Source organism: Callionymus lyra, chromosome 2, assembly GCF_982586985.1.
Source record: "Callionymus lyra chromosome 2, fCalLyr1.hap1.1, whole genome shotgun sequence".
Taxonomy (NCBI): domain Eukaryota; kingdom Metazoa; phylum Chordata; class Actinopteri; order Syngnathiformes; family Callionymidae; genus Callionymus; species Callionymus lyra.
The window spans coordinates 45,089,711-45,140,400 of NC_141819.1; the positions used below are offsets into that span (position 1 = coordinate 45,089,711).

General features: G+C 40.9%; 5 protein-coding genes across 14 annotated transcripts; 3 read left to right on the plus strand and 2 right to left on the minus strand.

Annotated features, from left to right (window-relative positions):
* Positions 1-5,369: 5,369 nt before the first annotated feature.
* On the minus strand, positions 5,370-12,587 carry lpxn (leupaxin). The gene is made up of 9 exons (XM_087785461.1): positions 12,484-12,587; positions 11,958-12,034; positions 8,702-8,763; positions 8,552-8,633; positions 7,955-8,194; positions 7,087-7,260; positions 6,561-6,642; positions 6,349-6,497; positions 5,370-5,792 (listed from the first exon to the last, which is right to left on the minus strand). The coding sequence occupies exons 1-9, from the start codon at positions 12,494-12,496 to the stop codon at positions 5,508-5,510; spliced, it is 1,164 nt and encodes a 387-aa protein (XP_087641587.1). The 5' UTR covers positions 12,497-12,587; the 3' UTR covers positions 5,370-5,507.
* A 1,942-nt stretch (positions 12,588-14,529) lies between these two features.
* scyl3 (SCY1-like, kinase-like 3) lies at positions 14,530-19,611 on the plus strand. 2 transcript variants are annotated; one of them, XM_087785467.1, is made up of 14 exons: positions 14,530-14,782; positions 14,860-15,032; positions 15,408-15,593; positions 15,792-15,905; positions 15,983-16,039; positions 16,175-16,277; positions 16,343-16,454; positions 16,518-16,595; positions 16,765-16,904; positions 17,494-17,675; positions 17,750-17,921; positions 18,312-18,476; positions 18,569-19,209; positions 19,273-19,611. In XM_087785467.1, exons 2-14 carry the CDS (start codon positions 14,868-14,870, stop codon positions 19,330-19,332), a joined length of 2,175 nt encoding a protein of 724 aa, XP_087641593.1. In that variant the 5' UTR covers positions 14,530-14,782; positions 14,860-14,867; the 3' UTR covers positions 19,333-19,611. The 2 variants fall into 2 exon arrangements, with proteins under 2 accessions (XP_087641593.1, XP_087641594.1); XM_087785468.1 differs by lacking the exons at positions 14,530-14,782; positions 14,860-15,032 and having other exon boundaries at positions 15,459-15,593; positions 15,844-15,905.
* Positions 19,612-19,661: 50 nt separating this feature from the next.
* On the minus strand, positions 19,662-27,535 carry firrm (fignl1 interacting regulator of recombination and mitosis). 4 transcript variants are annotated; one of them, XM_087785466.1, is made up of 25 exons: positions 27,402-27,535; positions 27,152-27,267; positions 26,877-26,916; positions 26,715-26,803; positions 26,396-26,500; positions 26,141-26,281; positions 25,886-26,048; positions 25,696-25,780; positions 25,487-25,625; positions 25,298-25,387; positions 25,170-25,234; positions 24,958-25,106; positions 24,075-24,204; positions 23,786-23,972; positions 23,413-23,495; positions 23,093-23,144; positions 22,569-22,658; positions 22,122-22,307; positions 21,665-21,784; positions 21,513-21,608; positions 21,339-21,452; positions 20,314-20,418; positions 20,172-20,252; positions 19,972-20,106; positions 19,662-19,873 (listed from the first exon to the last, which is right to left on the minus strand). In XM_087785466.1, exons 2-25 carry the CDS (start codon positions 27,245-27,247, stop codon positions 19,667-19,669), a joined length of 2,748 nt encoding a protein of 915 aa, XP_087641592.1. In that variant the 5' UTR covers positions 27,248-27,267; positions 27,402-27,535; the 3' UTR covers positions 19,662-19,666. The 4 variants fall into 4 exon arrangements, with proteins under 4 accessions (XP_087641592.1, XP_087641589.1, XP_087641591.1 ...); XM_087785463.1 differs by having other exon boundaries at positions 21,513-21,623; XM_087785465.1 differs by having other exon boundaries at positions 19,662-19,870; positions 21,513-21,626.
* Positions 27,536-32,081: 4,546 nt separating this feature from the next.
* sele (selectin E) lies at positions 32,082-34,881 on the plus strand. Its single transcript, XM_087783145.1, has 11 exons — positions 32,082-32,138; positions 32,216-32,285; positions 32,351-32,755; positions 32,820-32,924; positions 32,996-33,187; positions 33,251-33,442; positions 33,514-33,696; positions 33,862-34,047; positions 34,133-34,312; positions 34,385-34,517; positions 34,596-34,881. Exons 1-11 carry the CDS (start codon positions 32,136-32,138, stop codon positions 34,654-34,656), a joined length of 1,710 nt encoding a protein of 569 aa, XP_087639271.1. The 5' UTR covers positions 32,082-32,135; the 3' UTR covers positions 34,657-34,881.
* Positions 34,882-42,530: 7,649 nt separating this feature from the next.
* Positions 42,531-45,814, plus strand: sell (selectin L). 6 transcript variants are annotated; one of them, XM_087783150.1, is made up of 8 exons: positions 42,531-42,579; positions 42,805-42,846; positions 43,494-43,886; positions 43,961-44,065; positions 44,777-44,953; positions 45,009-45,098; positions 45,173-45,194; positions 45,282-45,814. In XM_087783150.1, the coding sequence occupies exons 2-8, from the start codon at positions 42,819-42,821 to the stop codon at positions 45,319-45,321; spliced, it is 855 nt and encodes a 284-aa protein (XP_087639276.1). In that variant the 5' UTR covers positions 42,531-42,579; positions 42,805-42,818; the 3' UTR covers positions 45,322-45,814. The 6 variants fall into 6 exon arrangements, with proteins under 6 accessions (XP_087639276.1, XP_087639278.1, XP_087639272.1 ...); XM_087783152.1 differs by having other exon boundaries at positions 45,173-45,189; XM_087783146.1 differs by having other exon boundaries at positions 44,777-45,098.
* Positions 45,815-50,690: the final 4,876 nt, after the last annotated feature.

The window sequence follows — 50,690 nt, forward strand, 5'->3', positions numbered from 1 at the left end:
AGGAGTCATCTCCGTCAGCACCGGCTCCTCACACTGCTGTGTCTTGAGCCCGCTGCTGTTCACCCTGATGACCCACGACTGTGGTCCCAGGTACAGGAACGTCGACAAGACCAAAGAAATCATCATAGAATTCAGAAGATCCCGACCCAGCCACACACCACTCCGCATCAATGGCATAACGGTGGAGGTCGTCAGCAGCACCAAGTTCCTAGGGGTGCACATCACAGAGGACCTCAGCTGGATACTTCACACCACCTCCCTGGTCAAGAAAGCCCAGCAGCGCCTGCACTTCCTGAGACGAATGAGAAAGGTGTCTCTCTCCCCTCCCATCCTCTCCACCTTCTACAGAAGAACCATCGAGAGCCTACTGACCAGCAGCATCTCCATCTGGTCGGGGAGCTGTAAGGCCTCCGACTGGAAGTCTCTGCAGAGAGTGGTGAGGACCGCGGAGAAGATAATCGGGACACCACTCCCCCCATCCAGGACGTTGGAAAAACACGCTGTCTGAACAGGGCCCACACAATTCTGTGCGACCCCACCCACCCCCTCTATAGACTGTTCTCTCTCCTGGCGTCTGGCAGAAGGTTCCGCAGCATCCGCTAAAGAACAGAAAGATTTAGAAACAGCTTCTTCTCTCTGGCCATCAGACTGTTGAATAAAATATAAATTTAGCTATGCAATATTTAAAATATTTTGTATTGATTCTGTTTATACTATATTGCACTATTTTTAACTTATTACTATTCATATTTATACTTTTATATATACATTCACTCTGCTTTGTTTTTTAACGGTTGCCAAGCAATGGAATTTCGTTGCCAGTTTCACTGCTGTGTTTTCTGTGCAATGACAATAAAAGTTTTTTAATAAATTTAAATTTATTTTGTAAAATCATTTTCATGGCAAGAATATTACTGAGTTTTATTGCAAAGGCAAAGGTTTATTCCGAAATGTACAGTTTAGAAAGATTGGAGTAGTTAGTTGTATTGATTAGATGGGGTATGTAACTACCATTATTTCCCTCATCAATACTTGTTCTAATAATTCTGAGGGATGAGCTCAATTAATTACATTGTATATATATACATTACATTGTATTATATATGAGCCGCATCATAGTCAGCCAGCAAGTCATCTGTCAGCCGGCATGGAGGACGAACTGGTTGAGCTGTCATGTGACCGCACTTTTCTGCACTGACATATGTTAAAAATAAATACAGATCATGTCTGAATGTGGAGAATGATCTGTGGTCTCCACAATTAAACCACAAATGGACTTGCTGTGTTCATCCATCTCATTAGATGAGATTAACACAGAAAAAAAATAGTTGCCCAAATGTAATTTGCGCAGCAACAATGTAAATATGTTTACGTTCTTATTACTATTTTATTTGTTTCTGTTAAAAGTTGAGTTTGCACATGACAGCAATGATGTGCACTCCATCACATTGTCAATAACAATGGTCGCACCCTCAATAACTTTGCATTTAAAACCAGTCATCACAACAACACCGGCAACACCCCCTCCCCTTTTATTACTCCTACTTTGCCAAAACATTTCATAACCCTCTAATCCATCCTGTAGATTTTTTTCATTGCCAAGTCTCTGAAATTGCTATTATACTCACACTTTTGTTTAAGCTGTTGAAGATAATCTTTAATTTTGGAGAAGTTACTGTAGAGACGCCTACTATTAAAATGAATAACTAAAAAACCCTCCATCTTCATACTAGAAATAAACTCATCTTCAGAAGTTCATGTCAATGTTCTGGTAGAAGTGGATCTCTGGATCAGTGTCTTTTACCAACTCATAAAGCGTGTGGTCTTAAGTAAAACAACTTGAAATCTGCATGTTCACACATTTTTACCATATTTTGTCACACACACACAATATTTCGCTTTATATCTGTTCTCCATGACACAAAATATGTTTCAACATTTCCCCACTATGCCACCTCTTTACCATGTGTTCATCATTTTAATTTGTATTGTTCCAGCTCAATAATATCTCTGGTGACCAGGGGCCTCATGTACCAAGGGGTTTTACGCACAAAAAACATGCTTAGCCACCTTGCACATCAAAGACCATATGTATCAATACTGAAAAAGCGGTACAAAGTTCATAATCACGTGATCAGAGCAATCTCTTTGAAAAACACCTATATAAATACATTGTCACATGAATTGTCTGTTTTTAATTTGTACACAAAACATTTTTATTTTATAAATGTAATAAGAACTCGCGTGTGTTGCAGTTGCGTCACAAATTTATATGAAACTCAGATGATCAGATCATCTTCATCTTCATCATCTTCATCTTAATACTCACTTAAAAATACGCACTTTAAGTTACTGATTTACAGTTTTATTCTTGTTAAACTAGTAAAAAAGAGCGTGGAAAGGGACACAGAAGTTTGCGATTAATTCTACATTGATTGGGATGTACGAAGGAAAGGTGCCTAAATTCATGTCGCTCACAGATTCATACATCCGAATATTTTTGTGCTGCGCCGTCATCTGGATTTCACTTTCTGGACATATTTAGCAGAAGATCTACGAACTTCTTAGTACATGAGGCATCAGCACTTCAGCCTCTTCTGGTGTGGCATTCAGTCGTATCATTATTCTACTTGTATTCCAGTCCAAAAGACTAAAGTTAGCCACATAGGAACTCACAGTGAGAAACGATACCGCACCACAAGAACCATCAATCCATTTCTCATCCCTCAGAAAGGCAGTGCTATATTTCTGTTCATTCAGCTAGCAACAAGTTTGTTGCTGTAGCTCTCTGATTAGCCATTCAAAGGATGGGAATACTCTGGCAAAACAAACCATTAGCTTTTTTTTCTCTGTCTCAGAAATAATATATTTCATAAACACATCTAGTAACACATCATTAGACCTTGATCAACTCAGTCAGATGAATATAAATGCAGAAATGTATATAGAAGTTTTTCTGCTTACCTTGATTATTTGGCCTGTTTGTGTGTCGAAAATCGGACTTGAATGTATTAAAATATTAACAAGTACTTAGCAATCACACTCGCGTTTCCTTTTCCTGTGGCCAACATTATAAAGTCATTGTCTCCTTCACTTCATCTGATTCAAACTTAGTCACTATTGATAATATCATACCTGACATTTATGAGCTCTTCACTGATGGGGATTTTGGATTTACAATCTTGCGGACTTGTTTTATGGGCAAGGAGGTGATGTTAAATTTCAGAGTCACAACGCGATAAATATTGACACTCTCGCCCTGCATTCCTCAACACCAGTATACATTCATTCCTAATATACCCCCTAACTTCACCACTTCGGCATCAATATGAAAACACCCGTAATTCATTGCTGTTTCTAGCGAAGTAGCACATTTAAAATCCTCTCAACTTAAATTTAAACACTTTTTTCGATGCTATCCACCAGACTGCTGTATAATAAATTCAATTTGACACAAAACTGGGCTCAAGACGTGGAGCTGAAGCTTTTTCCCCAAAACCATAGATTCCACTTCTTCTGAAATCAAGGTCCAGTGGAGAAATAAAAAAGAGCACTCGGATGGTGATGACATCATGATTGATGCCCTTTTTGGTTCAGTTGCACTCTCCAGTTTTACATTGCACGTCTGAGAAAAGTGAAGAAAGCTTCCTGCAGCACACAAAGACTTGTCAGCTTGAAGGTCTAGAAGGTTATTTCTTCAGGATTCCACTCTCTAAAATTCAAACGAATGATTTGTTCTTTGCTCAGCTTCACTTTCAACAACTTCTCTTTCCCCGGCCATCTCCTCCAACTATTTGCTACCTACAGCAGCGGCGTCGGTTAAGAGTTGGAAGAGTTTTTAAAATAATTGTCAAGATGTTTCTAAACACAGAATGCTCCTTTCCTACCTCTAGGAAATAAAACATTTGCTTATTTGGAAATGAGCTGCAGTCACCAAACAGGACTGTTACGTTTGTTTAAATGACCAATGAAACAAACGTAACAGTCGTGGAAGTGGTAAAGAAGGACCGACACAAGAATGAGTTTGAGGGAATATGTCCAGTTAGTAAATCAGAAGAAACAACTAACATGAATGTAGATTCAGAACATAAGCAGAGAGCTATCGCAGAGACAACTTCTTGTGCTGAGGGCGAAGTTCTAATGATTTTATTAAGAGTGAAAATAAGAATGTTCAGCTTAACACCTCTGGTCATTCCCGTGTGTTTTATTGGAAGGCAACTCTAAACAATTGAGTCCTTAGATGGCAATCAATCTGACTTTTACAGAAGAATACCTTTTCTAGAGAGAATCTGTCCAACGGAATATTGCGTCATAAACGGCCATACCTGCTAAACGGACCGAAAAATCCTGGATGTGAGGAATGGGATAACGGCTGTGCGTAGTCACGTTATTTAACCTCCGAAAGTCACCACAAGGACACCAAGACCCATCTGACTTAGGCACGATGTGAAGTGGCAAGGCCCAGGGAACGCCTCACTTTCCCCAAACGCGTGGGTAGTTGAGTCAACTGTTAATACAGAAGTCCGGGATCAGAGAGAGCAAGTCACATGGAGCACGGATATTTATACTCTTCATGTACCCGCTACATCTGCACTATTTAAATGTAAGTATGTGGTCCATGTCAGAAATGTTTGAATGAACGAATTTAAACGGTTAAACCATTTTACATTCATGTTTTCATTCGTTTCGTGGGGGAAAATTCATGGTCTCGTGCTCATTTAAATGTGATTTGCATATGTAAAAGAGGGCATGGAAAGAGTCTGCGATTAATTCTACGTTGATTGGGATGTACGAAGGAAAAGTGCCTAAATTCCTGTCACGTACAGATTCATACATCAGAATATTTATGTGCTGCGTCACCTTCTGGATTTCAGAACTTTGTACCGCTCTTTTCAATATTGATACATGTGGACTTTGACGTAAACGGTGGCTAAGCACGTTTTTTGTGTGTAAAACCCCTTACTTCATGAGGCCCCAGGGGCTGAGTTTACATGCTCTTGTCACAACTCCTTCCAACCTGGGAAACCAACCCACCTCATCAACCCCACTTGCGAGGGCTCGACAGAGGAGTACAAGAGGCCTCTGAGCAGCCCAGTCATCAAACTGTTGTGGTTGGTCTTCTAGCCAGTTTTATTATTAGTATTATTATTTTCTAAATCGACTTGTTTGCCTGTCTGCCCACATAGTAATTCTGACCTCGCCTCAAAGGATAACCCACCTGCTTCGTCCAACCTTCAGCCTGCTCCTCGGCCACCAGATCTCCGGCCCCGGGCCACCACCACTTGCGCACCGGCCCTGTCTCCCTCCACCAGCACTGCGGCACTTTCTGCGTCCTCCGGACCTCACCCCCCTCAAGCAAGACACTGACCCTTGATTAAAGACTTTATTTAGAGCACAAGTCCGCATTTGATTTTATTCGGTCATTGCCAATTAAAGCTATGAAGATAGTCAGAGGTCTTATTGGAAAACAACATCCATACAAAACACGTTTTTCTTCTTTCTATCATCTAAGATTTATCTGGCAATCTCACACAGAGTTTGTTGTGGCAGGCTGAGCAGTACGGTTTTCCTTTTAGTTCTTTGAATGTTCCATGGCTGAGCTGCTGCTGACAAAGGGTGCAAGTGAAATGCTCTGGATGAAACTTGCAATCCAGTGCAAAGATGGAGCGACCCATGATGGGAAATCCACAGCCACGGCACAGGTTGCCTTGCCTGGTGTGATAGTGCAGAGGGCAAAGAGGTCGACCATCCAGCTCCATGAACGAGCCTCCAGAGAAGGGCTTCAGACAGTCCTAGACAAATAGATTGAAGAAGAGCAAGTGAGGCCAGATAAGAATATTAATGTTTGACTTTAGTTCTTTGTACCTGTTCATTACAATCTGATTTATTTGTATTCCTAATGTTGTTTTAGACAACAGTTAGACTCTCAAATACAAAAGCTAATTGGAGCTCCTCATAAAAACATAAAAGGATGTTTTTTAAATCATTGTTTTAGCTCAGTGGTTTGCCTTCAACATAATGTGTTATTAGAGCAGTTTTACTGCTGAAAGAGCCAACACACATGCAGGTAAAATTGGCAAAAGACGGTTTTGACAATGTGTTAAAGAGTTGAGAGTAAAGGCTGCACTTGTTTTTTCCATCAGTACCTCATGTGTGTGCGTCTTTTGCTAGGGGAAAAATTGGAGGCCACTGTACCATAATCGAAAAATGACGTGTTGGAAATGAGACTGTGTTGGAGTGTGATTGTGTTTGTGCATGAGTCTCTGCATTTGTGCATGTGTGCATGACTGTGTGTATGAGCATGTTTGCACGGTTGAATGAGTGTAAGGTCTATAGTCTAAAACTCACGGAGCAGACGAAGCAATCGGGATGCCAGGTGCCGTTTGCTGCACTCAGATAGTTCTCTTTTACTGACTCACCACAGCCAGAGCACTTTGGAGCGAAGAGCTGGTAAAAGTGTTCGCAGCAGTAAGGTTTCCCTTCCTTCTCTAGAAAACCTGTAATTAGACATCAATTAGTCTCATTAACTTGCAACAGGACAAGCCTCTGAACTCTCGCACCTTCTGCTCCAAACAGACATCCAGAGTGGTGACAGAAGAAGTGCTCCGGGTGCCAGGTCTTGTCCATAGCTGTCAGGATGTTCTTGAAGTACGAAGTGAAAATATGAAATTATTAATTGTCACATCACACATGATGACACGTTAAAAAAAAAAAATTAAATAACACTACTGTCGGTATGGGATGTCATCTGCCCAGACTTACTTTGTGTTTGTGTTCCTTTAATGTCTCGTTTTGGTAACATGGAGTCAAATAAAATGTGTACTTTATGCATGTTATCGTTGCTGTATCCTAAATGTCTCATTAACTTAGTTAAATAAAGGGATAACACAGATAAAGATCCACTCTTCAAGTCTCTGCAGAAAACAGAGTGAGCAGAACAAAAACCAAAATAAACATCATCCTAATTCCTTTCTTCTTACTAAAGTTTTTAATGTGCATATATTCATAACAGATTAAATATGTAGATGGTTGGCAGGTGTATGGTAATTTGATGAGCTTGCTGAGTCAACAGTTTCACCTACTCACATTCATGATGGAGCCTTTGCAGTAATCACAGCGAGGAGCAAAGAGTTGTTGGTAGTCTTTGTCACAATATGGAGATCCTTCGCGCTCGAAGAAAGCTTTGGTGGCCAGCTCTGTCTTACACACTGCACATACAAAGTGCTCAGGGTGCCACACTGTGCCCAGTGCTGTAAGTATCTGCACAAAGTGATGATCTTAATCAACGACACAGCTCTCATGGTATGTGGGTCACTCTACCAAACCAGTGACATATGTGTCCAGTCCGATTCATGACATCAAGATACATTAATTTAAAGTAATTCAATTTCTTAAATGATGCCCATGTTACTACACTCTACATCACTGATCTGATCCAGCCTTACAGCTCGGGCTCTGAGGTCTGTGGATCAGAATCTACTTATGGTTCCTCGCACGGTTCAGGACCAGAGGAGAGAAATCTTTCCAGCCTGTTGCTCCTAAGCTTTGGAACGATCTTCCTCTCCCTCTGTGCTTGATGGAGTCTACTGACTCCTTCAAGAAACATCTTAAGACATTCTTATTCCTGCAGGCTTTTCCCTGATTTTCTGGGACACCTGTGTGTTTTCTCTGTGTTATCTTGATCTTTTTAGTATATATTTTATGAGTATTTTTTTTTATTGTTTAATCGCTTTGTGACCCTTGTCTAGAAAAGCGCTCTATAAATATAAATGACTTTAATACTTACTTACTTACAAAAAGATAAATAAATAACTTAAAGGGAAAAATTATATTAATATGTTGTATTTCTGCTTCAGGATTTCAATACGTAAATGTTTAAAAAGTTAAATCCAAGATATAAAAAGTGTGAATGGCACTGGTCTCATAGAATGGTCCTTGAGATTATTATCTGTACCTTTCCGACGATGGGCTTGTTGCATGAGGCACAGTGACCTTTGGTTTTCGTTCGAATTCCGATCTTTTCCAGGTCAGAGCTCAATCCACCCAACAGGTCATTGATTGTGCCTGATGTTGTGTTGGAGATCATGATCCTGTCATTCAGTTCACTTCTTCTTTCCACCTGTTCCTCTCCTGTTTTCTTCTCTTCGCCCGGTTGTTTTGTATGGAGTGGTGCAGGTGGAGGTGGAGGTTGAGCCTAAACAACACATTTATCTTTAGTAACACTGACTCCTTTGAGAAACATCTTAAGCCGTTTTTATTTGTTCAGGCTTTTCCTTGATTTTCTGGAACTCCTGTTGTGTTATCAGTTTTATCTTGACCTTTAAAGTATATACTTTATTGAGTATTTTTTTGATTGTTTAAGCGCTTTGTGACCCTGGTCTGGAAAAGCGCTATACAAATAAAAATTACTTACTGACTTACATTCTGAAATTAATATCATCGGCCAATGCTTCCCTCTAGTGGTGAATCTGGTAAACTGCTCTTTAAATGACTGCACTTTTCTGACACGGATTAATCACGTCAACAATGGCGACAGAAATGATCATCTGACCTCGTGTCCAAGAGTCAACATATCCTGTAAAATGGAATCGAGCTCTTCAGTGAGTGAGTCAGGCGGTGACGAATCTGCGACACTGAAGAACAAAAACACATTTGAAAAGCCCTCGTTTATATGTTTTAATATGTATCTATGTCTATTTACCTGTCAACATTTGTAGCGGTGGAGTTATGTTCGATAAAACCAGCCAAATTGTAGTTCCGCACCTGCCCACACGTCAGAGAGTCAAAAACGCAATAATAAAAACAATAAAAGATAGTTTTTCAGCTTCTTCTTTTAGGATCCCAAATATGACCAGCATTTTAATGGTGTTTGACACATGCATGGCATGAAAGAGATTCACAGGAAGTTAAAATAATGATTTAAAATTATTTTTATTCTGCATTTTAAAGGAAAAAAACACAATTTCTGTCTTTGTCTCACTTTGTCCTGTTTGTTCTAACTTCAGGGCTACCAAGTTTCAAAAATGAGAGTGAGATTGGAGTACGATTTTGTAAACTGATGTCTTAATCTCCATGCCAGCTTTAGCATAATTACCTTGTCTTAGTTGACAATGTTTTGTGACTAAGATGGTTGAAATAGCGGGATTTGATTGTTCATTTCTGTAATATTCTACAGTGATATGTGTACTGTATGTTGGTTGTCTGTGGGATAGTAGCCTACACACTCATAATGTAAACAGGTGTTTTGTGTGCAGGATATACACTGAGATGACAAAGTTCTGGTGCAACAAGTTGGCTTCGGTTTATTCTACCGCTCCTCACAACAACGTCCACCCGCTCATGGATGGATAGATGGATGGATAGATGGATGGATAGATGGATGGAGGGACGGAAGGATGGAAGGACGGAAGGACGGAAGGACTGACTTTATTAATCCCTCTGGAGATCTCCTTCGGGGGAAATTGGTTTTCCAGCACACAGCAACACAGATGATAAATTCATAAAACAAGAACAAAGATCAGGATGACAAAATCCAAGTAAAAAGAACATAGATCAAAGAAAAATAACACAAAGGATACACAGATGTATACAGTACAATCTAATAGCACGAGGGATGAATGATTGCTTGAGTCTATTAGTGTTGCATCTGGGGAGGAGCATTCGTGCACTTCATCTGCTTCTCTGCTCACTGATGACAGTGTTCAGAGGATGACTGTCATCATCCATGATGGACAGTAGCTTCTCCAGAGGTCTCCTCTCAGCAACTGTCACCAGTGAGTCCAGCTTCATGCCAACCACAGAGCCAGCCCTCCTGATCAGTCTTAGCTCTAACATCAACAACCCTAGCCTGACGACTACCGCAACTCTAGAGGGACAACATAGATTGTTACAATAACATTGTTTTTAGCTGGAGCTACTAGGCCATCAGCCTAAATCTTGCACACTGCCACTTGCAATGTGTTTTAATGAATAAAGGTCAGGCAGCTGAGAGAAGGATAACTTCTGCATCAAACAAACTTAAAATAAATAAACTTAAATATACAGATTTAATTACGTTTTTCCGGAACAATTTCTGATGTTTGGTCTTTTAAACAAGATAATACAGACGAGCACCACAGAGGAAAGTTATTTAAATTGTGTGTCAACTATCACTTTAATAATACGTGGTGCCTCCTGTGGTTGGCTAGATTTATGTACAACGTACCAAAGTTTATTATGATGAATAAAAAAAATAAAAAAATTAAGAGCATGGAATGAGCAGATATAAGCATGAGAGATGTCAGTGAGAATCAGTCAAATATTGTGACTATCACTCTCAAAGCTTGGCAGCCCTGTTTCTTGTGTGTCTACAACTATACATCAATCAGTCCTGTGCTTCAACCAGATTCCGCTTAACCTCAAACCCCAGTTCCAACACTCTAACAGGTGTACTGTTATTTCTTAATGTTCATAAATGTCTCATAAGAAACACCTCTCAGAGGCAGCCAATTGTAAATGTCTATAAAGGATTCTGAAGATTTGACCAACTACAACTTGCTTCAACGTTGCTTGATAAACTGATGGTTTGTGTGATTAAAGAACTTTAACTTCAATAATACTCGAGCCGTCTCGTTGACTCTGTGATCTCTCCTGGTCTCTTTGGCATGTTTTGAGTTGGTATCCATTAACCATCCATCATCACAGGTAAAAACAGGTTGTTGAGGAAACACATCATTAATGTGACTCCTACTGGTTAACACAAAAAGAAAAAACTGGAACACTGAGGTTGTTTATTCTTTAAAGTTCTGATCCTTATCCTTCAAACCTTAAATTGTACACTGCTACAGCATATCTAGTGAAGGCTCATTAAAGACGTAAGTATGAGGGGCTGTTTGAGACAAAATATAGTTTTTCTCTCACACCTACTATCAAACTCTCACATCTACTATTAAACTCTTTCACACCTTCTATCAAACTCGCTCACATCTACTATCAAACTCTATATGACTCTACACGCATCTGGGTGTTCTGCACCTTTGGAACGTAACATTATGTTTCCTTTCTGACGTGCTTGCAGCAATGTGAGGTGCTCTCCTTAAGTAGGAAAAGCCAGACGATCATCATCCATGAATTTGAAGTTTTTTCATACTTCTCACTATAAGGGTCCAATAGTCTCAAAATTCAAAAAAACAATTCTTATTTGCTTTGATTAATATTTAGATTTCAAATAGGCAGTTCTGTGTGTATAAAAGGTGAAGCACAACGTGCAATTACCAAGTAAATATAACGTTAAAGTGCAAGGCGAAGACTGATATAATAAAATAACTTGCATGCTCACCTTCCAAGCGTTGAATTCATTCTTCGGGCACCTTTGTAAAAAGTCCAGTTGTGATTAATCCGGTGTTCGCGCTATAACTACTGAATATAGACGCACTTTAGGCGGATATGACATACTTTAGCAGAAGCGATGATATTATAAATAACGTGATACCAATAAAAACATTTGTATCACACTGCTGCTCTGAGATTCCGTGAGTTTGATAGTAGGTGTGAGGGTTTGTGTCAATTTTATCAGTTTAAACAATTTCCCGAAGGAGACCTCCTGAGGGATCAATAAAGTTTTACCTTACCTTACCTTACCTTGATAGTAGATATGAGAGAGTTTGATAGTAGGTGTGAGAGGGTTTGATAGTATACATGATAGAGTTTGATAGTAGGTGTGAGAGGGTTTGATAGTAGATATGAGAGAGTTTGATAGTAGGTGTGAGAAAGTTTGAAAGTAGATATGAGAGAGTTTGATAGTAGGTGTGAGAGGAAATACTGAATTTGTCTCAAATGGCCCCTCATACGTAAGAGTCCATCCTGACACACATTCTTTCCACACGTTTACACTCAGAGCAGTAAACAGACTCGTTCGAATGTATATGCTTTTTAAACTGGCACCACAGAAAATCTGTTAGATTGTCACATTGACAAACCTCTCCACTGCTGCGTCTCTTAACGTGTATGTTGTCCGCCTCAGTGATACCCAGGGACAGCTCTTCCAACAACAAATCTGTAATGAAGATCAGTAAATCTTAGAGAAAGTACTGGTGCCTGAACACATCTAACTGGTACATGTTGGTGTACATGTACTCATGCATGGGAAGGTAGATATCATACACTCAACGAACATGCTTGATATGTGTTTGAGGTTTCGCTCTTCAGACCAGTTTCCTGAGGAAGTCATGAAATGACATTGCAGAAGCGAAACTTACAAAGATGTTGACATGTATCAACCTTTAACTCTTCCATAATTCTTTTAAAGGGAAGAAAATGTTCATAAATCAATTTTATTTTAAGAGTAATAAGAGTCGAGTAATTCTAGTAGTCAAACGTGATGATCATCCCTGATAAACCAATAGACTCAGTTACAGTTACGTTGAATCAACATTTCTTTTAATGGTTAAAAATATATGTTCTAATAAAAAAATTCAAAGAGGTTTATAAAGTGGTTATTCTCACCTAACTCATCCATGTTAATCCACAAGGCTGAAGCGAAGTGCTCTCGTGCTGCTTAATGTGAAGAATCAACCACTGCACAACTGTAACTTCCTCCAACGCAAGATTTTGCTCAGTGGTTTCTCCACCGACAGCATTTCATGTTTTAATCAGGTGTGTTAAGAAATATAGAAGCATTTAGAAAATGTGTTAAGACCTTCTATCCTTCTTGCATATGATATTGTAATCAATTTTTTTTTTTTTTTTGGTTTTGTTCTTAAATAAACATGGCACATTTTAAATGTCTCCTCTGTATCTAAATCAGTTTTGTTTTTCATTTAGATTAGAGATATAATTTCATATTCAAAGATTTAAAAGAGAAAAATACACAAATATGTATATAAAAAAAAATTAAGTATATTTAATATATAATATCAATCAATACTGATTTAACAAATGTTTCAATTTAAAACTGATCAAAATGCAGTAAATATGGATATGGAGAGGGTGCTCAGTCTCTTTAAACTCCTTTTTTAGCCACATCCATAGCAGAGGGGCTTGAAAACTGAAGGCCTTGGCTCCATAATCTACATTTAGAGATTTGTGGTATAACTAATAGAGCTGAGTTTAAGGATTGTAACATCCTAGAAGGCTGATATATTTGGATTAGATATGTGATGTATGTTTGTGCGAGACCATGTAAAGCGTTATAGTTAAAGAGAAAGATTTTAAATTGTATTATAAATTCTACTGTAAGCCAATGTAAAGAGGACAGCCAAGGAGAAATGTGAAAACATTAACCCTTGTGTTATCTGAGGGTCAAGGTGACCCGGAGGCCAAAAAACGAATGTGTTTGAGGTATCCCTTGTGTTTGTCAAGAACGTTGAACACCTTGACTAAGAACCAACACAAGGGATACCTTACCACAAACACTTTTGTTTTGGGGCCTCCGGGTCACCTTGACCCTCAGATAACACAAGGGTTAAGGAGATAAATTGGATCGGGCTGAGTCAGAGCACAGTTGTGAATCAACTCAAGAGTTCTGAGAGAATTTATCGATCATCCTGACAGAAGAAAGTTACAGTAGACCAGCCCAGAGGCATGGATGAGAATCTCAGAATCGTCCAAGGGAAAGAGATGGATTTCCAACTATGGCAAGCTATTTCGAAGTCTAGAAAGTTAATGTATAGTGTTGCTTGCCACTCAGCCCGTTTTGAATTTAGGTTTCCTTTCCTTTTCCTGAAGTGTTCTGTCCACCTTAACTTAATTGCGTCTCTTACTACTCTCACTATGTCTGGGTCTCTCATTACATAATGTCTTTGTGAGTCTATATACCAGTGGCGGGCCGTGTATTTCACACATAGGCACGTTTGAATCAATCCACCTCTCAATAACTACTTTAAGGTTCTTTATACACCACAGGGATCTGAGTGTGAACTGTTATAGGTCGATAAGATTTTTATCATCAAATGAACATCAGCATATTATCAAAATATCACTCACGCCTAAAGACTGCGCGGTTTTCATGGCCACGACACACACGCTCTGCATCGTAAATGGTAAATTAGGAAATTGTACTGGGAAAAAAATATATATGCATATATATATATATATATATACAGTATATACATCAGGCCCTGGGGTGTCGCTCTCCCACCGACTTGGCTGTTTTTTATTTCTATTTATACTTTATTTATTATTAGTAGTAGTAGTAGTAGTAGTCGTATTTATTCTTTTTTAGTTTTAAAATAATCATCAACTTAGCGTGCTGATTATAATCTTGGTTTGTGCAGTCATTCGTGATATCCGGGTTGGTTTTTGAAGAGCCAATCGGTGATCAGTTATTATCTACATCTGTACGGCGGTTGATCGTGCGGAGCTCACCATGTGGACGCAACCACCGGGATAAATGCGGGGGGATCTGGAGCCTAAATTAAATCTCATTCATGTCAATTGTTTAACCGTTTGTCCTATATTTACACGCATATGATTTTTTTTAATTCAGCCAAAACATAAAATGATGAAAGCCTTTTGTTTCGTTGTCCACCGCGCCCCCCTACTTTGTGGTCGCTTCTACTCCCGGAAGTCACTGTGTTTACTGCTTCTGCTGTTCCACGTTAGCTTCATTGACTTTCATGCAGGGAATTTGGAATTCATCTTGAAATAACTTTTGACACTTTTCGTTTTCGTGAAGTTGACCCTACAGACACATGGTCTACATCATGTTGGTTTTACGGGGGTCCTGTGACGAAGAGCTGTAGCAATGACAACCAGGCTAACGTAGCACGAGAGTTCTACCCGCTGACTTCTCTAACAACAACAGGTCGATCAAGGACGTCGTCGTTACTCTACACAGGAAATGTCCATATTAACCAACTTTTGTGTTTGAATGTCAAACAGCGGCAGGTATGGGTTCGGAGAGCAGCACCGTGAGGAGCTGCACCCTCGAGGAGCCGCTGCTGACGCTGCCCTGCGGGCTCACCATGCACTCCGCAGTGCTTCAGGATGGACGCTCGGCGTCTGTGTTTGTGCACCAGCGAGGCAATGAAGACAAAGTCAACAAAGCTGCCAAGGTTTGCTTGAGTTTAACCTCCTTGCACGTCAGCCATGACGTTTGCAAATAGTCACACCCAGATCATTATTTTAAATTTTTATTGAATCGAACATGCTTATGAATAATTGCTGCATTTCTGTGTCTAATTGGAAAAAAAAAAATTCAGTTCAAAATCAATTCACTTCTTCCTAACCTATGCTCGTTGATCTGTGTCAGAACGACTTAGACAAATGAAACAACTATTTCTCAAGCGTTTGACAGTATTGTTAAAAAAACCATACGGATAAGGGTAACTAAACGTCCACGTTGTTATCAGAGATCTAAAATTGGATGAAGTGTAACATGCAAATGGACATGCTAAGATGATGGTTAAAGATGGACTGTTCTATCTTAGCACCTGAAGACCCTGAGGCATCCCTGCCTTCTTCGTTTCCTCTCCTGCTCAGTGCAGGACAGAGGAATTCACCTGGTGACGGAGCGAGTGTGGCCACTTGAGATGCTGCTGGACAATCTGTCCCCTGAGGAAGTCTGCGCAGGAATCTATGACCTTTTGCAGGCGATTGTCTTTCTACATGAGAGGGTAAGAACAAACAACCATAAAGATGAATGCATATGCCGTCTCCAAAGATGCTGTGTTAGGGTTAAGTGGGCAGTTGATACTTACTGGAACTGTTGACTGTGCATGTTGATTGTCAATGTTGGTACTGACACACTTTGAGATTAATTTCTTAAACTATTAAGAATAAGTCTGTTTTTCTTACTTTAACATAATTTCCAGGGCAAATCAAGCCACAACAACATCTGCATCTCCTCTGTGTTTGTCAGTGAAGATGGTCATTGGAAACTAGGTGGTATGGAGACGGTGTGTAAATTCTCAGAGGCTTCCCCAGAGGTAATAACGGCTGAATGCTGTTCGGTCTACAACAGCACAACGAAAAGTGTGATCTGACATTATTTTATTTTCATCAGTTTCTTAAAAGTTTACACCTCGTCAGAGAGGCCCACTGTGTTCCTCCAGAGGAGCAGGTATGCAGAGCTTACTTCATTCTTCATACCTTTTAATCGTCATCCGCTCCTTCTACATCATCCACTTAAATTTGCCTGTCAGATGTTCGACGAATCATAACTGGACACAAGTTTCCCTCATCCATTTCTTCACAGGTGGAAGGTTTTAAAATGCTTCCGGACAAACACGAACACGCACGGGACTGCTACTCTTTCGGTGTCATGATCAAGACACTGGTTCCTCTGCTGAACGGTTACGGTGAGTGTCAACTTGATAGTTCAGGTGTGTTAGTATCATTTTCTGACTCTGTCTCCTCCTCACAGTGTCAGAGGAACTGTCTGACAGCCTGACAAAGACTCTTCAGACTGGCCTGCTGAACTCTGACCCCTTTTCTCGCCCTCCGCTCAGCTCGCTGCTGACGCATGACTTTTTCAGGTTTGTGAACTTTCTCAAGTTTAATAACGATCAATTATCTCTGTAACAATATGTTCTCAACAGGAATGAATTCCTTGAAGTCATCAACTTTCTCAAGAGCCTGACTTTGAAGACAGAGGAGGAGAAAAACGAGTTTTTTAAGCAAGATGTTTTTATTTATTCAACACATTAACAGTTGGTCTGTCTACCCTTGTCTGTTGTTGCAACCATGTTCTTCCTGTGAAGCGTTGATGTGTCCTGAATGTTAATTCTTACCATTTATAAAATATGCTTGACAGGTGTAAATTAAGTTCCCCTCACGTCTCGTCAGGTTCCTTCTAGATCGAGTCCAGAACCTGCCTGAAGAACTCATAGCTGCACGTCTGGTTCCTAAACTACTCAACACTCTGGTGTTTGCAGAGCCCATGGCAGTCAAAAGCTTTTTGCCTCATCTTCTCCAGCCAAAGCAGGGTGAGGAAAAAGTAAAAACTCTACTTTAGGGTAACTTGTTAGATTAAATGTTACTTATCAAGATGGAAGGAGGCAAAAAAGAGAGTGCAGGCAGGTTGGAAGAACAAAGACTACTGGCCAGCTGCTAACAAGAGTAGCAGGTTGAAAGAGAAGGTCAGATGGGACAGTTTTGAGACATGAATGGCTTAGAAAAAAGGAGTGACTAAAATGGGAATACATAGAAACTTATGTTGAGACAAAGTCAAGGGAGGCCAAAATATTTTGACATGGTAGGATAGGGTTAAAATGTTGAAGATGTTAGTTTTGAAATAAAGGAAAGGAAAACAACCTGTGAGGTCCACATCACAAAAGAGGACATGAAGGGATGTGAAGAGGATGATAGGTTAAAAGAGAAACTGTGGAAACCCTGATGGGAAAGGCTGAAGACAAAAACAAGTTGTTGTGTTCTGTGTTTTATTAGGTCAAATTTCATTCAAGTCCTTCAAAATGTAACACAGTCTGTGAACTAGGCTCTTGAATGTGTGACTAAACTTCAGTAGAACACTGTAAGTAGCAACTTCACACTGATCGCATCCTTCTTTAACATCAGATTTCCGCAACAGCGAGGAATGTCTTCTGTCGGTCTCTCTTTATCACAAACACGTGGTACCTCAACTTCTCAAGCTCTTCAAAGTCAACGAGGAACACGTGCGAGTGGTGCTGCTGGCTCACATCCACGTCTTTGCCCAATTCTTCTCTCACGAGGAACTAAAATCTCAAATCTTACCACAGGTCAGCCACCACAAGAATGCAGAAGCAACTTTGAATTCTGTGATTCTATTGTGACAAAAGGTTTCTCTCTCCAGGTTTTGCTTGGTATGAGAGACACCAGTGATTCATTGGTTGCTATGACGCTGCAAAGTCTGGCAGTGTTGGTGCCCATACTTGGAGCTCAAGTTGTAGTTGGAGGCGAAAGAACAAAGGTCTTTAAACGCACCACGCCAAACTTCCCAAAATCAACTGAAGCCACACCGGAAAGTAAGAAACGGGCATCAACAGAACCCTGACCCAGTAATGTGTATGCAAAGGGAACATTTGACAGTATCAGTGGATAAATGGATAGTACTGATGGCAGCCAACAAAGAACAGAATTACCCGTATGAGAATAAATGCAGTTCAAATTACAGTCTAATATGATATACAGGAGGAACTTGGCCTTTACGCCAAATGCGTTCAATTTAATGGAACAAGTGATAGTCCCTTAGTCGGATGATGTCAGTTCTGACCAGGAGCAGCCTTGTGTTGTGCAGGCATGATCAAAATTACACAAAGGGTTGGATGAAAGAACTGCATAAGAAACCTTTATATTTTATATTTCATTAACAAGATTAATCTTTGTTGTGGATTTACTTTCTTTACTTTCTCTAGCATCACCTGTCCACTTGGTCAGCCACTCATATTCACACATGGTCCAGCCTCCACACATCCTAAACATTAGCCCAATAATTCATGTAGATGGAAACCTGATTCTGGCCAACGTGAACAGTTTAGTGGAAGAAAGTAAGATCCTGAGTGATGAGCCGATCAAATCAGGTAAGAAGTTAGTCGTTACACTTTTTCCTGTGATCTAGAGTTCATCTCCGTGTGTCAGCTGTTGAGAAAAGCTGTTTCTTTTTCTGTCAAAGGCTACCGAGGGGGTCAAGAGAGGGACCACTCAAATGGTCCAGTGGAGGACTGGCCAGACTGGAGTGACAAGGAGGAGACCAGCCCGAGTCAGCCGGTACAGATCCACATTGAAGCCACCCCTGACATGGACCCGCTCAGCAGCCGAATCCTGGTACCACAGCAGAACATGGGGATCCCATGGGACAATTTTGGGGAACAGACCTCTGACCTCTCTCCAATTGTCCCGTTCTCAAAACAAGCTAACCTCACACCCACAGGAGGCGCCACTGTAAAAGAACAAGCCACTGCACCCTTGAGACTGGAATCTTTTAGACCACTTAAAGTGAGTCTGCAACCTGAACAATCTCTCGGCAAACCTTCATCAGGGTGGACTCAAACGCACTCTGAGAATAGAAAGCCTGCTGTGACTCAAAAACATGAAGGTCTGGGTGAAGAGTTCACCATCAAGATAAAACCTTTGCTGGACCCTGAACTGGACCTTTTTGCCGACATGGTGCCCGACATCAAGTTGTCATCTCCAGCTCGGCTTGAGCTGGTAGATGGCAGCACAGGAGGGGCAGGAATTATACCAGCAACCACTGAGTCGACGATAAATGATGTGGCACTCAGTGCCAAGTTTGCAGCGATCAGTATAATAGAGGTTAGTCCTGTAGCAGCAGCTTCAAGTGAGAATCAACCTGTTCATGTTGTGCTGTTGTTTCAGACCGAGGCAGATGGTTGGGGAGATGAAGAACTAAACTGGGAGGATGACAACGTCTGGTAAATGAACATCATCATAAGCAAGAAGTAGTACACGAACACTTTCACATTTTCTCATCTGGACCAGAAAGTGAACTAGTGTTCAGATTTTATTAACAAAGCCTTTTTTGTTTTTCTAACCAACTGGCTAACTAGAGGTTCAGATTCATTTGTTGCCAAAAGCCCTGCTGGTGTGAAGGTTTATATTTATTCCCGTTTAATGTTCATGAAGTTTGCACTTGAATAAATGTGTAAAGCAATTTGTTTGCTGGTTAAATAAAGACTTTATGATTCAACTTTTTAATAGCATTTAAATACATTTCGTGAAAAAGACTGCAATATTAAAAAAAAAAAGAAATTCATAGACAATCAGCTTTGATCCGCGTTATAAGCCTCTGCAGATCTTGAAGTTTATTCTCCAACCACAATGGCTGCGCCGTCACAGAGTCTTTCCCCTCCCGTAGTTTCAAAAGCGCCTTTAGGGAACATTCAGCCTCTTGTATGTAACGCCTGTACTCCTCCTCTGCTGACCCACTTGACTCAAGTCTAGCTCTTTTCAGTGTCTGCTGTTTGGAAGAGCAACAAACACATTTTTGAAACTCAGTGGCTGATTTGAGTATTGCAAGAGTCAAAAGAAATATCAAAAGAAACAAGATTCACCAACCTTAGACTCATTAGAGTCGTCCTCAATATTGGCACTCACAATGGCCATTTTCAGCAACAATTGTTGCTCAACGATTTGCGTCTCAAGCCTCAGCCTCTGTAACCTTGAGTCCTCATCTTCCTGCAGTGTCACAGTCTGAAGCACAAGATGCAGTCAGTGTCATGTGTGCATGACTGCCTCAAGCATGCATCATCACTCACCTTGCTGAGGAAATTAACCACCCTGTTTTTGGTTTCTTCAACAGCCAGACTATGGGATATGACCTCTTCGTGACTTGTAATCTTGAATACAACGTCACATGATAAGTGTGGTTTTACTGCGTACATCCATGTTCTGTCTTACCTCTGCAAAAGCAGCAAAAGCTTCCAGTGCATGTTGGTGCAGAAGCCAAGACTTCAGCGTCAACATAGCTGCAAAGAGTCTGCTCAACCTCGTCAGGGCTTCACTCTGAAAAAAATCTAAATTTATTACTCAACATGAAAATATTAACATGATGAATCTTCCGATTCTTGTTGTACGTTTTATAACCCGTTTGAGCTGGAAATAGTTTTAAATGTGAAATATCCAGTGCCAATTGAAGTTTCCTAAATCAACTTATAGACCCAACCATATTTTCCGCACTATTAGGAGCACCTTCAATGAATGGCCCATTTTAGAACCGTTTTCATATATAAGGCGCACCGGGCTACAAGGCACGTAGAATAAACGATACAGTCAAACGTTTGACTAGGGTTAAGTTGTGCATCCACTATATAAAGCTGTGCTAAAGGGAAAGTTAACAAAACAGTCAGATTAAGTCAAACTTTATTAAGCGTTCTGACAAGTCCGTTCACTCCCATGGTAACGATTTTCAAATGATGTTTAAAAGGCTTCAAGCAGCAGCACGTGAGACTGGTGTTGTGAGGAGACAAATGTTGAGTGTGCAACAGAGAAGTTGAGCGCGTATATGACCGCTAGAGCCCGTGTGTATGACATGTTGAATATGACTGGTTGAGCGTGCAGTAGAGTGATTTTGAGTGTACAACAACCAAGACACACTCGTTCAAACTGGTGGCAGTAATTTCACTCCATAACCGTCCGCCATTATGTGACTGAGTCGTAAATCCCACCCTGCGATGATGCAATGACGTAATCCTGCCCACAGCGTTTTGGCGCAGAGTCATGAAAGTGTTTGTAAACAAGTCACCCACCAGGTAACGTTCATATATAACCGACCACACTGTCGATATTTAAGAAAATTAAAGGCTTTTAAGTGCACCTTGTAGTGCGGAAAATACAGTATGCGTTTAACAGTGAATTTACAATCCAATTATTTAAGTTGGGATCAATTTCACATTTTCACAAGCATTTCACAATGTTACTCATACCTGCCTGTGAGGAGGGACACAGATCTTTCCCAGAGCGGAGAGAAAGTCCAGAGTAGCAAGGATCAACTCATCAGAACATGCATGAGTCAGCAGAGCATCCACACACATCAAAGCCTGCAAGACATCTGTCTATTACGCTTTTATTCAGTGCTGCTAGTGACAATGATGGGGTACCTGACAAATCACTTGAGGCCCCATTGTCTTCACCAGCACAGCTGTCAGTGAGAGCAAGGGCTGCAGGGTAAGCCGGAGTGGAGGATGGATCACAACCTGCAAAATGTCACACTTCTTCAACTACATTTTTTTTTCTGATAATTCCCTCTCACCTGTTGTGGAGTAAACCTGAGCCAAAGCTGTGAGACAATCTTGGCTGCCGAAAGCATGTGTAGCTCTTCTGGCGATGCATTCTCTTTGGCCACCACCAGGAGGGAGTGCAGAGCCACGTTCTGAGGAGAGTGCCATGAGAAAGTTCCTTGTTCAGCGTTCAGGATTGGACTATTATTTTGAATTAAAATCCCTAGAGAGTTAAGGATCGACAGAAAACCTACATAGCGTTCAACTGCAACTATAAATTTAGCCCAAGTGCTTGCCTGGGGACCAATTCTAACCCAATATTTTGAAGACCCACAAGAGCTTAAGCTACAATGTCTATGTATGTCACTTCGAACATCAAACTACAATAATTGTGTCAATATATCTGGTGAAAGAGACCATTACAGCTGATCATGTGAGAAAGTTGAAGTTCAATGCTAATTTTCAATTGGATCAACAGCAAATACGTACCAGTTCGCCCACTTGTCCCAACTTAAACTCTCCATCTTGCCAGTCGCTTAGAATCTTCTGACTGACAGCAACAATGTCACCAACAACATGATGGCGGGAATCTTGGGAGATGGCTGTGAGAAGAAAATGTTGCCACAGGGGAAGGTTTTCCAAACAAGACGGAGGAAAACGCTTCACCAACTCTGTCTGAAAAGAAATTTCAAAACAAGTGCTGTGTTTAAAATTCTACTAGTTTCTTCACTTGGTCTGCCATGACGGACGCTTGAACACTTGAATAAACAACTATTGATACTTCCATGTTTGACTGCACAACTGTTTGCTACGACTGTCTGCTCTGTACTTCTTGCCTATGAAAAAACATTTTCACCAGGAAGCACCACCTACTGAGCCCTAAAAATGAAGATGGTGTTTTGACAAAACCTTAATTATTGGAAAAGTGAAGGAAACCTGATGTTGGGGCGTCATGAAGAAAACCATACGTCTTAGCAGCAGACTGAGCTGAGTCAACTGGTGACACTGGGAGGGGCAACGTTTCACCTGAAGAAGAGATTAACAGATTTATCTCAGAGACACCTTCACACAAGAAATTTTGTTGAATTAACCACATAAACACAAGCATCAGTCCTTCTGCACCAGCCATTATTCAATTGTTCCTTTTTGGTGAGTGATAGTGGCAGCACTGTGAGACACATTATATGCTTAATTTTCTCTGGTCATTTTTGAAATTTAATTACAATTTGATGAATAAAAATGAGATGCAATCAATTGTGAATACATTTCTAATATAACTAATATTAGAATAATAAGAATTCAAAGTTAAGTCAAAGTAAAGAAGATAACATTCGCCACAGAAGCATGAAGAAAAACAAACCTGACATTAACAGAAACATGCAAATAAAAGTTAACTTCAAAGTTAACAAGATCACTTATTTTATCAAAAACAAAAATTCACTTTTCAACAATTAACTTACCAACTCTGCAATGAGCAGAACATGATGACAGCAAAGTTCTGCTGATCCATACCTAGAACACAATACATTTGAAAATGTTACATCAGGAAGTCTATCAAGCTAAAGGGACATTAACAGTTTATAAGAAAAAAAACAACAACAATGACAACAAATTGCAACACTGTTTAATTACCTTTGTTCTACAAAGACTGCATTAAAAATGTAATAGCTTCACATAAGAAAATATCACATGTCTCTTGGAATAATAGATGTTTTCATAACAGTAAGACCAAAGAGGATTTTGCAAAATGTTTGAATGTTATCATCATAAACCTTCTCACCGTGCAGTGAAACACCAGACATCAGTGGCCAGCAGGGCCGTCTGAGTATCAGCCTGTAGAACTGTTTCAACCAAGCTATATTCCTGTCATGATGGGAAAAAAACAGAGATGTGAAACAGTCCGGAAAAATAACAAGTTTGGTTCCAAACAAGTGCAACGAAACAGTGAAGTGAATTGAAGGAAGTGCCACTCCTACATCATATCGGGGGGACCATGAGAGTATATCGATATAAAAACAAAGTAGACAATCTTTCTAAGACAAAATGAATAAAACCAGCTTCAGTTTTTCACTCCCCGCATCATAAATAAACTTGAAAATGAATGAAGTCATTCAATATTTGAAAGGTAAATTCAAGACAAAAGTATTTCTTACCAGTGCAGCAAAATATTCGGGGGGAAGTGTAGCGACATTCGCACAAAGGTGTACACATACGTGATGATGGAGAGAGACCTTGATCTGGGCTTGACCTTTAATCATCACCCCTGGCAAAAACACTGGTACTTTACGTTCAGTGTAGCAATGTCGAAAACTGTTAAACACTGCCTGGAAGACAGAGAATCTGGACACACAAGTTTAGCGAGTAGAAAAGATAGAAAATACGAATAAAAGTGACTAGTTCAAAAATCTCACTTCTTAAATAACTAGTTACATTTGTATATACCTGGTTGTTTCCTCAGGAAACTGTTTGCCAGTGTACCAAAGCTGCTGCACCTCTTGTGGCTGGGAGGCCAAATGATGCAGTATATTTATGAGCAGAAGGCAGTGAGGGAGTTTGAATTCTGAGCTTGAACCTGAAACATTAAAAAACAGAAGATTTCCTTTTAGTTTAACAGGTCCTAAATTGCTGTTACTACTCTAACTACACATTTCTAGACGCAAGTAGTACCGTGCACCTTCATGCAACTCATCATGAGATAGATTTTTATCTAGATTTTATATTGAAGATTAGAAAGTGTGTGAGTGTTTGTCTTCCCAAAAAAAGTTTAGTGCCAATACTTCAGTTGTAGCCACATTCCATCAAACTCTCCATGCAACAAACCTTAAAAATAGTGAGGTTGGAAAGAAGAGAGAGCATGTCTGCAGTGTCACATAGGTGAATACAGCGCTACACTTGTGTGTTAAAAATAAATAAATTATGAGATTTGAGAAACAATATTGAGTTTGCTTAAAGGAAAATAAACCAAAGGAAATCTACTGGTTGTCACATAGTTGTGTGTATGTATATATTTAAAGGACGTAGCAAAAGCATCTTAATGTGCTTTGGTTCAGCCTCACCTACAAAAGGTGTAGTTTACATTTCATTAAATGATGAAACATTACAGGGGACACGCATGTTGTGTGGCGGTTGGGAACACCTTTTATCAGTCCCTTTCTGAGTCTGAAAATGATATGACTTTTTTAATATACCATTCGACATGCAAAGCTATTCAAAAGAAGATTCCAAAGTGCAAAATTAAAACCATTACAAAACTCAATTCTAAAACAACTGATGTGGTATACAATTCAATAATATAACTCGGATAGATAAGAAGGGATAAACTTACACATGTCCCGATGGAGCACAACTTCAGCAAAAGACCTTAAAGGCAGCAGTTGGACAAGTAAAGCATCCATGGGAATAAGAGCTGCCATATTTAACTCACGGGATAGACATGGAGGTAACACAGGTGAGCACAAGCTAGGAGGGAATTTACTGAAAAATAACAGTTTCACCATTAAATACATTTTCATGAAAAATGAAGAAATATGAAATTACTTCAAGATCTGAAGGTAGAGTTGATGAAAAGAACCGCAACATTCGCTCATGTAAACATTAAATTCCTGTCAAAGATACAACAGTGAAAAATCAGTGTGTTCTCAGATAACAGACTTAAACTGTCTCACCTTTATATAATTAACTAATGTGTTGGCAAAGAATCGACACATCTTTGACATCTTTTGGAAGAGCTTATGCTCTGGGCTTTGTGTCGCCTCCTATAAAGCCAAAAAAAGAACAGAAAAATTGTAAAAAATGAAACCGCTTTTTGCTAAATAAAAAAAGGAATGCATGAAACAAGTATAACTGCGAAAGACCTGCAGAGAACTTTGGTTCATTTGTTCTGCCAGCTCGACACTGTGTGTGAAGGAAGCCAGCAGATTTTCACACAAGCGGTTGCAGATGTCATTGTGATGAAGATGCTGCTCCACAAGAGGCTGATATTTCAGACACTGCCTGAATATCAATCACATTGGTTTGGAATATAAATACAATAACAATAATAATGAAACAATAATTGACTGACCTGATAAGGAATTTCCAGGTGTTTGCATGTAGGGCAATGTCCAGGTTAGAGATCACTGAGCAAATATCATACAGGCTGTGTATCACTGGGGAATATTAGAAACAAAACCTTATTTACTGATAGGATTTTTTTAAATAATGTTTTTAAACATTGGCAATGAAGATATGTAAAGTGACAAATCAGAAAATACCTTCAACAGTGTCTGCGACTTCGTTGTTTGAGGCACTGCTGTCAAGGGAGATTCTCTCCAGGAGTTCTAAAAATACTTTTTGTAGTGAGAATGCCTCCTTAAATAGTCTTTGAAGATGATCAGCTACCAACGAAAGGCACCCTCTGTAGAAGGCCTCACTGTCCTGACAAGAACAACAAATTTGTTTTTAAATTAAAATATCCACATTTTAAGCTGTAAACGGAGTATTTGTAACAAAACTGGACAGGAACACACCTTGCAATGCTCAAATGTTTCTCTTAATATTTGCAGGACACAAGTTGGCAAAGAGCGAATAGAAGCCAGAGCCAGGGGTTCCTCAAGTGTGTTAACATGACGCACACATGAAGACATGGCATTAAGGATATGCATCATTGACTGGAAATGAAAGCATGTTTTGGTTCAAAGCAACTAGGGGGTTGGGATTAACAACCATTCATACTGTTTTATTGTCACCAAATGTTGCAGCAAGATAGTCTGGCTTAACCATACCTGCAAAATATTTCTCAGGTAGGAACACAGTTCTGTGTTTTGACTGGACAAACCTTCAACCTGCGTTGAGATTTCCTTAATCATCCCGTTGAACATCGTTACCGTCTGTAAAGATTGTAGATGAAAAAGAAGAAAGTTGAGTGCTACATGTCAAAGGAAAACACCAGTGAAGAACAAGTCTGCAATTAAAGTTTGTATAATAAAGTTGATCTATCTATCTATCTATCTATCTATATATCTATCTATCACACAATTCAAAGTAAAAAAAGAAAATTTGACAACAAGAAGTTTGATCATGATTCCACATTTCTTCTAATACCTTGGGTAATATCTGAGAGAAGCAAGTGTTCTCGAGCTCTGACAGAGCTAAGTGAGGCAGGAACATTTCTGCAATGATCTTCAATACCCCTGTGAAGAAAGGATTCAATGTGAAATAACAACATTATATATGGATTCCTGAAATCTCTGAATAAAAACTTACGAATTTGATCATCCCATTTCTCAGACTTGTTGTGCAACGCGTACAAACAGTTAAGGCAATATAAATATGGATTAGATATTTTTATATTGTATTATTTTTACAATGAATTATAATGAATAATATCATTTAGCTTCAGTTACATTAATTCACACTTTTTAGGCGAAAATAAGTGTTTATATAATAGTTTATACTACCACGATAAATGGTCGACAATATTTGTATGTTCTTTATAATAACCTTAAACATTTCACTACATGTATTTAGCATCAGGATATGGTGAGCTGTGGAAGCACAGACTTGATCTCCCGGCGACATGTTTCCTGGCTCCACTGCACAACCTTGTCCAGAAGAGAAGTGTTGGTCTGGGACATGATGTCGCAGCTCAGGAACACTGACAGGAGGAAACAGGGATTCAAAAAAAACTCCCTCTCTTGTGAAATGATAACCATGGTACAAGGACATTGAACAGTTCGATATTGTTTGTTAGTTGTGCTCAGAGAATGGCGCTAACTGATCGGTACTCACAGTTTGACGACTCGATATTTAGGCAAACGTTTCAACCACTGGTCGTATTGTAGAGCAAGCGGTACGTGAAGCGTTTCAATTAAAATAAGAGATTTTGCAGAACAGTAGAGCGTTACAGATGTATCGAAAGAGCGCCATTTGTGTTTGAATCGGATGTGACGTCGAAGATAAGCACCGCCTCTTTTTCTGACTCTTTAATTGGTCAGAACATAGAGTCAATCGAAGAGTCAACACTAACTCTAACTACCGTCAAATTCTTTATAAAGATTTTAAAGACAACAACTTTCACCGTATAAAACAGTCGTATGATAATAGTGACATATCCTTACATAAACAATCTATTTTAATTCATGACCATACCAGGGAAGTTAAAAAAAATAAAGATTCGCATTTAAATGTCATGACGCTCTTGTTTATCTGGAGTTGACCATATCAATTCTCTGCATTAATACATATAAAGCTGTCATATTTAACAAAGACATATAAGCAAAGCTAAAATATTTTGTTTCATTGATCAATTTCTCTAAGATTCTACAATCAAAAGTTATGATATTTTATTATTTTGCTTCTTAAACTTGCAATTTAAAAAGATCTGAAACGTATTAACTGGGTGTAAATCTAAATCTAAATTGTTTTTTTTAACAATCACTTACAAAATAATTAATAATAAACGATTGCAAGACAAATTCAGCTCTTAATTTGAAGGCGAGGTGTTTTTCCTACTTCTAAATGTCATTTGAGTAAATTACAGCTAATTTAGGGAAACATTTGAACGCTTCTCTATGGGTTAAGGCTTTGATCCTTTGATCTGCCGATAAGGATGATAGTGTCTCAAGTGTTTCATTTAAATTATACATTGAAATTGATTAATTGTATACTCTCATTTAGATTAGATCAGATATAACTTTATTGTTACCTTGAGAAAATTCCCTTGGTAAATTAATATGACAATATTTGTTTTAATCCTATGGCTTCACCGTAGCCATGGACAATAACATCTTGTATGTATTTATTTATTTAATGTTATCACCCAAAAAGCGTATTTAAAAAAAAAAGGGGGCGGCAAATAGGCTCACAGTTAGTGATTGTTAATCTTATTATATGAGGCCGTAATGCTAATTCAAATTATTACAACTTAGAGATTCTTCATCAATATGGTTTCATAGGTCTGCAATTTATAATCAGCGCTAAGTAGACTTAGAGCCATTGTTACACTGATAACATCAGGACCATTAGACAAAAACAATCACACTTTTGCTTCCCGTAAGCCGGAGATAAAAGTTACTGCAGCTCCTGGAAGAGACAGCTTCCTGTTATGATAAGGATTGACATTCTTTGATCTATTTTAAGTCATTGTAAGAAAGATATTTTCAAAATGTGTTAATATAACAATAAACATGTTGTTGAATATGTTTTCCACATTCCTTCAAAAGGACCGATGGAAACCAGTGTCCTCTCAATGTAGATTATACATGACAAACTTTTTAAGGTAAATTTAGCTCTCTGGATTGGAGAGGATACTGGGAAGGAAGTTGTATTTTTTTACTACCTTTGAGGTCACATTGCAGTTGGCTAGATATTCAGGACCATTGTTTCTAAGGTTAATGGGGTCTCTTTAGTTTCACTTGACAATTTCTTTGTAAATTGCCCACTTATATGCTACAGGAAATCCCCAAATGCTAGAAGACAACTGATGACTCATGATTTTCCGATAGTGTAAGTGGGAAAACCAGGGGAAGAGGATAGAGACTCTGGCTGACCTTGAGACTGAATGTTAATTAAACCACACTAATAGGTTATTTTTTAATACAAATCAAAGCTCAAAGTAACATTTTATTTATTTATTTGGTAAAGAGAGAGGCTGTACTTGTCAGTATTTTGATTATGTAAATGTTAAGTCAAATAATAATAAGGTTTAGCTAAAAGATGACTAAATACAGATGAGGCAAAAAGTAAAAAACAAAACATAATCAAACCCTAAATGTACTATTTATAATATAACATGCCTATATTAAATATATTGATGTTTAATATGGGCATGTCATTTCATAAATATAATTTGATTGGCTTGTGGATCTTACAATCTATCTTCCCTCAATATTTAACTAGACTCGAAGATACTTAATCTCCTCCACTTGTAGCAGAATCTCATCCCCAACCTGGATAGGGCACCCTACCTTTATCCGACTGAGAATCATGGAATTAGGGCTGAGTCCATGCTTCAATCACACTGTAAAGACATGGAATCAGGGCTGATTCTCAACAATGCCGCTTGACAATCGTTAACCTTTCAACAAAGGTAGGTTCAAACCCTGTTAAAGCAGAACTTGGTAGATCTGGTTGTGGTGGGGGGTGGGGGGGATTACGGTACAAAAACAAAGATAAAGTTAAGTTATTTAAAAAGCAGTCATAACATATATCATATTACATTATCCACAATCTGATTCATTACTTCGTCGGTATCCATCCTTCATTCAGCCAATGGAAGTCTGGAAACAGAAAATCTTTCTCTTTCCACTCTTTCCAGGACCCCTCAATAAACGGTGCCAGGGAGGCGGAGGAGTGTGATCCCTATAGAGCACAGTTGTCAAACTGTCGGATACGACCAGTCCCTTGACTTGTTGGAACAAAAACCTGAACCATATTTTCCCTTTTTTGGACCACGCCTGCTGTAGAGTGTGAACCAGTAGGTCAGGGTCCTGAGATGAAACACCTGTCATTACATGTTTTTTTTTTAAACAAAGTTTGATACCGAGCTGACTCTTCCACAAGACTTTATTTAGTATTGTCATTTGCATTTTAGGTCTTAAAGTACGCTTTTAAGTAAAAAGTGTATGACATAATTACATCCCATTTGTGCCTTTCGAACAATGGCAATACAATATGAACATAATATCTTCCCAAGACGAATGATCTACAGGTATATATAAATAAACATTTACTTATTTTCGATCATTTGGTATGTAAATGAATCTTTAGCTTGAGCCCTTAAACATTGTGTCCTCTCACAGTCCATTAATAAGCATTCTGATTCAATTGTTTCTTGATTAGGAGTATTTAAGTATATGTATTTAGCTCTTGACTCTTGGATTTTAAATTTTAACTCACCATTAATCTTCCCCATCTGTGGTCTGATGGGTCCCTGAGGGCCTCAATATTACTTGTGAAATAGTTAAGTTTTCTCTGTACAAATTGCCTTCCCTCTCACAAGATATATACTTGCTCCTTATACCAGCTTCTTAGAACTGAAGAAGCCTCTTGAATGGGAAATTAGATTACTTACCAAAACTCTTCTCAGTCCAGGTACCTTGCTTTGGAACCCTTTGATGTGACGAATGACAAATTGTTAAACGTTTTCTTAAACAGATTTGATCATTTGTTCTTTTAATAAATTAAATAAAAAATCTACTCACGGCCTGCTTTGTCATATCATCAGTTAACAGTTAGAAAAAAAATGTTCAAATTATATTTTCAAGAAATGGAATTGATTTTTAAGTGAAATTACTTAAGATAAGCACAATGTCAATGTGCATTAGTCAAAATACCCTTAAACCAGTCAGGAAGGAAGCAGTGAGTCTCCTCTCTCCAACTGTGGCGAGACAGCAGGCGTCCTAATTCTTATACCAGAACACCCATTATCACTGATGTCTACAGATGTTGATTAGCTTTTTGAAAGTAGGTTACAGTTGGAATCAATGATGAAAGTTATTTCCAACTGTGATGCTTTATAAATCTGCCATTTCAAATAAGCCAACAGGATTTAGTGTGTGCCAAAAAAGCTTTTTCCTAAAACACAAGATACTATCTGTGTTTGAGCAGGGTGGAATGTTTTCTTTGGCAACCATGTATGGTATTGTTTTAGTCTGAGATCCTTTTTGCGTATTTAACAACTTTCAACTTTAGACTTTTAGTTTTCATTTGAAAAGAAGAGACATTTAACATTTTTGTCAGATAGTTCTCATCAATATATCAAAAAATAAAACACTGCTTTCAGGGAAGTGAGGGTTGCTGTAGAACTAGCCTTTTGCTTAAGACTGGTGTATACCAGAAAAAAGACATTCTTTGTCATAAAAAACAAACTAATAACAAATCTAGATATATAATAATTCTTTATTTATTTGGATTTCTTAAGATAAAGGATGTTAAACTAACTAAGACAACAGAAACATAACAAGAAACAATTATAATCAAATTAAGAAGAATAATGTTTAAATTGTTTATGGGTTGTGGCTGGATTGGGAGCTTGAATACTATTCAAGAAAGACACACCTCTGACAAAATACTCGTTTAGACCCATATTGTTATTGAATTAAACCCCAATTTTTAGTTCTTCACCCTGCAGCTCTACAGACAGTAAGGTGATTTGAGTGATTCTCAGATCAAATTCAGAACACCTTATCCAGTTGTCCATATTCAGAAAATGATGTTAAATGTGTTTGGTTATTTAGCTAATATACAAATAACCACATAATTCATCTTTAAAAAAACAATAGAAATTAAATAATTGGCCTTCATCCATAAGTGAGAGAAGAAGCAAAACATATAATCAGGGAAAGTTTTAGAGGATGATGCAGAGAGGAAGGCGAAGGTTGGAACTTCCCAGGAGCTGCTGCTCATTTCCCGGAAAAGTGGAAGGAGGTGAATAAAAGCAGCCGGTGCAGTGCACAAAAGTCAGAATCACAAAAGACAGCAAGAAATCACAGCCAGCAACCCTAAAGACATAATCACTGCAAAATGGTATGTATATTTTCATGATTCCTTTGAATAGAAAAGCCCTTGTTCTACTTTTTCTCATTTCCCTTTTTCAATTCCAGTCTTGCTTCAGTTTATTATATCCTGGAGGATGCAGACGTTCTTGGATCTGCTGGAGCGTTATTTTCTCAAGTAAGCATTTTATTATTTAATTTAGTATTCTTGTCGACACATCTAATGTCTCTATTTGTCTTCAGTGATGTCTCTGTGGACAAGCGTGGATAGCTGGTCCTACTTCTACTCAAACGAGACCATGGACTGGCAGCACGCTCGAACTTGGTGCCAGCAGGGCTACACTGACATGGTGGCCATCCAGAACCAGGAGGAGATTGCACATCTTAATAACTGGCTGCCCAGAAAGGAAAACTACTACTGGATTGGGATCCGCAAGATCCAAAACGTTTGGACCTGGATGGGCACCAAAAAAACTCTTACCCTGGAAGCCACCAACTGGGCAAAAGGCGAGCCCAACAACGGCAAGAACGGAAGAAGAACGAAAAAAACTGAGGACTGTGTGGAGATGTATATCAAAAGAGAGGAGCAGACAGGGAAATGGAACGATGAGAGGTGTGACAAGCGAAAGACAGCTTTGTGCTACACAGGTAGACATCATTGTTCTCAGAGATTGTTGAGTAATAGAAGATTAAAGATGTGTCTGATCCTCAGCTGCCTGCAAGGAGGATTCATGCGTACATGGAGACTGTGTAGAAACCATCAACAGTCACCGCTGTGAATGCTATGAAGGCTTTTATGGAGATAAGTGTGAGCAAGGTGAGTTGATCTTCACACCCACCATGTCCTGATTATCATTTTTATCGTTAACCGTGTTGCTTTTTTGGCAGTTGTGGAATGTAACAAAGAAGACGTGGCTGCTCCGATTAAAGGAGAAGCAAACTGCGTCCACAAACACGGAAACTACACCTATGACTCTACGTGCACTTTTTCTTGTGAAAAAGGTTACAAGCTCAGCACGCCAGCGCCGCTCAGGTGTACAGCCTCAAAAACCTGGTCAGCTGAAAGTCCGACCTGCAACTGTGAGTGTCAGATATCCAAAGGACTTGTGAAGCAATAGTAAGTTAACTTGCCCTTGTCCACAGTGTTACAGTGTCCAAGACTGTCCAGTCCATTAAATGGATCCATGAGATGCTCTGATCCTCTTGGACCTAACAGCTTCCAGTCCACTTGCTTCTTTTCTTGTCAAGAAGGATTTCAAGTTGTTGGTACTGAATCTGCAACTCTTCAATGTGAAGATTCAGGAAACTGGAACACATCTAGTCCTGTCTGTGCTGGTGTGTACTAAAAAATGGAGATTAGTTTATTTACCTGTAAATCCATGACTAACCTGGTTTCTTATCCAAAGCTGTTCAATGTACGGTGCCGGCCAATTTGGAGAATGGTTTCATAAACTGCGATGAAGACACGGAGCTCAGTTTCGGGAATGCTTGTCACTTCAGTTGTTCTCAAAGCTATAAGTTGGTTGGACCAGAGAGTGTGAGATGTACATCTGAAGGAAAGTGGAACAACATGATGCCCTATTGTGAAGGTAAGAAACTTGAAAAAAAATAGTCAATCACTCAGAGACCACATACCTCTGCCAAGAGAGTTCAGTATGAAATCAGCAGCTTTATTAAATGCCACAAAAAAATGAGATTTCTCATTCCAAACCTTTTTAAATCCAAATAAATTTCCATTTATTCCTTCTTTTTAGCCATCACCTGCACACAGCCGGAAGAGGATAACCACATGATCATCAAGTGCAGCCAGCCACTGAGAGATCTTCGCCCAAATTCGTTTTGCAGCTTCATTTGTGAAGAGGGTTATGAACTACAGGGAGCAGCGACCACTCAGTGCTCTGAAGATGGCCGCTGGACAGAAGTCAAACCCACCTGCAAAGGTACTTTATTTTATTCCCCCTCAAGTGTACATATTCTCTGGGCCTCAGTACATAACAATGAATGATCCAATCCGACCTTCTGCAGCTCGCAAGTGTCCTCTGCTCGAAGCTCCGGAAAAGGGTCACATCAACTGCTCAAACATGGAACAAGATTTTACCACTCAGTGCATGTTCACATGTGACCCAGAACACTTGCTGGCTGGACATGAGCTGCTGTTCTGTGATAGCCATGGCAACTGGACCGGAGACAAACCTGTTTGCCAAGGTACTTTTGAAAGTGCAAAAGTGATTAGTGTGAGAAGATGTAAAGAATTTAATAATGTTTGTACTTTGGCAGCTCCCTCCCCTCAAATAGCTGTTGTTGCCTCAAGTGTGGCGGTAGTGTCAGCACTGTCATTGTCCATATTTTCTTTGTCTCTGTGGATCCTGAAAAGACTAAAAGAGAGAGCAACAAAGTTTGAACTCAACAGGTAAAATACGTTTTTCAAAACATTTCCATTTAGTAAGTTACATGTTTTGACTGTTTTTTTTTCTCCTTTTTTTTGCAGCAACTCAAACATCGAAGATCCTCCACAAGTATACAAAAACAGCTTCGACAGTCTTCTTTAAACAACTAAATCAGTCTGATAACAACAATAATATGTATATTTATATAACAATGTTAATAATGTGTCTTTACTCTCAATGAGAGGTTATGTCGAGCATGTTGTTCATCATTTTTTGTATTCACATTCTCTGTTAATTTTAATTTAATGTTAATATATATTTACTATTATTGTCTAAATGTTAAATCAAAATGTATTTTTACCCATTTTAATAAAAATGAAAATGAAACATTTCTATTTCTTCCAACATACCTAACATGGCAGGTTAAAAAATCATCTTAACCTGCATCATCTCCTAGTTACTGACGTCTACAATGTTTAACTAGACAATATGCTTAGTAATGTCTGTGAATGGCTGGTCATATAAAGTATGACATTCATATTTTTCACATTTTTGACACTTAATACTGCAAACCTCATTCTAGAGCGATTTGTACAAAACGTTATAAGGATGTATGATATAAATACTGTATGTGTAAAGTTTTATTTTCTCAAACAGCTTTAATGATGTAAAATCATTCAGAATTCAGACGTTAAAAGACATTCAGTCTGTCTTTATAAGAAAACATGTTCCTTATTGAGGTCTTAGGAGGAGCGGCTCCAAATCTGGAATTGTAAATATTAAAAACATGACCCATGTATGTTCTTGTAATCCATCTCAAACTAAAACCAATGTGTAAGCACGGTGACGTAAGCAGAAGACGAGTGCATCAGCATTCAATGCAGCATTCATTTAAGGCCTCATCCACAAAATGGCAGTGTCTTTTCACTCAGCATTGATGAAAGTTTATGTGCTACTGCTCGTCAGTGTATCAAGGACTGCCCATTGCCCAAGATCTATAAAATGTCTTGAATCCAAGAGATCGAGGATGATTCTGGTGCATTGCTTAATAAACGACTGATCAGTTAATTGAGACTGCTGATCTCTTCAATAAAGACACCTGCTCATCCCGTCAAGCCTGTGGTCAATCTTTCCTCCGGCCCTAATTCCTGCCACGACACTGTCCCTTTGTCGTCCCGGCGAGGCCAGACAAGGGTGGAATTAGGCAAACAGTCATATCCCATTGTTTTGTCGCACGTCACTCAGGTGTGCGTCAGAGGTGTGTGTGGTTTTCAACATTACCAGCCTTGATATGAATGCAGGTAAATGTGATCCGTCGTGGACTTGTCTGCAAGCAGGAATAGCGCTCAGTAGTGATGGGCACGGCAGTTCTTTTGAGTGTACTGAATCACTAGAATCAGTTCATTAAAATGATTCGTTCAAAAGATTTGTTCAGTTCGTTCATTCACCAAATCAATAACTCTGTGCTTATGGAGCCCTGACTGCAATTTATTCTACTTCCTGAACGCAGCCAAACAATCCGTTACTAGTTTTAATGATTCAGACCCGAGGTTCACATTCACTGCACTTCAGGGACAATGCAAAAAAAAAAAAAAAAGACGCCCGGTGCGTTCACGGACAAGGACGAGTGACATTCGCGAGGAATTAGCAAATAGAGAAGATCTTGAGGTGTGTTCACAGCCGAACTTGAATCCTCGTTCACTGACCGAATCCCTGATGCGAGGATCACCGGAAGAGAATCCTTTTCACTGAACAAATCTTTTGAGAATCCCCGGATGAGACACTTTTTCACTCACTGACCGAATCTTTAGAGAATCCCCGGATGAGACCTCGTTCACTCACTGACCGACTCTTTTGAGAATCCCCGGATGAGACCTCGTTCACTCACTGACCGACTCTTTTGAGAATCCCCGGATGAGACCTCGTTCACTCACTGACCGACTCTTTTGAGAATCCCCGGATGAGACCTCGTTCAGTCACTGAACGAATCTTTGAGAATCCCCGGATGAGAATCACCGGAATAGAATCACCGGATGAGAATCCTCGTTCAGTCAAAATAAAACAAAAATAATAATAATAATAAAATGTAAAATAAACTTAAATGCAATCAACAATAAATTAAAAAGGCCTCGTTTAAGTAAAAAAAAATATTAAAATAAGAAATCCTTTAAAACTAAATGTTCTGTAGCGGAGTCCCTCTCTCCCTCCTCAGTCCCTCCCCCCGTACCCACGAGTAGCTGCGTCGTTCGCTGACGCCGAGGATTCAGCGAGTCATAGAATCATAGAATCATAGAATCATCATCATCATATCATGATAATCATCATCATAGAATCCTCCCACCGGCACGATCGCGGCTGAGTGACTTCAACTGAACTGAGAAAGTGATTCGGTTCAGTACGTTCACTCAAAAGATTCGTTCTTTCGAACAAATCGTTCGCAAACGACACAACACTAGCGCTCAGTGTCTCCAGTGCTTTTACACCTATTCCCTCTATACAATGTGTACGCGGACACGCCCTGAAACACCCACTGTTGGAACAACCTGGGTTATAGCTCTCTATTTTAACCTGTCATAGCATCTGCGAAGTGTTAGAATGATCCTTTCTGATCTGCGTGGGTGATTCCCTGATACTTATAGGCAGGTACATGTGATCCGTCTTTGACTTGTTTGCAAGGAATATAGCTCAGTAGCTCTATTGTTTATTCCAGCTTCTCACTCTGCATACATGGACACGTCCTTGACACTCACGGTTTGTGGAGCAGCGATGTCGTTTTTTCATTTTAGCCTGCTGGTTCTCATGACCAGCTACGAAGTGTTTAAGTGTCAGATATATCCTCGCTGAGGCGTTAATAAACCGTGACCAGGCAGATGTAATTATGAGCGAACAGTCACCCCATCAGCTTTCACTGGTGGTTTGCCACTCTTCTAAACATAACCCCCTGCTAAGCGTTTTTTGCTTGGACCATTGAGAGTAATAGCCTGGGTGCCATCATATTTTTTCCGGGGGCTTCGCTACCCTAAAAAGATAGTCTGGGATCGCTTTACTTTACCCACTATTGTGTTGGGCTTAGAAATCTGCTGCGAGGGCGAGAACGTCTTTCCCGGTAAGAAAAGCTTTCAGTGCCTCATGTTACTCCAGTTTCAGCTCTGAAACTCCGTCTAAGTTAGCAAGAACAGACGAAATCGCCAGCAATAACAGTTCACCTCAGTGGCTGTGTCTGCTTGAGAGGCAGCAGGCTTCGTGATGTCACGGTGGTTGTCAATTCTCAACAGAGATCTCGTGCTGACTCCTGGTCCTCAACCGTGGTTTTACCAAAACGACCTGCCAACGGCCAGCGTAACCCATAGCAACAGCCTGTAGAGGGCAGAGTTCCATGATGTAGAAACGGTTTTACGAGTGGAGTGGAGCCCTCTACACAAGTGGCCCAGCAACTCGCCTCCCTGACTGTCTAATACTGGCAATTTTATTGGAGGTGAGGCGTTTTATAGGGGCGGTCCACTGTCCCCTGATGGGTGGCGAGTGAATTAACTTTTCTCAGAAAGTAGAAAGAGCAACACACAGCGACAGCCTGTAGAACCATGGTTATATAGATAACCATATACTGTATACATAATCGGGTTTACATTTGACCTAACATTTGTTTATTTTCAGTTTCTTTTACGGGTGGAGACCTTCAATTTTTACAATAGATTAGAAAATGTGGGAAAAAAGTGGATGGTTGTGCAAATCATTTATTTAATCATGTATATATGACTGAACTGACTGATATAATGAATTCTAAAAGGACTGGCAGGATAAGTTAAAAATATACAAGGCATCTCTTCGGAAAGCCAGAGCCAGCTACTACTCATCACTTATAGAAGCAAATAAGAATAACCCCAAGTTCTTATTCAATACTGTAGCCAGGCTGACACGGAGCCATCAGTCCATTGAGCAGTCCATCCCTTCTCATCTTAGTAGCAATGACTTTATGAACTTTTTTAATGAAAAAATTGTAACTATTAGAGGAAAGATTCAAGACCTCCTAGATTCTTCTAATACAACCAGTGCAGCCTCACCGGTCACAGACACTATGACTGATACATACTTTGACTCCTTTCTACCAGTGAGTCCTCGACAGCTGTCCCAGGTTGTTTCCTCCTCAAAGTCCACAACATGTCTTCTCGATCCTATTCCCACATGGCTACTTAAAGAACTGTTCCCCTTACTTAGCACTTTCATACTTGACATTATTAACTTGTCAATAACATCCGGCTATGTGCCTCAGATTTTTAAAGTTGCAGTAATTAAACCTCTGCTTAAAAAACCCACTCTCGATCCAGAGGTCCTCACTAACTATAGGCCTATCTCTAATCTAGTATTCATTTCAAAACTTCTGGAGAAAGTGGTAACGAGTCAGCTCTGTGATTATCTCCAGGACAATGATCAATTTGAGGTGTTTCAGTCTGGTTTTAGGGAACACCACAGCACAGAGACCACCCTGGTAAAAGTAAGTAACGACCTACTGATGGCCTCTGATCAGGGCCATGTTTCAGTTCTTGTTCTTCTAGATCTCAGTGCTGCATTTGACACTGTCGACCACCAAATCCTTCTACAGAGGCTAGAAAACCATTTAGGCATTCGTGGAACTGCTCTTAACTGGTTTAAATCTTACCTGTCGGATAGAACGCACTATGTACATGTCAACCACCTCTCATCGACACACACTAAGGTCAGCTATGGTGTCCCACAAGGTTCTGTTCTTGGTCCAATACTATTCACAATCTATATGCTCCCACTAGGGGACTTGATTAGAAGACACTCTATAAACTTTCACTGTTATGCTGATGACACCCAACTTTACTTGTCCATGAAGCCAGATGAAAGAAATCAGCTAACACAATTACAGTCCTGTATCACAGATATCAAGTCATGGATGACCAAAAACTTCCTCCTACTGAACTCGGAAAAGACTGAGGTTTTACTAGTTGGTCCGCAACATCTCAGACAATCATTAACTAATGATCTAGCTTTACAAAATGGACTTGCTCCTGCTACTAGCACCACTGTAAAGAATCTGGGTGTATGCTTTGACGAGGACTTATCATTTAACTCACACATAAAACAAATCTCACGGACTGCTTACTTCCACCTTCGTAACATTTCAAAAATGAGGCACTTCCTTCCTTTAGATGCTGCTGAGAAGCTCATCCATGCTTTTGTTACCTCCAGGCTGGACTATTGTAACTCTCTTCTGTCAGGCTGTTCTAAAAAGTCTCTCAGAACGCTTCAGCTCATTCAGAACTCTGCAGCTCGTGTCCTGACTAAGACTAAGAGGCGCGAACACATTTCCCCTGTACTGTCTTCCCTACATTGGCTTCCTGTAGAATTTAGAATACAATTTAAAATCCTTCTCCTAACCTATAAAGCCTTACATGGTCTAGCACCAACATACATTAAAGATTTAATCCAAACTTACCAACCCTCTAGGACCTTACGATCCTTAAACTCTGATCTATTAGTTATACCACAAATCTCTAAATGTAGATTCGGAGCCAGGGCCTTCAGTTTTTAAGCCCCTCTGCTGTGGAACAAACTACCGGCTTCAGTCCGGAGGGCAGACACCCTCTCTATGTTTAAAAATAATCTTAAAACCTTACTTTTCGATAAAGCCTATAATTAACTTGACTGTTTATCTCTAGCTGTCATAACTAACAAAACTGTTTATCTTAGCTGCTATAGGCTGAGAATGCTGGAGGAGTTTTAGTTTTAGACACCGAGCTCTGTATATCCTTCTTTTCTCGCCGGGCACATTCTGGCTTGGCCGATTCGGGTGTGAGGGGCCCGGCGGGTGGGGCCTGTGGGTGCCTTGGGCCTGGTGGTGGTGACCGCTGGTGCCGCGATGGCCCCGTGTGCCGGCGGGGGGGTGGCCCGCTTCCGGGGGGTCTTTCGTGGTGTGTGGGGGCTGGTGCTGGCGGGGGTGGCGGGTGAACCGTTAGGGGTGGGGCTGGGGCTGGCTGGGTGTTCTGGATGGCCTTCCGGCCCCGATGGCTTCGCCTGGTCTGTGGTGGGGGGCCTGTCTTGGGGTGGGTGTCTGCTGCAGCGGTGGCTGTGGTCCTCTACCCGCCCTGTGTGGCATGTGCTGTGGTCGGGGAGTTTGTCGCCCTTGGTCCTGGGGGTTCGTGGCCGGGTTGGTCGGTCTTTCGGGGGCCTCCCGGGTGGGGGGGCCACACTGGGCGGGGCCACGTTGGGGGGACGGCGGAGGCATTGGGCGGACTCATGTTACTATAGAGACCATGTACTGCCCATGCAAGTGATGCTGTCCCCCTGGGTGCTGCATGGTGGGTGGGGGCGGGGGCTGGGGGTGTGATGGGCGGGGCCTCTGCACCTTAGAGACCGTGGACCGCCCATGAAATACTGCTGGCCCCCCAAACTTCCCTCATGACATGGGGGAGGTGGGCTGTGGCTGTTGGGGACTATTGGGATCTACAGTTCAAAGATTGGGGGGCCGTTCCCGGACGGCTGCAGCCCCATTACCCCCGCCCTGCCCGCACAACCGTGGCCCCCCTGTGACCCGGGGGACCTGAGCCGGTGCCTGGCCATTGCTCCCCCGGTCTCATGCGGTGGCACTTGACCCGGCTACTGGCCGTGTCCGCAGGGTATTGGGGGGGGCTCCGCCGCCGCTGCTGTGGTGGATCCCTATCTCCTTGACTCGGTCCCCTGCTATGGACTTGGTGGCAGCCTGACGGTCTGGGGGTCTTCCGTGGCCCGGCCTGGCCCCGGGGCCCTATCCCCTGACTGGTTCTTCTGGCTGTCCCTCTCCCTCCGTGCCTGCGCCTCTCTGCTTCCTAGGTCGTCCTCGCCTGAGCTTGCCCTCTCACACCCCCGGTGGTGGTCCGCCTTCTCGCTGGTGTTTGGGGTCGGCTCTGGTGGTTATATCGCCTGCCGGGTCCTGGTCTCCTGCGGGTTCCTGCCGCGGCTTGGGCCCCTGTGTCTGGATCCTGCTGTGCTAGGTATGTGCCCTCTGGCCTGGCTATTTCACCCTCCCCCCCCCCCCCCCCCCCTCTCCCCTCTATATATCTTCACCCGTCACCAGAGTCTGTATACCTGTGTATTGTATACATTTGTCCCAAACCCACACCTTTTTATTTCTCCCCCGGAGCCCCAGGGATCCACCTCCAGAGCTGCTGCTGATCCAGGGATCCATCTCCAGAGCTGCTGCTGATCCAGGGATCCACCTCCAGAGCTGCTGCTGATCCAGGATCTTCACCACGTCATCAGATCCCGAGTTCTCTCCAGCACCCCCATGGACCCTCCTACACTCTCCTCTTTTCTCTCACTATATCCTCCCTCACTCCTCTCCTTATCCATCTGTCTACCCCCCCATCCTTCCTCCCAGCCGGTCAAAGCGGCAGGCCGTCAACAATGAGTCTGGTTCCGCTCGAGGTTTCTGCCTTCTAAAAGGAAGTTTTTCCTCGCCATTGCTCACTGTACAGCTCACTGTACAGTGTTTTGTTTCTTGCTCTTTGTTGAATTGCTGGGATCTATTTTTCCTTAATCAACTGTAGTCTTATTTCAACTGTATAGTGTCTTGAGATAACTTTGTTATGATAAGACACTTTAAATAAAATTGAATTGAATTGAATTGAACTTTTTCATTTGTCAGAATCCGATTAAGACAAAGCTCACACAAAGAAGAAACATCTAATGATCAGATTTTATACGAAACACAATTATATCACTCTCGCCTTTAAAAAAATGTATTTATAAAATAAAATGATTGTAACAACGTCATTATTGAGAACAGGGACCTTCTGTGTCTTTAATAATAAACATGTTTGTGTTTGGCGCCGCAGTCCCAGGAATAGTTGGATTGTAGCGTTACCTACCTCACCTAAAAACATGTACATGAACTAGGTCACGGCTCCCAGAGAAGAAACAAAATTATAAATCTCTCAACAGGATCATTCTCCCTGCAGGCTAAACATCCAGGTATTCTGCTTTAGGGTATTATGGAAAACAAAGAGCCGCGACACACATAAATGGCATCTCAACCCAAACCAGCCTCATCACTGGCTGACTTTTGGAAATCAAACTTCAGAAGTAAGTTGCATTTTTAATATTTGGTTAAAAAGCGCTTATTAATAGATTTATATTTGTTTATTTGACTTGTAAAGAGTTATTAAGAGAGCTGAGTTGTCTCTTATCAACTCATACAGGTTTCTAGTGTATTCTTATACATTTCTTTTTAAATAAATCTAAACTAAATGCTGCTTCTGATGATTTGACTTCCGATTTACATATACAATTGTGATTTTATATTTGTAGGGGTTCCTGAAGACATGGAGTGGACACATGTGCTCCTTCTTGGTGGGTCAGTTTAAGTATCATCATATTCAGTAGAGGCAGAGCATCTAACATCGGTTGTGTTATTAATCATTTTCAAACCAGCAACATAGTTGTAGGTAAGTTGTTGTTATCGTAATAAAGAATTGAACTTGTTTGGAGAAAAGCATTTAAGACATATGCATACCTCCTCCAATGATTTCATTTAAGTAGTAACTGTTGCAGATGGTAGTTGTAGCAAAAGTGGTGGTAGTTGTAGCACAATATGTTGTAGTTGTAGCAGAAGTGATGGTAGTTGCTGAAGAGTGAGTAGTTGTTGCAGAAGTGATGGAAGTTGTAACAGGAATGATGGTAGTTAAAGCAGAAGTGATAGTAGTTGTAGAAGAGAGAGCAGTTGTAGCAATACTGATGGTAGTTCTAGCAGAAGGGATGGTAGTTGAAGCGGGAGTGGTGGTAGTTGAAGCAGAAGGGATGGTAGTTGTAGCAGGAGTGGTGGTAGTTGAAGCAGAAGTCATGGTAGTTTTAGTTTTCATACCACTAGCAGTAATTGTAAATACAGTAACATCAGCAGTTTTATTCGTGGCTGTAACAGGAGTAATAACAAAATGATCGGAAGCAGTCAGGATAAGACCAATGGCCACATTTAATCTCACTTCTTCCTAAAATTGCAGGTTGCTCCTTTATTACCAGTACCAAGTGTTGGTCCTATCACTCCTCCAACCACACTATGAGCTGGGACAAGGCCCGGCAGTGGTGCAAGTATTACTACAACGATATAGTCATCATCAGAAACCTCCAAGAAAACAACTATGTAGCCTCTCATCTGCCAGACAGACAGAGCAGTCCTTATTACTGGATCGGAATAGTGAGAAGAAACACAAACCAAACCTGGACCTGGGTTGGAAACAATAGCACGTGGATCGATCAGAACTTGTGGGCAGCAAATGAACCAAATAACTGGAGTACTGATGTGTGCGTGGAAATTTACGTCAGTGATAACAAAAACAGAGGGAAATGGAATGATGAACAGTGTGGAATGGCTAAATATGCTGCTTGTTATGAAGGTGGGTGATTATTGTAATGCTCACAGTTTTGATGGTGTTACAACAATGACGGGAACATGCCTCACCTACAATAGCCCAGTGCAAGACAAACTCCTGTGCTCAGGGTAAATGCCTGGAGGTCCCTGGTACCATCAACTGCCTGTGTGATGATGGCTTTGAGGGCGAAAGATGCCAAACAGGTTGGATTTGTTTGATTATTATAATTTAAATTACTATTTTATGCATACAAGTGTGTCAAGGAATGATGATACAATTCTCATGGCCCCAGGTGTGAAGTGAAAACATCAGCTTTAGAAGCTAATGATTGCTTTCCATCTAAGAGGAACCTTTGCAATAGTTTAAAGATTACGATCTAAACACCTGAAATCTGTAACTTAAATAATAAATCTTGAATATCAAATTGAAGATATTAATATGACGTGAAAATGTCAAACGTTTTGAAATAAATGTATCTCGCATAATGTGTAAAATGTGAAAAAAAAAAACGTTCTAAACAAAGTGGAAAATACAGCAGCTGCAATTGATGAAAATGAAAATGTTTGCTTTCTATTTTAAGTGTAATCAAACTATAAAATATTAAAATAATGGCACATATTCACTCCATTTTTCAGTGAGACAAAGTTTTTGCTATTAAATGACACTAACATCCTGGTCAGTTTCAGAGGAGATTACATAAATGTCAGGATGTTTACTCTTTGCACTTCAACAAATCATTCAAGAGGCTTAAAAAGCCATCCTTGCCATAAACCTAGACATCTGTTTCCTTTGCTTCCCTTTGTCACTGGAAGATCATTACACATAAATAACTATGATTTTGCACTAAATATCTGGAACAATGGATGTTGCGTAACTAAAATGGCAATGGCATCTCCTTTTTATTTGACCACCAGAGGTAAAGTGCCAACCTTTGACACCCTCAGATGGATCTGTTATCTGCGACAGGAAGAACAACAGCATCAACTCGACGTGTCGATTTCAGTGCCACGCAGGCTTCCTGATTCTGGGAGTGCCGGAGGTCACCTGTGGAATCAATGGGACATGGAGTGGACCCAGGCCTCTTTGTGCTAGTAAGGTCATACAGTTGCATGAAAACATCCCACTTCTGGTTGTTTATCCCCTTAGGCTACAAGCACGCTCTCATTGCTCTGTTGGTGTTGGGAGGTGTCAGTGTCTGCTGCTGCATCAGCTGCTGCTGGAAAAAACACAGGAAAAGTCAGTAATTCATACAACTGTCAGCAAATATTAAGTGAAAGTTACTTAATCTTGTTTTCACCACTTTCCTTTAGGAAGGACTCTGGCTTATGTAAGGTACGTTTAATGAGATCATATTACCATGACAGAAAAACTATCACAAACCAACATTTTTGCTCTCACAAACAAATGTTTTCGCTGCAGAAAAATTGATGGATCGACACAAGCGCCCAGTGACGAGTGAAAGACAACTACTGCAACAATAACCTGTCTTATAAACTTTTGAGACAACCTTAAGAAATTACATTTGTGGAAGTGTTTTAGAGTGACTTTGACCTCTGCTCCTTTGTTTGTCTGTTGTTCTAAATAGTAATTTAAGTAATTTAAGCTTTTTATGAAAATCATAAGGCATTAGTACTACATACTTCAATACACGACTTACATTAGCTAAATCAATCATTTGAATCATAGTGACTGACCAATTCTGATCAGAATTTGGTGTTGAATTCAAACATGATAAAATTAGAGCTTGAGTTGTAAAATCTCACATGTGGTCCAAAAGACACACAATTTCTTTAATGTTTTTTGTGAATTCTTTGTTACTTTTTTCATTGATAGAATAATTTCATTTTTTAAATGTATTTTAGGTAGATATATATGTCAGAGAAGTGAGTAGTAGACATTGAAATCAAGCATTGAACAATTTTTTTGTGTGAAGTGTTAGAATAAAGTCAGTATTTTACAGCTTGTGTTCTCTCTTTGTGTGCGTGTGTATATTTGCATTCTTCCCATTTCATTTTAATTTCTGGACAGCTTTAAGAAAATGTGTGACCCCGTAACTATTCATCCACAACTATCCAGGGGTTTTAAAAAACTGTTGGTCTACTGCCGATCTTGTCTTTATTAACAAAAACACAATCACCGAAGATAAATTCACAAAACAAAACACAAAATCAATAACAAAAAACCCAATTGGTGAATTATTATTAACAAATTAAGAGATCGGTGCGGAGCCCTCTAACCTCAGCAGTTGCCTTTCCCCGAGTTTTCAGTAGGAGGAAGTACGGTGGGGAGTTGATTGAGCTTTTTCAGAGACAATAATAATAATAATCTCTATTTATATAGCGCCTTTCTAGACCAGGGTCACAAAGCGCTTTGACCGCCATCACACATTCACACATGGGAGTAGGCTGCACACATGCTTTGAATCTGCCATCAGGAGCAATCAGGGTAAAGTGTCTTGCTCAGGGACACAACGACACAAGCTTGTCTGGAGCTGGGATTGAACCTGCAACCTTTTGGGCTGCAGGCAACCACTCTACCAGAGTAGAGATATCTGAGCTATGACGCCCCTACAAGACAAGGTGGGGCCTCGAGGATAAACCAATAGCGAAGCAGTTAGAGGGTAAAGCACCAATCATAGAACCTGAGATTCTACGCCATTTGTCCCTCCGCCCTCTAACCGCTTCGCTATTGGTTTATCATCAAGGCCCCGCCTCGTCCCTGAGAAAGCTTAATGAACTCGCCACCCAGCTGGGTGCAGTCCACTTCCTATAAAGGCGGGAAATACCCGCCGCATTTCCTCCTTTACAACTCAGCAGAAAGCTCCTGATAGTGGCATATAATGATGGCGAATGAATATTGAAGTGAACAAATGTGTGTGCATAAAGTGCTAAGACTTCCTGGAGGGACACACATGTCTGCTTGGTTTGCCTTGGCCAAAATCACATGATGACTGATTATTAGCGCTTCCCACGGCTCCTGACAGTGACGAGAAGCGTTTGAGGCTTGTCGTACCACGCTGCCTCAGAGATCATGATTATGATAACGCAATGTTGTTTAAGAAAAAAAAATAAACATGGCATTCCTGTGCGGTACACTTGACAAGCTCACGTTCCAACGTGATGAGAAGAAAAAGGTTGTTAGGCCCTGATGAGACGAGCTGAGTCGTCCCTCGATCGTGAACAGACCGCGGCGAGGACGACTGGCCCGCTGCATCGAGTTTGGCCATGAGATATGCAAGAGCGATCCATGTAAGTATCTCTTGCAGACAACATGGCCCTCCTGCAGTGCACTCGACAGGCTACAGTGTACTGCAGATGAGGTAAAGTAGAACCACAGAAGCTGCCCTCCTCAGGATGACTCGTGCATATGCTCTCCTGGAGGAGGTTCCGGGACACTGCTTGGCTGAAACATCGACATCTGCCTTCTCCTCCCCCCCGAGCTTGTATTGTTTCAGCCCCCCCGCTGACTCCACAGGGGACAATGCCCCCCCCACCCAGCCTGTCCCTCACACCTCTCCAGGTGAGAAATCAGCTCAGGAGAACCAGGACAACAAAGGCCCCTGGACCAGATGGCATCGGTGGCAAAGTACTCAAGACGTGCTCTGACCAGTTAAGTGAAATTGTTGGACTTCTGTTCAACATGAGCTTGACCCTGGGAAGAGTTCCACTACTGTGGAAGACGTCCTGTGTGGTACCGGTGCCGAAGACTCAGCACCCTAAGGATCCCAGCTGCAACAAACCTGTGGCCTTGACATCCCACCTTATGAAGGCTCTGGAGCAGCTGGTCCTTAGTTACCTGAGTCCTCTGGTGCGCTCCTCCATGGATCCGTTGCAGTTTGCCTACCAACCTGACATCGGCGTGGAGGACGCCATCATCTTCCTTCTCCACCGAGCACTTTCTCACCTGTAGTCCCCTGGAAGCACTGTGAGGATCCTTTTCCTGGATCTAAGCAGTGCTTTCAATACCATCAGGTCAGACATCCTGAGGGACAAGCTGGAGCTGTCTGGAGCGGACACTCACCTCACGGACTGGATTGTGGACTACCTCACCAACCGTCCACAGTTCGTGAGGACCCGGGATGGTGTTTCGAAGACTGTACTGTGCAGTGTAGGGGTCCCCCAGGGAACTGTGTAGGCACCGTTCCTCTTTTCACTGTACACTGCGGACTTCCAACACCTGTCTCCCACCAGTCACCTGCAAAAGTTCTCGGACGACTCCGCCATCGTCGGCCTCATTAAGGACGGGGATGACGGGTCATACCGGGGACTTGTCCAGGACTTTGTTGACTGGTGCCTGGAAAACCACCTCCAGATCAACTCCAGCAAAACTAAGGAGTTGATTGTGGATTTCCGGCGGTGTCCCTCCATCTCCCCCTCACCACTGAACATCCAGGGACAGGACATTGAGATTGTTACGTCTTATAAGTTCCTGGGTGTTCACCTCAACAACCGCCTGGACTGGGTGGATAACACTGATGCTCTTTATAAAAAAGGGCAGAGTAGACTCTACCTGCTCCGGAGGTTGAGGTCGTTTGGTGTCCAGGGGCCACTCCTGACGTCATTCTATGACTCAGTAGTGGCCTCTGCCATCTTCAACGGTGTGGTCTGCTGGGGGAGCAGCATGACAGCAAAGAATAGGGCTAAACTGGACAGCCTTATTAAGAAGGCCGGTTACGTCCTAGGGCGCCCCCTGGATCCTGTGGAGGAAGTGTCTGGGAGGAGGATACAGAGCAAGCTGGCCTCCATGAGGAAGAACTTATCTCACCCTCTCCAGCACACACTGAGGGCATTGAGGAGCTCCATCTTGATAGGATGCTCCATCCCAGGTGTGTGAGGGAGAGGTACCGCAGGTGTTGTGCTGCCATCAGACTCCACAACAAGAACACAGCCAGATAAATATTTAACAGCACCTTTCTTCTTGTTATTTTTGTAAATATGTTGTGTATATATAATATAGTGTAGAATTTCTATTCTATTCTATTTAGATTTTTTTTTTTTTTCCTCATTTTATTATTTTATTTCTGGGTGTTTTATTTGTGGTATATTGCTCTTACTGTTGTTTAAACCGAATTTCCCCTCGCTGGACAAATAAAGGATTTCTGATTCTGATTTCTGATTCTGATCTGTGGTGAGTTTGTCCATATTTTTCCTGAGATTTCAGGAATATCCCGGGAGGTCCGGTGTGGGAGTTTTCCCCTGATCGAGCCGGACCTCTTGGACACAGACGTGGGAAGTGATGTCGCTCAGCAGGTGTCATTTCAGCTTAGTGTTTCAGACGCCCGGACATCGGATGCGCTTTCAGCGATCATGCAGCAGTTGTGGGTGAGCGATCTCCTACTTCTATAAAAAACACTTTATGGTAATAGAGGACATGAAACGGATAATTCTTCTGTGGTTTATTATGAGAACGATACTGGCAGAACGTGCAGCTACAAGCCTGTGACAGTAAGTTACTCACATGTTTTGAAGTCTTCACTGCTAATGCTAAGCTATCATGTTCCACCGATCAGAGCTGGTGAGGTTTTTGCCCAGAGGCTGTTTTCCCTCCCCTACAAGAGTGTCGAGAGCAGCCAGTTCCAGGTTTGATGTCCCGGTGTTTCTGGGCTGGAGTGCCATGGAAGGGTGCGTCCCAGCGCCATTACGCACCAAGGGTTTCACCCCATCCTTGGATCCTACGGGGGCGCGGAACTACTGCCCCTGATGACGGGACATGTGATGACAATGTTTGAAGACCCAGTTTCAAGATCAGGATCTCAAGCGAGCCGGTTCACCTATAAGCAGATGTCCACGAGACCGGCTTAATCAAATGTGTTTACTTCACTTCCGTGTTGACATGCGCCGGTCTGACGGGGTTTGACAGCTGATGAGGTAAGTGAAAATAAACCGTACATGTCTATGTTGATCGGAGGTTGTTCCTTCCCTCACAGTGTTGTCAAGAAATTCTGGCTTCACCTTGGGTTTAAAACAATAGCAAAGCGGTTAGAGGTTGGAGCACGGAATGACGTAGAACACCTGAGTTATCATCATAATCTCAGGTTCTAAGAATTGGTGCGAAAACCTCTAACCTCGTCGCCCTGCAGCCGCTTTTCTCGCTGAGATTTCAGTTGGAGGAAGTGCTGTGCGTATTTCCCGCCTTTATAGGACATGGACTGCACTGAGTTCATTAAGCTTTCTCAGAGACGCCTCAAGGATAAACAAATGGCGAAGCGGTTAGAGTGCACCAATTAGTAGAACCTGAGATTATGATGATAATTCAGGGGTTATTCAAAATATAACTCAGGGGTTTTCTGTTCTATCTCCTGGATCCTCTGACCTGTGGCAGGTATCTGCACCATGACTGACTCAACGTGTACCACAAAATACTTTTATATATACATTCACTCTGCTGTCTTTTTCAACGGTTGCCAAGAAACTAAATTTCGTTGCCAGTTTCACTGCTGTGTTTTCTGTGCAATCACAATAAAAGAAAGTCTAAATCTAAAGTCTAAAGTTTAAAATCTGCATTTGACTTTTTGATGCTTTATTGCACTTAATACACTTGGTTTTCAAAGATGGGCATCTTCTCTCATCATTGCGCACAGATTTTGCACACCTGCCATTTTCCACAGTTTTGTGAGCAGGTTGTCTATCTTCATGTCTATATGCGAAGTGACATATCGATCCTCCATGTTTTTACGGCAACTAGATTCGGACAAAAATATAGTGTGGAACACATTCTTGGAAATCAGCGATCCATGTGCATTCAAAATACACAACTTTATTTATATAGCCGTCATAGTGTCTCTTCGAGTCTCAGAGCGTTGATTTTATCGACGTCATATTTTCCTCT

Excerpts from the sequence above, each read along its gene's own strand:
- lpxn (XM_087785461.1), bottom strand. Across the intron at positions 8,634-8,701 it reads ACCGCTACAAATGTTGACAG|TGTCGCAGATTCGTCACCGC; the intron begins GTAAATAGACAT and ends TTTGTTCTTCAG. Across the intron at positions 8,195-8,551 it reads TGTTGACTCTTGGACACGAG|GCTCAACCTCCACCTCCACC; the intron begins GTCAGATGATCA and ends TGTGTTGTTTAG.
- sell (XM_087783146.1), top strand. The coding sequence starts at position 42,819 with ATGGAGTGGACACATGTGCTCCTTCTTG. Across the intron at positions 42,847-43,493 it reads GACACATGTGCTCCTTCTTG|GTTGCTCCTTTATTACCAGT; the intron begins GTGGGTCAGTTT and ends CTAAAATTGCAG. Across the intron at positions 43,887-43,960 it reads ATATGCTGCTTGTTATGAAG|CCCAGTGCAAGACAAACTCC; the intron begins GTGGGTGATTAT and ends CACCTACAATAG.
- firrm (XM_087785462.1), bottom strand. The coding sequence starts at position 27,247 with ATGTCCCAGACCAACACTTCTCTTCTGGACAAGGTTGTGCAGTGGAGC. Across the intron at positions 23,496-23,785 it reads CCGAATATTTTGCTGCACTG|GAATATAGCTTGGTTGAAAC; the intron begins GTAAGAAATACT and ends CCATCATGACAG. Across the intron at positions 22,308-22,568 it reads TCATGACGCCCCAACATCAG|ACAGAGTTGGTGAAGCGTTT; the intron begins GTTTCCTTCACT and ends ATTTCTTTTCAG.
- scyl3 (XM_087785467.1), top strand. The coding sequence starts at position 14,868 with ATGGGTTCGGAGAGCAGCACCGTGAGGAGCTGCACCCTCGAGGAGCCG. Across the intron at positions 15,033-15,407 it reads AAGTCAACAAAGCTGCCAAG|CACCTGAAGACCCTGAGGCA; the intron begins GTTTGCTTGAGT and ends GTTCTATCTTAG. Across the intron at positions 16,278-16,342 it reads TCCTCTGCTGAACGGTTACG|TGTCAGAGGAACTGTCTGAC; the intron begins GTGAGTGTCAAC and ends TCCTCCTCACAG.
- sele (XM_087783145.1), top strand. Across the intron at positions 32,286-32,350 it reads CTGGAGCGTTATTTTCTCAA|TGATGTCTCTGTGGACAAGC; the intron begins GTAAGCATTTTA and ends ATTTGTCTTCAG. Across the intron at positions 33,188-33,250 it reads TGAAAGTCCGACCTGCAACT|TGTTACAGTGTCCAAGACTG; the intron begins GTGAGTGTCAGA and ends CCTTGTCCACAG.